Source organism: Bactrocera dorsalis, chromosome 3 (assembly GCF_023373825.1).
Source record: "Bactrocera dorsalis isolate Fly_Bdor chromosome 3, ASM2337382v1, whole genome shotgun sequence".
NCBI lineage: Eukaryota > Metazoa > Arthropoda > Insecta > Diptera > Tephritidae > Bactrocera > Bactrocera dorsalis.
This window is the reverse complement of record NC_064305.1, coordinates 59,856,213-59,928,301: the sequence shown is the minus strand read 5'-3', so window position 1 is coordinate 59,928,301 and position 72,089 is coordinate 59,856,213. Positions and strand designations below refer to the sequence as shown.

Sequence of the window (72,089 nt, the reverse complement as noted above, 5' to 3'; positions counted from 1 at the left end):
GATATTAGTTATATAAGATACACTGTTATGAGATAGCTCTCATATTGGTCGATATATGCGGTATAAAGTCACCTGAAAGTTCAAAAATCTTTATTTTAGGTATCTGGAGGCTAAAGATTCTTCTGATTCGACTCGTTTCTGAAACAAGAAAGGATTCTCTGCGAATTATATATCTCACACATTGAGCGATATTTTCGGTAAAAAGTCATCTATTGGTTCCAATTATTTTATCCATCCACTATCGGGAGAAGTTCTTATAAGATTTCTACTCAGCAAATTTGGTTATTCAAGCTTAAGTGGCTTAAGAGATATGTATATTAAGCTCGTTAGAGGGCGCGGTCCCCGGTATCAAATTGAAGTTCCATATCTTATTCTAGTGCTTAGTTAACGTATAAAACTTTCGGTTAATGGCGTTTAGTGGGCATGGCAGTGGTCTGTTTACGCCCATCTACGAACTCCGTTATTTTCCAAATGACATGTGTACAAAGTTTCATCAAGATATCTTAATTTTTACTCAGGTTATAGCTTGCATGGATGGGCGGACGGACAGATAGACAATTACCCGGACTTAAACTCATCTCGTCATCTTGTTCATTTATATTGGGTAGTCAAAAAAGTCTTTTCGTATTTTTAATCAAACTTCAACTTATTTTTTATATTTATAATGAACTTAAGTGAACCAAATACAAATGTACCATTTGGTCGACCACTTTTTGCCATTTTTCCGCTAGAGACATTATTCCATCAGTGTAATACGTAGGCGGCTATATATATTTCTGGACTAGGCAACACTAAGTGTTGCCAGGTGCAATCTGACTTTTCCATTGGAAAGTTTGACATTTTTTAGCATAACATCACTCAGAACGTTTTGTCATTTAATCGTGAATTGTTTTATTTACAGGGAATTAAAAAATTCATCTCGGCCAAAAAATGGAATTAACTCGTGAGCATTTTCGTGCGATCATTTTTCACAACTTTCGACGTGGATTATCACGACAAGAGTGCATCGATGAACTAAACTCTTTGTATGGCTACGAAGCACCATCCTATAGCACTGTGAAAAACTGGTACAATGAATTCAATCGTGGCCGACGCTCGCTCAAAGACGAATTCCGTGAAGGTCGTCCAAAAACAGCCGTTGTGCCAGAAAACATCGATGCCGTACTTGAACTGATAATGCAAGACCGTCATGTAACATGCCTTCAGATAGAGGCATGCCTATGCATTTCTCCCATCAGCATACATTCGATATTGCATGAACACCTGGCCGTAAAAAAGGTTTGTTCTCGTTGAATCCCGCACAATTTGACAATCGCTCAAAAAAGGCTCGTGTGGATTGGTGTAAAGAAATGCTGAAAAAATACGATCGCGGTGCTTCAAAAGACGTTTATAAGATCGTCACAGGTTACGAATCATGGGTCTATGCGTATGAGCCCGCCTGAAACAAAACAGCAATTCGTTGATAAATATGCCTATTTACATTATCGTACTCGTAATTTTCTGATTTCTCGGCGAAAAACTGCGGCAAGTAATTTTCACAGGCTTCTCTTGAAGCCAATTTTATTCTATTACCGAAACAAATGGTAGTCTGATGGTTCAAGGTCAGGGCTATATGGTGGATCAAAACTTCTCTGCTAAGCTCTCTCAGTTTTTGTCGAGTCATCAAAGATGTGTGTGGTCTTGCGTTGTCCTCATGGAAGACGAAGCCCTTTCTGTCGATCTTGCTTGCTTCAATCTCATCAGTTGTTGACAGTAAAATGTAGAATCAATCGTTCGACCAGGCTGGAGCAGCTTATAGTGGATGATTCCTTTCCAATCCCACCAATGCTAGCTTTGCGACTATTTGTTGAGCTTCACCTCGCATTGACCTCGTTCTTTTACGCGCATTATTGTTGTATTTGATCCACTTTTCGTCTCCTATTACCATTCGCTTCAGAAATGGTTCAATATCATTTCGTTTCAGCAAAGAATCGCAGATTTTAATTCGGTCCACTAAATTTTTCACACACAATTCATGTTGTACCCAAACATCGAGCTTTTTTTTTGTAACCAGCCTTTTTTAAATAGTTCAAAACCATTTGATGATGAAAGTTAAGTTCCTGGTCAATCTTATACTTGTCGTCGAATTTTGCCGAAAAAATTTTTTTTTTTACTGTCGATGTTGTTTAAATTAAAGTGTGGCTCTTACTGTTGTTACAACAATAAAAGTCGAAGTAAAAATATACGAAGTTTGCAAAAGCCTTTTAATAGGAGTATGATAAACGGTTGCAATTTGTCATATAAGTTTACCAGGTGTAAGTTTGAATGAGTTCATGAAATGGCATAACAAAACAGCAATAACAAATAGCAATAAAAAACGGTGCTCGAAATAAATTTTGCGTTTTTTCCAAGTATTGTTTTAAAATATTTATTGCTCGCATAAATTATTTGCCTACTAATCAATCTGCTAGCACATATTGTCAACAATTTTTCAAAAGTCACTTTAAAGTAATGCAAACTCTCATTAAATTTCCAATTAACGCCTCGAGCTCGCTAACAATTGCCCAACAACTGCGAACAACAAGTTGAACAACAACACAAACAAACAGTGAATAACCTAATTTTAATTGCATTCGAAGGGATTTATTTCTAAAATCATAAAAACCCATTTGCCTACAAGTGCCTGAAAGGTTTAATGCTCGGCAACGCGTCCGCCGCTCACGCTCGTACTCTCCCGTTAGCAGTCGTTTGGCAGCACTTGATTGTGCTCGAGTGTCTCGATTGGAGTGCGCCATTAAAAATTTTGCGATTTTTCACCACTTCTCTTCATTTATTTTTTGCATTCTACTTTCTGCCGTTATTCGGCGCTTGATGTGCGGTGCACGGCGGGCCCAGGCGGCGCAGCGGACAAGTATAAATCACTTTCATAAAGTTTCAATAATCTGCGCGTGTGTGGGTGTGTGTGTGTGTGTGCATTAATATACACATATGCAGTCATGCAGAGATTTCTAAATTTCGCAAACTCATACTTTTAATGCAAACATATACACACACATGCATGTGTACATGTATGGCTTCACTAGGCCTTTTCAAATGCTCACATCTGCAAGTAAGGTGAGGTTTGTTTGTGTGTGTGTGTCTGTCGATGCGGGCATGATTTGATTGCTTCATTTCCGATTGAGCTTAGCAACTTTTTTCCACCCCCACTCGAACTCGCGATGAGTTTCGAAATCTGTATCGAGTATGTGTTGTACTTAGCGTTAAGAGCGCTCCCACGTGTGTGAGTGTGTGGGCTTAAAACCGTGCGTGTCTGCTGGCGGTAAGTGCCAAGGTTGTTGAGATGGTCTATCGAAAACAAAAAAGGCCAAAAGTTGTGGTTGATTGCGCATTTACTCTTGATTAGTTGCCCTATAGTTGTTTGAAGCCGTTTCAGGGGATGGTGGTGTTGTTGGAGTGCTGAGTTTCTTGGTTTCATGCACATAAAATCGATTTCTGATTTGCGTACAAAATGTAAGGCAGACTTAGAATGTGGTTTATAATGAAGATATTAAAGAAGATGTTAAATTCAAAGTAATCTAATTTTTTGACTCACTTCGAGGTTCTTTACTACTGTATTCTCGAGCTTTGCCAAATATCTCGAAGTTATCCTAGACAAAAACTAGCTGGAGAAGGCACACTAAAGTGGGATTTACGACCCCATTTTGTGTATTTGCTTTAGAAAAGTGTCAGGTCCCGGAACAGGAGCAGGCTTCGTCTGTAGTAATGCATATGCAGAAGAACGATTCAAATTAAATGACTACAGTTCATTCTTTCAGACGGATTGTTGGCATAACCGAAGGCGCCATGGGCTTCTGCTCTAACTAGTAAAATCATAAATAAGACTCACTGCATTGGGTTATGCAAGCCGGCAATAACTAGACTTTCGGCAGTTAACTCGTAACTAATTGCGAGCACAATTCCTCTATACTGCACTTAAATTTTGGAACACTAGCTTACCTTTAGTGTTAATGGTGGACAGACCAAAGGCTTCTATCTTTATGCAAAACAGAACTTAGTGATATTATATCCTTAAGGTCATACCTTCAGAAAATTGAAAAAGTGGATTGCTGGATAAAGCTCCGGGAGCACAACGAGCTTCCTGTTTTAATTAAATTACTAAAATTAGCTCTGAAATTCATTTAATAATTGTAGATGTTGTTTATACTTGTGGCATTTAGTCTGATTACTTGTATCCACCAACAGCTAGGAGTTTCAACGGCTTAAATTAGAGTGAGAATAAATATATGGCATATTTAAATGATTTTAAGTTCGAAAGTAAATGAAGCTTATGGTAAATATTTTAGATAGCCGCGTTTCCATTGCACCGACATGACTCTCGGATCATTCTTTCTCTCAGAAAGCTTTAAACAATTTAGGATCTAGAAACTACATAAGCTACAGTCCGCTGCTTATATTCGTGTGAACTGAATCAGTCTGATTCTGGAATTAGTCAAGTGCGCGCTCACTATATCAAAGCGGAATTCAACCTAGTTTGTAGTATGTATATTTTTTATCGTGAGGGGCCAAGGAATTTTAGGATGAGAAATTGAAAGCACTCTCACATTGAAGATTTTTGCTAAATACGAGACTCTTCTCACAAGACCTTTGGAAGTACTCAAACAGCGTTTAAAAGCAGCCGTATACATCCAAAAGCAAGATAATTGGATGTCATGTGAATTGAATTAAGAACTATTGAAAGACATATCTTTATATATATAAATCTTCTGACCGTGTGTTTGCATTTGAACTGCTCCTAACGGACTAGCCGATTTTGATGAAATTTTGTGTGTATGTTCAAGGAGATTCGAGTAATGGTTTAGATTTACAATTTGGTCCACTGGAAAATGTTTTTTAAATAAATTTTCATTTGTAATAATTGCTAATTTTAAATGTTTTGAAACCGATGGATGCGCTACCATCGCAGTATTCATATGCTACTTCAACTATTGGAGGGTTATCTTGACAGCAATTTACAATTGCAAAAGGTCTGGCATTAAAAAAATAGTGGCTTTACTGAAAGTGTTCCTATTAAAAACGCCAAAATTTGAGATATACAGGCGAAATCTAAATTTCGAAGCATTGCACAGAGCAATGCAATATTTACACGGGAACGATGAATACATATATGCGTACAATTTCAAACTGATCTTCCTGAAAAATATTAAAATTAATATTTAGCAAGAATGGTAGAATAGAACTGCAATCAAACACACAATGCAATGAATTAAAACTGGCTCATTTATCCGCATTCGATGAATTAATATACGCGGTCATCCCAAAAGACTGATGCCATAACCTTGCCAGCCGATTTTGTTTTGTCTTTTCACGCTTGAGAACCGTCTCTTAAATATTAAGCAGTTCCTACTAGGCTGACAATCGATTGGAACTCGATTGATTTCACTGATGCACAGCCCAAATTCAATAGTATTTTTACCCCCAAAAACAATTCTTTCTTAACGCACGAAATTCTTTATGATTCATTTTTTTTTGTAAACTAACGGACAAATTGCTTCACCAAAAATGCGATTATTCCTTAAATAATATTTATAATCTAACTAATAGAAATCATATAGATGGTATTAGTAGTACTACCTATGTAACGGGCCACAGTAAAACTTGGGCGGGTCACATTAGTATGTATATATGTTTTTAGAAATGCTGCTTGAACGCCACTAAAAAGGTGTTATTTTTCCAGCGGTTTGTAACTTGTGAAGAAAAATGAATCCGTTACGACAAATTTAAATCTGGCCAACCAGCCAAATCAACGGCAAAGCCGCATATTCATAACGCAAAAGTAATGCTCTGTATTTAGTGAGAATAGAAGGGAAGGAACGAAAATAACTCATTAAATTGAAATAGTTGATCGCCGGAAAACGCTCGGATTCTTCTCTCAAGTCGAAGACAAAAATTATCCATTATTTTTTGGCAGACAGCGGCTGAAAAGTTTTGCCTTTGGATGTGGACAGTCATTCATCTACCGGGGTCTCGGCGACAGAGTCTATCTCCCACCATGAACCCCACATCACGCTCCTTTATATGGCCGCTATAGTAAATGCCACAAGGACCTACTCGCCTTAGTCCTAGTACCGTCCATCGCACTTTTGGACGATAATGTCAGTCTTTAATTTTACAACGACATCAACCAGCTGAGCAGCGGCACCTTCCCTATTAAGGGATGCTTTTAAATCGTAATCCTTAAAGCATTTGCATTGGTTGTCATCAAAAGGGGGTCTTTCATCCAAAGCTGTTGTTTCCTTTCATTTGACGTGGCCCAAACCCAGCACACAATCTTAGGGAGGGATGATTCATCTGCTCACTTTAACTCGCCTTTAAACGGTTGCTTTTTGGCTATCTAGAGGATACTTGGTCTAAGATCGGAAGTCGAGATCTGCTTGAGCCACATGTAAAATAATCGTTTCTTTCCACTTCCAATTGAATAGCGCTTGGAGAACTTTACTCACTTTCCTAAACTTCTACACAAATTATGAACATTTACATACGTAATACGAGTAGGGGCGTTGGTATAGTCGCAAGGGTATAAAAATGGATGACTGAGACAAATAAGATTCGACTGATATTATTGTAAAAAGGTGAAGGAACGTGCATATGAGGTGGCTCCTGATGACAAAAACGGCTATGATAGTTGAACCTAAATTTAACTAAGAATCCTATTTTGCCTTATGGTTGCAATATTAACTAACAAAACCCAATTCCTAAATACAGGTATCCCTCGAATAGCACGGTAAAACTTGAGTTGCACGAAATCTCGAATAGCACGGTTAAAAATTGCGACAACCTCGAATAACACGGGGTTCGAATTACACGAAATAAGCCGCGAAAATTCCAGCTTTTAAAATTGAAATTTAAGGATCCTCTACCTCTTCAAGGAAAAACAAATCAATCTTTGGAGAGTGACAGTGGTTGAACATATGTAATTTAAAAATTATTACGTTTATAAAGTTTTACCTTTTAAATTTCAAATAACACGATTTCGAATACACGGTTAAATTGGTTCCGGTTTAATATTAACTAAAAAACCCACGGTTAATTGTTCCGTGTTATTCGAGGGATACCTGTACTACTATTATATATAGTAATATACTCCTATATTCAGCCTTACTTAGTACAATATGCCTTACATTCGATATTTGCAGCCAAAACATATTGTATAAACACTTCATTAAGCGCACACAATTTACCAGCAAACATTAAAGGGGTTCCCTTAAATCGCTGCGACGAAGAGAAACAAACTTTTTGGCAACTCATTTTCATGGTACAAGATTTATGGTTTGAATATACTTCGATACAAGAGTGGAAAATATGTGTGTCTATAGCTATGTATTTATACACCCATACCATTAATCTCCATATACATTTACATACATATATGTATGTAATCGCTTATGGTGGAATCATTTGATAAGAGTCATTAAATCGCGTTTGGTTTTTTGTAGTGTGAGTGTATGTGCGCTGACTTTATGAGCTCATAACCGATTATACGATATACTGCGCAGCGGTGTTATTAATCGAATGTAATCAAGCTGCTTCGATGTCTCTATAAATTGTGGCAAATACTCAGTTGAAGAACGGCAGTGCGGCGGCTGGCGCTTTCTTAATTTATTGCTCTTGAATTTAAGTATTGGTTTTGGTGCTAATTTTTGGTTATCTAAGATACATACCTACATATATAGCGATTATAAATATCAAGCTTAGAACATAAATACACTGATTAGTTATTAAAAGGTTATATTATTTTAGCGGAAATATTTTTAGACTGAGAGAACAGATAGTGTTGGACATTTCTAAAAAGACGAGCGGTAATTTTTACAGAATACCATTTGCCTTACTTTTTAGTTTTGTCTTGTCCCTGTGCCTTATCTAATATATTTGTGTTCTTTATGACTAAATATCTGGAGGTAGTACGCCAGCTTTCCTGGTTAAATAGTTGGTAGGCTGTTCTAAATTCAATATTTCTATTCTAACAACCTTTTCGAGGCACCGGATCTAGTGAACAATGCATTCATTAAAGTGTTATTATAAAAGTTGTTATAAATATATTTTTTTAACGTACTTAGTACCCAATTCCTTTCTTCTCATTTACCTTATATTATTACTTCAGTTTTATACAACGTCAAAACACAATGTGGCCTATTAAATAGATATCCATATAAAAAAGGGAATTTTTCTTTATTCTGAGAATACAAATATTTAGAAAATTAGACTTTTTCGAAGACTTGAGAAGTGAACATCTGTTGTTTTTGAAAATTTGAAGAATTTGATTGGAAAATCATTCGGTGTAGTCGCTTTTGTACTATTGAATGAAATTCATAAAATTTTTTATATATTCCTTATTAGTCCCGCTAGTGAGAGCTGATGGTCTCAGACAGAAGGCCTAACATCCTCAGACAAAATTTTCTTGCGATCTTTCCGAAGTCAAGTTATTACTCGTTGTTTGCAAATGTTGGCTCTACATTTTTTTACCGCGGTAAATTCTTGGCTTGGTTCTAAATTGATAACGTTTTAGAATGGACCTACCCGTCTTACTTTACTTCTGGTACTTCTCGTAATTTTATTTCGATAATTTGATACTCGCATGTGTCCATACGTACAATCTCTTATAAAGGCATTATTACAAATTAAGGTTAGCTCGGTTCACCGTATAATTTGAGATGTGCGCTCTACCTCTCCGCAAGACTCAAGTTAGATAGAATATTTTGACGAAGAGTTAAAAGCTTTTATACCCTGGGGTGGAATATTCACCCACCAATGTACAAGTACGACTAAGATATTAGGCCAGCGATATAAGAACTGAGCATCTTTTAGACTTTTGTCTCAAAGCTACATTTAAGGACTTGGACTTAGTAAAACTCTTATTTCTAGCATCAAGTGATTTTGATTATAATGGTATTGCAGGAAACTGGAATGCTCGAGTTTTTAGTCTCAATAAGTCAAAAGGCGAACTGGTAGGAGCACTCTTGGCTTCTTTTTTACTCTTGGAATGTCGGGATTCAGACAATCTCAGTAAAGCGTTGGTCAACAGGATAAATCGTAAGAAGTGTTCTTCGTTGGTAGTAAAGTCTGATCGGAATTCATGCAGTAAAATTGAATATCTTACTGAACCGTCTGATAGATGTTTGGTAGAAGATAAAAACTTTCTCCTTGAATGTCCCGCTTTCGCCAGCTCAAAGCAAAAACACCTTTTTTTCATTTTTGCCGAAACAAACAGCTATAGAGCTGACATCCAACTGCAAGAGCTTTCCCTATGGCTTTAGAAAGGACGATACATAACAATCCAAACGTGATCCCTCGCCTGTTGATCGATCAATGCATTAACCTAACCTAAAATAACCCTGAGCAGTTGAAAACATTAGTTATTTTTACCTCGAAAACTGCTCATTGTCCGATCTGCATAAAAACTCTTTTATTTGACAAGGTACATATCTTTCGCGAAATTTAGCATATAATATTATCCAAGGCTTGAACTGTATTGATATGAAGTTTGAGTCAATGAGAAGATACATTTACTCAAAATTAGACTTGAGAAGACGTATGAGAAAGATCACGGAATCGATATCTTCGTTGTAATCTTGAGCAATAGAAGCAGGGGATTTTCTTAAGTTAGACGAAGCATGAATATTTAGATATACGAGGTATGTTCAAAAGTATCCCGAATTTTGTGTTTTTTCAAAAATTATTTATGTATTCATGAATACGAATATCTATTTTGTCCCTTTCAAAGTAATCCTCAGAGACACTTGTGCCAACGGTTTTCCGTTCTTCGAAGCACTTCAAAATATCATTTTTTTTTATCTTCTTCAGCTCCTCTTCGATGCCAAGTTTTTATCTCGTCAAGAGAAGCGTACGTCGTCCTTTCATGGGCCCTCTTCAGTTTAGGGAATAAGAAAAGTGCTGACAGGGGGCCCGATCTGGGGAATACGGTGGCAGCGGCACCATTAGTGTCTTGTGTTTTGGCCAAAAAGTCGCGCACAAGCAACGATGTGTGAGTAGGGGCGTTATCGTGGTGCAAAAGCCAATTTTTGTTCTTCTACAAATCCGGGCGTTTCTGGCGGATTGCTTCGCGCAAATTGCGCATAACTTGAGGTAATATTCGTTATTGACCGGAATTCTTCCCTGTGGCAAGAACTCATGATGCAAAATTTATGTCTTCAGAGAACAGTTTTGCTACGATAATATACTTTTAAGAATCCAGTACAGCAAGGCACTAAAATACTTCCAACTTGCTATCTTAGATTCTCGGTCTCTTGTTTCTTTCGTTTAAAATCTGAACTGTATAAAAACCAATTATGAAGAGATCTTTTTCGAAATACTTTAAAACATTACGAGCGGAACTTCAATCCCGCTAAACCTAACCAACTCTTAACTCCAGGACTTTCCCACGGAACCATCTGGTTAAGTATTACTTCGGGGGGGTGTCTCAGTTTTGTCAGGATTGTGACTGCCGCTTTGGTGACAGCTTTTCAGTTCTTAGTAGACTGACATTGACAAAATTTTCACTGTAAAACTATCACGTCTGTAGTTTTAAGTTTTCACTTTGTACCCTAAAAGCGAGGTCAACAAAAGAAAACATGCTCAGAGTTTACAAAGTACTCTGAATATGTCAGAAAATTCGGACTAATGTCCTGTTAAAATCTGTAGCTTCTAAATTACCAATGTCCAATTAGTATTTCGGTTAATTGAAATTCTGGTGCGCATGTCGTCTGTGTTATCCACGAATGGATGTCTGGTATCAGTCTGTGCGTCCACAGTCCTTCCAGTGAGGTTACGCATCTGCCATATTAAGCTTTTGACTCTAAATTCTTTCCTATAGACAGTTCTGATAACTTGAATACCCACTCGTTTTCGTCACTCTGGATGTCAATGGGCATCATATTGGCTATTACTTCAGCAGCATTGTTTGATTTTCTTCTAAAGGTACTGATAGCTCTTAGTGCCGACAGCTTGCGCATTTTGTTTGCTTAGCGTTTCGATCCATATTGGAGCCGCATATAATAAAGTCGATATCATTACCTTTGTGAGTAAAATCGGCGGCTGTCCACACGCGCAGCCATTATTTGCCATCATTCTTGATAAGGCGTTTAGAATTTTATTCGTTTTACCTGCAGTGTATTATGGTGATCCTAAAATGTGAGCTTGAGTCTATTATTACTCCCAGACATTTTAGTTCTGGCTGTGAATAATTACACACTCCCCAATGGTGAGAGATATACACGGTTTGTCCGGAAAATAATAGGACTGATTTTCTTCTGCCTCGACTGCACTTCGGAGCGTGCTCGCATCGACTGGATTCGGATAGAGGGCATTCAGTTGTCCCCGAGCACCTAGAGAGTCAGGTCAAACATTTCCAGATGCAGCGTTCGTTAGAGCAGTGGTACGCATTTAAATTTTTTGTGGAATTCGAAGACGCCATGAATTTGTTCCTCCTGGACAAACCGTCAATGCCAAGTTTAACGTGGAAGTCCTTAAAAGACTCAAACGAAGGGTCAATGGTCCGACAAGACATCGCAGCCCAATTGGAAGTTGTACCACGACAACGCCCCGGCTTACCTTTTTTGTGGCCAGCTACCTAACCAATTTTTTTCCAATCGACTCGTCCTATCTTTTTCCGGAAAAACTTGTACTTTCTCCACTTTTCAGTACTTCTGAGAACCTTCTTCCTTTTGCTCAGCCAGTTCTAAACTCATTGAGGATAAACATTAGCGGCAAACCGTGCCTTCAAGGCTATTCCGAGAATACTCGCGCTGGCAGCGCTGCATTACCTCCGGAAGTTTTTAAGAATTGTATAACAGGTATTTTTTTTCATCCGTTGTCACCACAAAAGATCCTCTGCGTATCCAATTAATTTAACGACTTTTGATGGTATTTCCTTAGCACCTCGTCATAGATTTGGCACCATAGAAGGGCGCTTAAAACGAGCCTTGCGGTATTCACTCGAAAGGTATAGAATCTTGAGGTCATTCACCAGTAATAAAACATACGTGCTTGTTTTTCCAAAATAATCTGCATGTTGGTTTTCGCACAAAATATTGAGGATTAGGTTTAGAGCCCCTTGATTATGTTTGCCTTTTGCCCTTTGCGGAGTTGAAGCCATTCTACACATCCAGGTTGCAATCAACGGGCAATATTTTTACTGTGCTTTCATTCGCTCGATGAAAATTTCGTACAAGTATGTACAGTGGTCGATATGAGGTAGGTTCCTCCGGAGGCTTTTTGGTTTAGGAGGTAAAACAATCGCTGGACTTTCCTTGGGTTTGGTTAATATCCATTCTTTTAAACACATTGCACCATTTTGCGATAGTTTTGGTTTCAAAGTCATGTCTTTCTTGGAGGACGATATCTTTGGTATGGCATCTCTTTGAGATACAAGTCAGAGGTTTCTTTTTAGAAGTCTTTTAAGTTAAGAATCAATATTTAGAGTATGTTGGTGTGTGAATTACAGGCTAGGCTTTAAGTTACTTATTTCAAGATTGTCACGTGATAAATTTCTTATTTCAATATAGTGCATACGCTTGTTGCTTCATCAGTCACATTAATGAGTAAAGCGCATAAGAATAATACCAATAATTATGCCTACTCGCCTTAACGGTTAAAAAATATTTACCACCGTTTTATGTCCTACTGAAATCCCCCCTTCTCTAGGCAACGAACACCATCATAATTGGGTAATTAATAGGTCTTAACCACTTAACTTAACGCTGTGTACGCAGCCTAAGGCAACCGAGCGCCGTTGCGTGTCGACACGGAACAATAAAACCAAAAGACAGTCTGTTTGCACAAGGAAATATATATGCAGGAGCACGAAGGAAGTCACACACATATATAAGAGATTAAAAATAGTTTCATAGAGGCAGTATATGTAACTAATTGGCGACATGTGTGTGTGTGCACGTATGTGTGAATGCGCTCGACTGAGTAATTAAATTGCTTTAAAAAATTTATTATCGTCCGTCAAAGGGTGTCGCGCATATGAAAGTGCTTGCAAGGGATTATTTTAATTCTTGCCAAGAAATTACAAAAATGGCGCAGCGTAAAGATGGACACGCTTGCTGGACACACGCACATACACATACGTGTGAACGTGAAGCAATCACACACACACACGCGCATATAAATCGCATATTTGGAAGCGCATTAAGCCGGCCGCCTGCAGACAAGCCAGCCAAATTAACCGCACTGCTGCTTATGTATGTATGTATGTGGGCTTTGAATGTGTGAGTATCTATCCTCCGTGTGTGTGTGGCGAGCATTTTTTCGCATACATAGGCAGTTACATAGCCACCGCGGCACACACTAACATTTAATTACTTTCGAATGTGCAGCTTGCAGCAGCCGCTTGAGCTGGCGATGAAGATACTCGGCGTAATGAGTGTAAACAGGGGCCAGAGGTCTAGGAAAGTACACTTTTCTACATACATACTTGTATATGCTGCATATTCATCTGTGTTTATCTGGCGTCGGAATGCAAACGTAAGCGCGAATGTGCAGCACAAACAAAAACTGCAAGGCCGTTGGTGAGCCAACAGAGATGTGGACTGAATTCCTGACTTTGACCATTCACTTTTATTTGATACAGTGGCAACGAATTGCGAAATTCTGTCCATGCTTGGAAAATAATTGACATTAATTTTATAGTTTTTTTTTAATTTTAAAAATTGTCGTCAGAGCACAAAGCCATTGGATAGATCACGATACGGTTTCTTGTTGAATTATAGATGAAATCATTGTAATTCGGAGAGCTGCGGGTACCGTAAAGCTTCAGAAAACTCAAATACATCTCGAGAAATTCTGTATGCTTCCCAACCTCATATACCATTCCTGAAAACTTGGAAAGGGGTGCGATCATCCTGTTCGTCGTTGTTGAAATATAGTAAAAAGTGAGTATGAATAACACGTGTATCTGTCCGGAAGCTCTCAGAACTGACAGTACTGTGTTGTAGAACGTGCTGTGGTCAATATGTAACGCTATAAGCTGCCATAATTTTTCTCTAGGAAGGTTGATTATTCGTTTGAAACCTTTCAGGTTGTATTATCACAGAAATAGCTCTCCTTGGCAAAGTCCAGAAATTTTTAATCCTTTTATATTGCATTATTCCAGAAATAGCTCTGTCCAAACATTTGCAGCCAGAAAGTATCACTCCCTTTTACATTTACAGCTTTTTGGGGATCCCCTCACTGTGTGAAAAATGATATCTTCGGACTTTCGACAGATAACCAGCCTTCGTATTACCCTCCATTTCTTTGGGCCCAACGGGCTATGTTAGTTGTACAGTAGAACAAAATTCTCCGTAGTTACCCTGTTAAGCCTTTTTATGCACTCGAATAGCTCGGCTGATATTGTAGAAGACATCCTTGATGATTATTATTGTTGTTGTGGCGGTAAAAAACAGTACTTAAACAATTTCGAAGCATCTTGTCAAGATGGCAGTTTTTCGTGACATTAAAAACCATACCCTTACTGATGTAAGGTGGACTGAGGGTGAGTACGAGAACTGTAGTGTTGGCAAAATCGAGCTTGTGAAAGCTGCCGTGCACTGCCGAATAAAAATGAAGATTTATTCTGATTTTATAGCCCAGCAGCTGTGGCAATGTAATTAGTTGATAATGCGAGGAAGACTCAATAGTGTGCTGGATATCCGAGGGTATATTGTATACAAAGTTCAAGCGCTGCTTTAACAGTTCCTGTGCCATCAGCCATCATGGAGCTTTTAATGGGGGTTTTCAACAAGAACGCTAAAAAAGTAGACCGATAGGGACAGCAAACGACGCCATATTTCTCCCGCTCTTTTGACATTTCTTTTCAGTGAGGTATGCTATTTCATTATGTAAAAATATACACTTTAACAACCAGACGAAATGTTTAAAATTTATTACCGAAATTCGGTGGTATCAACTTTTAGTACTCTATATCCACAGTACAAACTGTTCCCGATGTCAGTGAGACATAGAAGTGCCTGTAGTGTCGAAACCCAAATCAGTCTCTCACACGTCGTCTGACCACCACAATCTTTGGATATTCATGAATTTGGCTGAGCAACAACTTGAAAATGATACGGATTTTCATCGAAAAATCATCTTCAGCGATGAGGCTCGATTGTGGCTGAATAGCTTTGCCAATAAGCTAAATATGAGTTATTGGTCAGGCAGAAATCCATACGTAATCCATGAGTCACCATTACGTTTCGAAAAAATTACGATTTGGTTCGGTTTATAGGCCGGCGGCATCATTGAGCCATTACTTTGAAATGGGAATTAGATGATATGGATTTGGAAAATATTGGTTCCAACAGGACGGTGCCATAAACCAAGTTTGGTGAATGTGAAATGACCCAGTCAATTGGTCGCCTCACATATTTGACACCATTAGACTATTTTCTGTGGGGTTACGTCAAGTCTTTGGTCTATGACAATAAGCCAGCAACGATTGATGAACATCGTACGAATATCCAATGTGAAATTGCAGCAGTGTCTTATTAGATAAATTGCTATTCTAATTTCTTTACGATATCGCCGATATATGCCGCATAAAGTAAAATTTTCTCCCCGAATTTCTGTAATACATTTCAAATATTGACCGATATTTTCGGTAAAAGATCAGCCATAGACATCACGGTCCACATTTTGGGGTCTTCAACAGTTATGTTCCGATATTAATAATTTTTAGACTTGAGATATGCCTTAAATGTACTGTTTATGCTAGTTTTGCGTAAAAAGTTTTTTTCGAATTTTCTGTAGCAGGTTCAAAGATATGGCTTTTCACATAAAGTTAGACGGTGCCAAACCTATTGTCTTAATTTACCTAATCTACCTAATTTTTATACTGGTTCCTATAATACCCTTTCGTATCATCTCGGGTGTAAAATTTAATGTCAGTGACTGATTTGGTTATTGAGTTATGACACTTTTAGTGCTTTTTAGCAAACCCTTTATATATATGTATATACTGACAAAAAAGCACCCAGAAATGTATTTCGCTTGGTTGGTTGAACTATGCTTAGTTATTATGCTCAATATGAACGTGATCTGTTTACCAGCTTGTTTACAGCAGCTGCTTAAGGCGGTACACCTCAGTAGTGCGTTGCGATTTTTACAATAGACAAAAATATCCAATAAAGAATTTATCTCAAATTTTGTATTTGCAGCCAATTTTCGTGTGCGAAGAATCTTTGCGGATGTTGGAAAGGACTTACGGTGATTCAGTTTTATTAAAAATATAAGTCTACGAGTGATACAAAGCCTTCAAAGACGAGAGCTTGTCGAAGACATGTCTCTTTCTGGACGGCATTAGACCTCTTCAACTGCTAAAAATAGTAAAATAGTGAAGGATATGGTGCTTGAAAATAGTCAGGCTAGTATTAGAGAGATTGCAAGAGAGTTCGACATCTCTTGCGTATCCATTCGTATGGTTTTGGTGTATATTTTGTGTATGAAACGCGTTCTTGATGGACTCGTCCTGATAAAGCTCATTTTTTTCAAAAGAGTATCATAAAGAAAAAGTATCTCTTAGACATGCTTGATCGTGGGAATTCTGATCCTAAATTCATGGAGAGCAAGGTGATGCTGATTGCATTTTCGATATTCCTGGTTTGATGTATCATAAAAGTGTTCCGGAGTGATATACGGTCAATAAGGAGTTCTATTTATTCGTGTTGAGGCGTTTGTGTGAGAACATCTGTCGAAAACGGTTGGAATTGTGGTAGAAAAAATCGTAGATTTTTGGCGATGATAATGCATTGTGACCGAATTGAAAGCCAAAAACGTAATGAACACCATCGATCTACTACCGTATCCACCAGATTTGGCTCCCTGTGTTTTTTTCTTGTTCTCCAAACTGAAATTGCCGCTCTGCGGAAACTGTTTTTAGTCGATCGAAGATATGAAACAAAATTCGCTGATGAAGCTTGTAATGGGGTCTCGTTCATAGCTGAGGTAAGCTCAGCCGCTCCAGGGTCAGCCTTGGGACCCATGAACCCTTAGCAAATAAAAGATTTGATTTTAATAAACGAATTGTCCACGCCCCCCTTTCAGTGGACAGCCAGACCAGCGTGATGAAAACGAACAGGATTGATGAGTCGGCGTTGACGCTTATTGAAGCTGGCACGGTGATGAAAACGAACGGGATTGATGAGCCGGCGTTGACGCTTAGTGAAGCTGGCACGGTGATGAAAACGAACGGGATTGATGAGCCAGCGTTAACGCTTAGTGAAGCTGGCACGGTGATGAAAACGAACGGAATTGATGAGCCGGCGTTGACGCTTAGTGAAGCTGGCACGGTGATGAAAACGAACGGGATTGATGAGCCAGCGTTAACGCTTAGTGAAGCTGGCACGGTGATGAAAACGAACGGAATTGATGAGCCGGCGTTGACGCTTAGTGAAGCTGGCACGGTGATGAAAACGAACGGGATTGATGAGCCAGCGTTGACGCTTATTGAAGCTGGCACGGTGATGAAACGAACGGGATTGATGAGCCGGCGTTGACGCTTATTGAAGCTGGCACGGTGATGAAAACGAACGGGATTGACTTCCCGCTGCCTACTGCTGTTCCCGGTGACCGTCCGATTCGGCGAACTGGAGCAAATGAGCGCACTCAGTGCGAAGTGCTTGCTTATATAGCAAGCACAGCGCAGCTTTCGTCGCGGTAGCGAGGTGAGTATGCGTATGGTGCAGGTACATGGTGGAAAGCTCTAGCGGGGTTCAGCATCGTTGTGTGCGTATGGTGCGGGTACATGGTGTACTGTGGGGCGAAGTTGACGTAACTTATTGGAAGGTGGCAAAAGCCACGTTACAGTCCCCCCCTCACTTCGGACAATGATCCTTCGCTGGCGGCAGGTGGGAGGAGATCTCCCACGATGTTTCGGCTGGAGGCTGGCTGGCTGTCCTAGTTGGCGTGTGCCGTGAACGGGGAGCGGGTGTGGAAACCTTTATTTAATAGTAGTTTCTTAGCCTATAGTACCAAGGCGTCTTATAAACTAGTATTACAAAATTTTTAAATTAACCTATTGTACAAGGTGTCTTATAAACTAGTATTACCAATTTTTAAATTAATTTTAATATCTTTCTTGTCATTTTGATTATCTGGAAAGAGATGAGCAAACGGACGCTTCGATTAGCGTTGGCAACGTCTATTGTTGCATTACATTAGTGCTAAGTGGCTCGGAGCTAGAGTATTCGGTTGGCAGCTGCTTTAAATCTTGCAGATGCACATGCTCGACTGTATTGGTCGACTTGAATTTTCTGACGATATATGGGCCAGAATATTTCGGAGCAAGCTTCTGTACAAATCTGTTTACTGCGGGAGAGAGCGGATGAGCTCTTTTGAGTACTTTCTCGCCGATGAGTGGCTTCCATGGTCGTCTGCGCAAATCGTAGTATTTCTTCTGGCGTTTTGCTGCAGTAAACAAGTTGCGAGAAATTCCTTGCCAAAGCTCGGTGAGTGTCGGCACGATGGTGGCTTCTTCGTCAGGCACATTCCCATCTTTACGGATTTGTTTCGGTGCAGCCGGTGTGTACCCGAAGTTTATCTCAGCTGCTGATGTTTTTGTCGAGTCGTGTGGTGATGTATCTATTGCGGAAGCTATTTCGGCTAGTTGGTGGTCCCAGGTTTGATGATCGGCCTTTGCTCGTCGTGCAATCATGGCTTTCACGATTCTGTTTGTGTGCTCGGTTGGATTGATTACTTCCTGCATCACTGGGTTGCGTGGAGAATATCTCTGCTTTAGTGGACGGTCGTGTTTAAGACGAATTATGTGTTCGGTGGCTGTGCTGGGGCCGGTGATCGTCGAGAATACTGCTGCGTTTTCAGTGAGGAGAGTATTCAATTGGTGATTCTCCTGTTCCGTAAGATGTTGCCTTTCGGTTAGCGTAGCAAGGTGATCGGTAGGTGCCTGTGTGCTTAGGCGTGTTGCGGTTAGGGGCTGACCATCGATGGTGATAGTCAGGTCTCGCTTCCTTAAGAAATCCATGCCTAAGATGACATGTTCCGAAAGCGTCGGTAGAGCTGATACAAGTAGGTGCGTAGACTTGTTTCCCAGCTCTATCGTAACAGGATACATTTTCGTGCTAGGTATATACGTCTGGTTAGCTAGCTGAATGCGACTGGTCTGGCGTCTGGCTTTAATTTGGTGTTTATCTAGATGACGTTGAAGTTCTTTGCCGATATATGTGAGCGTGGCTCCGGTGTCCACCAGAGCTTCTATCTGCATGCCTGCGACAGTAATGGGCAAATAATAACGGCCATCTGGTTTCCCTTCTGGGTACGGAATCGTTGCTTTGAGTGCTGTTGTACTGGGTTTGAACGGAAAAGCTCGCACTGTCGTATGTGTAGGACAATTGCAGTCCCGCGACATGATTCCGTCGCGTCCACAGCGAGAGCAAAATATTCGCTGTTGGTTGCGACATTGGTGTCTTCGGTGTCCCGGCTGCTTACATCGCCAACAAACGTTCTCGCTGCAATACTTATTACTTACCGCCGTCAAACAGTGATTGGTGTTTCTCGCTTGCCTGGTCTCCTCGCCTTTCAACAATTCGAATTCTTCCGTTAATTCGAGTAGTTCGTCCACGCTGTTGAAATCGCTCCGACGGACATATAAGCGATATTCCACCCTTAGACCGTCATATATACGCTCGGTGTGATCTTCATCGCGTAGTTTCGGGTGCTGGCGGATGAGCGTTTGGATGGCCAGCACATAATCCTTTGCTTTCTCTCTGGGTAATTGCTTGCGCTGATGGATGGTTTCCTCCAGATATGCGAGGTGACGTTTCGGTAAAAAGAACCGTTGAGCCTCGTAACGAAAGTCGTCCCACGTGCTGATGACATTGCGTTTTATACGAAACCATTGCAGCGCTTTGTCCTGCAAAATTTCCGGCATAGTAGCAAGAAGCTGGTTGTTTGCTATAGAGTAGCATTCGGCGAGTTCCTCGCATCGCTCTAAAAAGTCGTGTAAATTTTCGCGACCGCTGTAGCGTATGTTCCATTGCCGCACGGAGTTTATAACCTCCAAATCCGGCACTCTTGCGGCTGAGGTTATGTCACGTGTTGCTATCGCTTTGCTGGGGATTCTCACTGTGGTGGTTGGAACGAGTATGGTGGCGTTATCTTCCTCCTTCATTTCCCTTTCCAAAGCTTTCACCAGATCTTCCGTGGATTTATTGTGGCGCTTTGCACGGATGCAGGCGCTCAGCTCGGTACGGAGATCTGCTACGGTGCGCCCTTCGACAGCGATGTGGTGTCGTCTGCACTCGGTGATTAATCGGTCCTTCTTCAGCCAGTAAATCCAACTGGTCGTGTCCGTCTCAAGCGTTAGAGCCTTGTTCGCTGGAGTACTGCGATGCTTATGATTGTGTGGGGGGCGCGGCGAACCTGATTCATGAGCGTTGGTGACCGTTTCATGTTTTTCACTGTCACTCACAAAATCAGGTCCCTGCTCGGGCGCCATTTGTAATGGGGTCTCGTTCATAGCTGAGGTAAGCTCAGCCGCTCCAGGGTCAGCCTTGGGACCCATGAACCCTTAGCAAATAAAAGATTTGATTTTAATAAACGAATTGTCCACGCCCCCCTTTCAGTGGACAGCCAGACCAGCGTGATGAAAACGAACAGGATTGATGAGTCGGCGTTGACGCTTATTGAAGCTGGCACGGTGATGAAAACGAACGGGATTGATGAGCCGGCGTTGACGCTTAGTGAAGCTGGCACGGTGATGAAAACGAACGGGATTGATGAGCCAGCGTTAACGCTTAGTGAAGCTGGCACGGTGATGAAAACGAACGGAATTGATGAGCCGGCGTTGACGCTTAGTGAAGCTGGCACGGTGATGAAAACGAACGGGATTGATGAGCCAGCGTTAACGCTTAGTGAAGCTGGCACGGTGATGAAAACGAACGGAATTGATGAGCCGGCGTTGACGCTTAGTGAAGCTGGCACGGTGATGAAAACGAACGGGATTGATGAGCCAGCGTTGACGCTTATTGAAGCTGGCACGGTGATGAAACGAACGGGATTTGATGAGCCGGCGTTGACGCTTAGTGGAGCTGGCACGGTGATGAAAACGAACGGGATTGATGAGCCAGCGTTGACTTCCCGCTGCCTACTGCTGTTCCCGGTGACCGTCCGATTCGGCGAACTGGAGCAAATGAGCGCACTCAGTGCGAAGTGCTTGCTTATATAGCAAGCACAGCGCAGCTTTCGTCGCGGTAGCGAGGTGAGTATGCGTATGGTGCAGGTACATGGTGGAAAGCTCTAGCGGGGTTCAGCATCGTTGTGTGCGTATGGTGCGGGTACATGGTGTACTGTGGGGCGAAGTTGACGTAACTTATTGGAAGGTGGCAAAAGCCACGTTACAAGGTGAAGGCCAGCCCATCGTTGTACAAAATAACAACCTTGTTTCTGTAACTGTATGTATATTCTTCACAATATATCTTGCAAAATTGAAGAAAAAAATAAATATGAGAATAACTTTAACTCATTCTTGCAATACACTTATATCATATTTATCATGATTTTTCCTGCATTCTCAACACCGTGCGTCCTGATTATTTATGCACTTTTGGCACACCAGCAACAACAACAACAACATACACAGGCAGTAATATGCGCGAGATTAAAGTGCACGCATGAGACACACTTGCAACAGCAACCAAGGAGGCACACACACACTCGAGTGGAGCACAGCGACAGTTGCGCAGCGTTGCATTTACGCTTGAGTGAATTTAAAATAATATTAAATTATTATTTTTCAACACACAAACAAATGTGTTTTTTCTACACTCACACATATTTAATATGCTTTAGTACATTACAATTAATATTGCACGCATATTATTACTTTTTACACGCTCCCATGCACACATTCACGTATGTACATACTTTCATAGCAACTTGCTGGCTGTTCTCAGTGAAATTACTCATACGCCTCGTGGCCCCAACATATGAGAGGGCATGGGCGGCAAATAAGATAAATGCAAATGAAAGTGCATATGCAAAAATTTTTTACACACACACACACACGCGTACAAAAATGTACATAAATTATTAAGTATTGGATTTTTATGCAAAAAAAAAATATTATTTCCGTTTTTCTTCATTTTTTTTCTCTCTAGTATACAAATTGTTATAGCGTTCTTATTAAGTGGCAGGCACACTGTAAACATATGCTTCACCCATATGTGTAACTGTGTTTACGCTTGTGTTACTTTTATGATTTTTAAGCATTTTGTAATTGAATCCTTAACGCGCTGCCGATCTCTTCAAGTGCGAAGCTGCGGCGCTCAACTGCGCGCACGAGTGTAATTATGGCGCGTTGCACTTGAAAAGCGCATGCAACATACAATATTTACGGTAGTATATAAATATATGTACAGTTATATAAAAATATATACGGAAAGCGAATACAAATGCATTTTGCCAATTTTGAGTGTGCTTTGGCATTTCGCTGCTTATATTTGGTCTTGCTTTCCTTTTTGGGCTTATATATGTACATACCTTTATATATAAGTATATGTACCTAGATTCAATGCTCGTTTATGTCTCCTTGCTTTCTTTGATGTTGTGCCAATTCTTTTTTGAGTGCTTTGTTCGCCAATATGATTAATAGTTTTTACTATTTTAATTAATGTGGCAGCGCAGCCATTTCTCGCCGCTTCATTTCACTATAGCCAAATATATGTCCATCTTTATATACAAGTATGTAAGTATACATATAAAATGTCATCCAGTTCAAGGTTCTCTACTTTCTAAAGAAGCTCTACGTTCTAAATGCGGCAGTTTTGCTTGTTCACGTACCCATTTAGAAATCCAGAAATTGGCCTCATCGCAGAACAAAATATGGCTCGAAAACGTCGGATCTTTTTGGAAATTTTCAAGAGCCCATAGAGCAAAACGATGTTGTTTGTGAAGGTTGAACGTCTTAAGTTCTTGCACAAGCAGAATTTGGATGTTTTCAATTTAAGATCTTGACGTAAAATACGCGAAGTCGTTCCATACGTCAGTCCGAGTTATTGATAACTCTCAGCTATTACTTATATATTTTCTTCACTGCGCGCTGGACGTGCGCTACTAGGTCGAATATTGAATGCCGGGTGCCAAGATGGATGATGGTGTTGCGAAGGTACACTCAGTAGGCCGAATATTTTGATCTATAAAAAAAACTCTACTTGCCCGTTATATCATTTCAAAAAATCGTTTCGAAAAGTTCAATATAAAAGATTCTTTCTTAGAGTAGGAGTAAGCATCGAAATCCGGAGTGCAGAAATTTAATCCGCCAAACCTAAACTACTCCAAATTTATATCACTCCATGGGAGAGAGAAAGTCTTGGAATTCTCATTTATGATACGGGCTGACATATTTTAGTTTTATCATAATTAGAGCTGAGACTTCGCTGACAGCGTTCCATTTACAAAAGGACTGACAGATGAGTTCTGTTGAATCTTCTACCGTAAAACTACCGTCAGGAGAAGATTTTAACTTTTACTTTGCATTTGAAAAACGACAATATTAAAAAAAATATGTATTCGGAATCTTCTAAGGACTTCCTTGAATTTTAATCTGGAGTTTATCCATGTTCATAACGTAACATAGAAATCACGAGGTTGAAATTATTTTTATTTATTTTAAAGTACAAATGTGTGAAAATAATCACAAATTCAGGATCAACTCACCTTTGCTCGATATGACCACCCTTTACCTTAACTATGGTCTTGAGACAGTCAAAAAACGAATCGCAAGCTGCCCGAATATGACTTGCCGGTATTTTGGCCCACTCACGGATAATGACTTCTTCAGCATCTCGAGACTTGTGTATTTTTTACTTCGGACTTTGCTCTCCAAAATGGCTTGGAGAGAATAATCTATTGGATTCGCATCTGGTGAATTCAAGAGCCATTGTGTGGCCGTAATGAAGTTCGGAACGTTGTTTTTCAGCCATTTTTGGTTCTGTCGCGCTTTGTGAGACGATGCTGAGTCTTGTTGAAACGTGTATGGTTTGCCCATGGCTTCAAAGCAGCCTCCTGAACACTTTCATTTACTTGGCGCCAGGCTCGATAAAAACAATTGGAGGGCACTCATCTGCGGTGACAGCGGCCCAATCCATTATTTGCGGCGGGTGCTACCTCCTGGTGGCCAACCGATGACTTAGATTCTCGTATGAACGGTCGGTCAAGTGAACCCTATCGTTTTGAGAATTTACGAATTGCTTAATTTGAAAAAATTTTTCGTCAGAAAACACAATGTTCGGAGTTTGACCACTTTCGGCTAAGCGAAGCAACTGCTTCATCATGGGCCTTTTGGAACTTGTAAGGCTTGACCTTGAGATCATTTTTCAATATGCGTCCGATGCTGCGGTCCGATATTTTCAGTTCTTTAGCCATTTGATTGGCACTTCGTAGTGGATTTCACTCAAGTCGCTTTTTCACTTTCCGAACCATCTCACGTGACGTTGTAGTCTTTTGATGACCACCTCCAGCGATAAACAAAAACTTTATTCACATTAAGGTGTTTGAGCTCACGAACAATTGCTGGCTGTGATTTTCCAGCTAAATATAAAGCAATCACACTATTACGTTTGAATTCCATCGCTGATCACTTTTTTTGCGTTCACTTTTGGCAAAACGCTTTTGTACACTTGTGAACAATACTCCGAACTGTCATTCAGCAAATTTATAAACAGCTGATTCCAGTGCGACAGCTGCGCGAACGGTGTGAAGTTGGTTACACTTCGAGTGCCGGACCCTGTCAGTAATGTATTGCCATGAATGATCTAAAAGTTGAGGTACAATTGCCTAGTTCTCCCATACTACAGCTATAAACATTCAATTAAAGTTATCCAATGCTTGCTTCGTTCTACACGGCAATCAGGATACTTAGGTACAAACTACTCGCAAAATAAATATGGTCGCCATTGAATATACTAATGTGATGAAAAAGGTAAGGTGAAATTATTATTCAAACTTGCCGGGGCATAAGGGAGACAGGTAAAGTTTTGTTTTCTATGTCGGTAGGACTGTTCATAATATACCCCCAACGAGCAGGGAGTAGAATTTGCACTATGGCGGTTATTTGGCTTGCCTCGATATATTGCTGGAAATGAACAGATATTAAAGACCTACATAAATCTGATACCAATGGGAGATTCGTGGTGGCTGTGGTTTAAACTTAAGGCAGGTAGAATTAAAAACTCAGGGCAGTGTCGATCCGTATTGCGGCCAGAATACGGCAGAGAATTTATGTTGGCCTCCGACCCGACCAAGGTGGAAATGGTGTCCCTCCCATCTTAACAATTGAAAGCAAATAATTTTGTTTGCGGACACGTTGAAAATGTTGGTGATCAAAGTATTGCGCATACAAAGACTTTTATGGGTAATATAATGAGTTTAAAGCGGGCCGAAAACTCGTTAAAGACGGTCCACGCCAAAAAATCAAACATTTGGTGCTTGAAAATCGTCGTTTGATAATAAGAGACTTCCCTGATAGTGTTGCATTATAATTTCTCTCAGCTCAAATCATATTCAAAAATGTTGTTTAAACGCGTCGAGTTTCGATGCTTCCTTCAGCACGATGATACTTGATGTCATACATCATTAATTCTTCACTTTAGCCCAAAACTCGACTCATATCGTCAACAGGCTCCGTATTCGCCTGATTTGATTCCATGTGACTTTTGGCTATTCAGCAAACTCAAAACGGCAATGCGGCTACGCTGATTGTTCCGAAATAATAAAAATATTTGCAAACAATTTTTATGAATGCTGTACAGATGACAGTCTTTCGACGAATCAAAATTCCGTTCTCTCACTATTGTGAGTGTGCCGATAATATATTTATTTCCTTCAATCAAATATGTCTTCGGTTAGGTTGAGTTTCGGGGTTGTGATTATTTCAGTAATATTATATATTAATACAACTAAATAATATGAAAAATAATTGAGAGCAACCATTTCGGGATTTCATTTAAATTTCATACTTTTGACATTTAATATATTATTTTTATTAGTTTCGCTAAATAAATACGACAATTTTAATTAATTTCTGTGTTGCAACAACAGCTTACATAGTGACTATGACGCAAATATAACTATATAACATTAATAAACGCGCTTAAATACTAAGGCTACATACATATACTAATTAACTGTTGCTTATTTTAAAATATATATTTTTTCTAATACTCTTTTATTTGCAATTTTGTTTACCTATGAATATTGCAGCGCTGTAATTGCTGTTTAACCGCGAGGATTTTCATTATCACATTGAGCGTGATAAAACAAGCAAACAGCAGACTGTTTATTTTCTGTATATGCCCTTATATATTTACGATAGCTACAATTTATTTTCGCACCTTTTGGATTTGTTTGAATTTTATTTTATTATTTCTAGTTTTTTCCATTTTTTTCGTTTTTTTATAGCGGTGAACTTTGGTGTTTTACGCTTAGTAATAGTCAGTAATGGCCATAAATAATTGTGAATTGCTGTTGTTTGTATATATGTGTGTGTATATGTGCTCATACGTGTATGTTTTGTATTCATTTTATGAAGCACACGCGTGAAATACATAAATTCTTCCATATATGAAGAGCGATATGAGCAACAGCCATATAACCACGCACTCGCATACCGCGCGCCCTCTCATAGAAGTAATAAATTTAACGATCAATTAGCGAAGAGCATTTAATGACAACGTCAATTGTCTGTGATAGAATTACTGCAGCTCGAATGCATCGCAAGTGTGGCACAGCCGCCTCCACGTCCCCCTCCAACCGTTCTTAAGCGCACGTACGTGAGCACCAACACATATATATGTACATATATATAAATATATATGGTACATATTACCTTCTCTTCCATCTCTTTCTCCCACTGCATTCTCCAGTGAAGCTGAAATTTCACACTTTCATCACGCATTCATCGGCCTGGTCTGGCAAGGCGTCGTGTGATCGTTTAATCCGTCGGTTCAGTCTTTGACGATAAAAATCATAAAGTTAATGATTTTATTACAACTTTTAATTTCATTTATTTCTTTCTCTTTCTTAGCTACACACAAGCATGTGCTGGCTTATTTGTCTAAGTGCAAGTGGTTTTATGTGCTCGTGGAGCGTTCGATTTGTATGGTGCAATGTTTGATGTCATATTTGCTGCCACAGGCTACTTGTGTGGCGCGCTGCAGCACCGTGTTGCTGTCCGAGAGAAAATCTGTGAATGCACAAATCGGAAATTTAATATTAGTCATTAGCAAATACGGTTATTTACTTTTTCAGAATTCAATTAAAAGATTTAGCGCAAAATTAATAGCAGCACGTGACGCTTGGATTGGAATTCTAATTGCATTCCAGGATTATTAAGAAATTGCTGAAGTTCGAAGAAACTAATAATAGATGCTGAATAATTAGTCACAGAAGACCTTGGTTTGCGAGGAATTTAAACAGAGTTCACTTCCGATCGTTTTTATTCCAAAGCGAACCAAACAAAAACGATTCTATAGAAATTTTAAACGCTCAACCAGAATCTAATCAATATTTGGTTAAGAAGGCATCACCAAGAATTTCTAGAAGTGTAGGTGGGTTAAGATAGCATGGTGACCATATGGAATGGTTTGAGCGCTCTACTCGCGAAGAACAATCTCAAGAACAGAGAATATTATAGTCTAAGACCGCGACTTACTTTCTTTCATATGGTCATGAATCAAAGTACCTTTCAGTCAAGTTATTTAATAAAATGTAACGAGGCGAAGCTTCCGTAATACTTATTGTTCTCATTTAACGTTCAAGATTCAATAAATGCACTCAGCGCTATTTCAATACTTTAGTAATGTGACTGTAGTTAAAGCACGAAAGCGAGCTTCGAACTCAGTGAGTTGTGTTTACAAATTTTCGCCTAAGAAAATATCCAAAAATTTTTTATTTGCGGTAGACCCTAGAAAACAGCATAAAAGCTCGGAGTGTACTAACTTTGCTTATATGTATGTTTCTGAAGATAGAAATTTGATTAAAGGCCTTCAAGCATCTACTGTTGAGGTGTAGAAAACTAAACTCTGGCTAATTATTGACAAGTTTGGATCAGTCCAACTAATTAGCTCTATTAGATAGCTCTTTTACAGTGGCACAAAAAACTTGATCAAAGTCGCCTTTTAGGCTTGCAGTAATCTGTGCTATAGGTTAGATTAGGTTAGTCTGGTAGACCAATGAGCCATGCATAGACCAGTTGTGGTCCTTTGCGATACCAGATGGCGTTCAGTTACTCGGTCCATGAGGAGTAGCCATCGTTTAGGATGCCTGCGTTTGACGTGAATTTCAACAGACTCTGTGGCCTCTGTGCTGTAGACTTTAAATACAAACCGTAATAATTCGGGGACCTTCGTGACGGTAATACTAACGTGTTTTCTGTCAGTTTGCAACGTTAGTACTATGGCTTAAGGTCTATACTTGGAAAAGATATATTAGGTTGTCAAAAATCTCCCTTCCGCCTTTTTGCTCTATATTCAATCCTCTATAAAAAGTGTTACAGTAATCGGATTTAGTTCAAATATGCGCTGTTTCGTGCAATAATCTGTTTCCATCTAGACCGCAACTTCACAATACCCCTCTCCTAGAAGCCCCCTCCTTATTTGCGAAGAACTCGGATAGCCACTTTTCACAAGCTTCTCTTGAGTTCAACTTTACATGAACTAGGGCGTTCGCCGTGGACAGGAACAGGTGGGAATCACTTGGCGATATGTCCGGGCTACGTGGTGGATGTCATATAACCTCTCATTCGTACTCCCGTACCTTCTGACCTTAACGAAGTGTGCTATCTGGCGTTGCCCTGGCGGAAGACTACTCTCTTTCTGTTGGCCAATTCTGGATACTTCTGGTCCATCGCCTGCTTCAAGCGGTCCCGTTGTTTGCAGTAGATAGTAGAATTAAGCGTCTGTCCATATGGGAGCAGCTCATAGTGCATGATTCCCTTCCAATCCCACCAAACACACAGCAAAACCTTTCTGGCTGTCAATCCCGACTGGGCCACTGTTTGAGACGATTTACAGGCCTTCGCCCACGACCGTTTTCGTTCGATATTGTCGTATGTAATAAATTTTTCGTCGCCAGTCTCCATCCGCTTCAAAAATGGGTCGAGTTCCTTCCGTTTCAGCAGCATATCACAGGCGTTGATTCGGTCCAGAGGGTTTTTTTGCGTCAAATCATGCGACACCCAAACATCAAGCTTTTTTGTGTATCCAGCCTTCTGCAGATGGTTTAAAATGGTCTGGTGACTAATTCCCATCATCTGGGCGATGTCCCGAGATGCCAGATGCCGGTCTAACTCGATGTTTTCCATGATTTGATCGGTATTCGGCGCCACTGATCTTCCGCCGGGCGAAACCATTCCTCCGCAGTTCGGAGTGATAGAGTAACATCCAACCAAATAACACTAATCTCACGGAACGTTCCTCTGGCGGATTTGCTTTTAACGACGGATGACTTTAAATCAGTAAACTCCAAATTAATCATGCATAGCATCTTTTTGTAGGTTATGTCAAGACCTTTCAAACGATGTTTAGTATTGCCAGATATGACGCTGTAACGCTTTATACATAGACAGCTGTGAAATTCAAAAAACAAAAAGGCGGAAAGGAGATTTTTGTCAACCTAATATATGATAAACTTCCAAGCTTTAAAAATATGTTTTAGGATATTCCACTGGCCAATTGCTTATCCTGTGTATGTCAAACATCTTCAACAATATCTTGAACGATTGGAAATTTTTTGTTTGTAGCAAAAGCGAATTCTCGGAAGAAATAGAGTGAATTTGAAAAACAAAGAAATTCGGCTCGGCACGATTCATATCAGTTAAGAAGAAGATGGAATGATAATCTATACTCGTATAAGCAGTATGTTACCGCATCATTTTTCTTAAATTTTTCATTCAATTTACCCGATGTTTCGAAAAATTCAGTTTCTCACTAAATTCCTGCTTTTTAATCTTAAATATGAATGCTGATGCAAAGACATACTCACCAATGACTAAGTGCACCATCATGACGCTGTGGTTATTCGTGTGACTCCAGACATTCAAATGATGTACGGATCTGTAGAGGAATAGAAAAAAGAGCATAGAGAAGGGTGCATTGAATACATATTTGTCAGTCTCGTGTTTAGTAGCACCAAGAAACACTCACTTAACGCCTTCAATATCGGCCAAATCCAACGCCAAACTACGCAGTGAGATCGACGACGGCACAGCATCCAGCAGAATGCCAACCGATTCCCGAAACAAACGCACCGTGGTCATGAAAACTATAACGGAGAATAGCAGCGTGCACAACGGATCCGCAAACTTCGCGCTGGGCTGCCGGAGGAACGTGAATAAACACACAAATTAATTAGACAGTTTAAGCGGCAAAATCAAAGCTAAATTGACTCACATAAATTAGTATCAAAATTGATGCGAGAAAGACGCCAATGCTCTGCACCAGATCGCCAATGACGTGTATCATGGCGGCGCGCAGATTTAGGTTCTCGGCGCTGTCACTGTGGGTGGGCGAAATGCGAAAAAATTTAAATATATTCAAAGCGAATAAATAAATAAGTAAATTAAAAGTTATTGCAGAAAAACGCCGAGAATGTTGAAAAAAATGAAAATAAAATAGATGAGCGCGAAAATGCGAGACAAAAACATAACCTGCAAAAATCATGTTGAAAATAATTGCAACTATAATTAAAAGGGAAAAATCCGCTGGCACACACACACATACACATTCACACGTGTATTTGCAGCGCGAAAAAACCGCTTGCGAATTAAGTTGGTAAATCGCTGGCGGTAAATTGAAATGTGTTGCTTATTGACACAAATGTCGAGTGCGACTGTGTCAAATGGGGAAAAAATTAATAATTGCCAGCAAAAAATGGGGGAAAATTATCATTTATGCATGTAGGGAAAATGCATCAGCGCGGCGCAAAAAATACATACAAACGCACACAAACGCGTGCGCACACATTTGAAATTCATAAAAAGCGCTGGCGAAATCAATTTTAAGCACTTTTGTAAACGAAAATATGCACAAGTCAATATGAATTATGCACGCGAATCCGCTTGGATTAACTTCATTTACATACAAGCGCAAGCACACAAGCGCCTACAAGTATTAATGGGAATTTGCAAATAACAAGAAATCGAAAAACGAAAAACGGAAAACACGCGTGCGAAAATCAAAAATTAAAGCTGAAAAAAGTCGAAAAAATGGCGAAATGAGAGGCTGCGTGGCATACAAATTTAAGTTGCTGCAAATTTACTACACATATGTGCTTGAATTCAGCGGTAGTATGCTTAATATAGTTACAGTTATTAGTTTATCAGAAGAAATCACCTGCTGAGCTTTCAGTTTAACTGTGAAATTGGCTTAATGTCACAAATAGTTAATATACCGGGTTTTTTAAAAAGGATGATATCATTCCTAAGTGTCCTTGCGATCATTTTTAAAATGTCATGATCTATAATCAGGCAAGTGTTGCTGAAGACCGCAATTTGTCGATGTCAAGACTGACATCAAGAACTGGGATTGTCTCAAACCACAGTCGGATTGTAAGAAAAGATTTGGGCGTGCATCCATATACAATTGTTCTCACTCAAGAGCTGAAGCCATTGTAAACGTCGTGAATTTGCTTGAAAGCACTTAAAATGATAACGAATTTTTTTTATGAAAATCAACTTTTCGGATGAGGCTCACTTTCATAAACAAAGGTGACAGTTTTGTGTAGTTTTTGGCCTGGGTGAATCATCGGTCCGTACTACTTTCGAAATGAAGCTGGTAAGCAAAAGAAGTCGTAAAGACAATCTGAATGATGTTTCATTCAAAACTTAATTGTGCCGATTGTACTTAACACTTAATAAAACAATTTCCTTAAAAATTCATGTGCTTTTTTTAACCATATCACTTTTATAGGGAAACCCTTTATAAGAACCGTTTTCAGTTCATAACAACTCTATGAGTAATGGATCGAACAAAAAACTGGTATAAGTGCAAATGATTGGTATAGAACAGAAGTTTTTTCCATACGGCAACGCTCGTATATAGTAAAGTGAACTAGGTGATACTATAATAAATTAGATTAGTTAATCAGAGATGAGCTGCTTTTGATTGGTAACTTTTGGCAAGTGGTTAAACGAATATACAACTGGTATAAATGAAAAATAATGACATCAAATAGAATTTGTTCTCTGCTAAGCACCGAGTTGAACACAAGACTAGCATAAATCAAATAGACTGGCATAATGAAACAAAAATGGTTTGCTAGGTATTAGAGATTGCGCCAAATGAATAAACTGGTCTGTCATACATAAGGTAATGGGAACATTAAGATAGAGAAGTAAAGTTAAGTTCAAGCAAAATCTCGTATATAACGGGTGATTTTTTTGAGGTTAGGATTTTTCATGCATTAGTATTTGACAGATCACGTGGGATTTCAGACATGGTGTCAAAGAGAAAGATGCTCAGTATGCTTTGACATTTCATCATGAATAGACTTACTAACGAGCAACGCTTGCAAATCATTGAATTTTATTACCAAAATCAGTTGGCAGAAAATCCGCTTTTTTATCGACAAATTTTGTTCAGCGATGAGGCTCATTTCTGGTTGAATGGCTACGTAAATAAGCAAAATTGCCGCATTTGGGGTGAAGAGCAACCAGAAGCCGTTCAAGAACTGCCCATGCATCCCGAAAAATGCACTGTTTGGTGTGGTTTGTACGCTGGTGGAATCATTGGACCGTATTTTTTCAAAGATGCTGTTGGACGCAACGTTACGGTGAATGGCGATCGCTATCGTTCGATGCTAACAAACTTTTTGTTGCCAAAAATGGAAGAACTGAACTTGGTTGACATGTGGTTTCAACAAGATGGCGCTACATGCCACACAGCTCGCGATTCTATGGCCATTTTGAGGGAAAACTTCGGACAACAATTCATCTCAAGAAATGGACCCGTAAGTTGGCCACCAAGATCATGCGATTTAACGCCTTTAGACTATTTTTTGTGGGGCTACGTCAAGTCTAAAGTCTACAGAAATAAGCCAGCAACTATTCCAGCTTTGGAAGACAACATTTCGGAAGAAATTCGGGCTATTCCGGCCGAAATGCTCGAAAAAGTTGCCCAAAATTGGACTTTCCGAATGGACCACCTAAGACGCAGCCGCGGTCAACATTTAAATGAAATTATCTTCAAAAAGTAAATGTCATGAACCAATCTAACGTTTCAAATAAAGAACCGATGAGATTTTGCAAATTTTATGCGTTTTTTTTTTTTTAAAGTTATCAAGCTCTTAAAAAATCACCCTTTATAACCCAACTTTGCGATTAAGTTGTGGCTTTCACATTTTTCGTTTTCAAATTCGAGAATGGAAAAGCTATGTAAACTATCGTTTTTAGAGTCTTCTTGTATAGCAGGTTGCCTTTTATATTTTGAGATTTTAGTAATCCTAGTGTCGTAACTCACAACTTTGTCGTAAAGTATGAATATTTTAATGTTATATAGGGTGATTTTTTAAGAGCTTGATAACTTTTTTAAAAAAAAAACGCATAAAATTTGCAAAATCTCATCGGTTCTTTATTTGAAACGTTAGATTGGTTCATGACATTTACTTTTTGAAGATAATTTCCGCGGCTGCGTCTTAGGTGGTCCATTCGGAAAGTCCAATTTTGGGCAACTTTTTCGAGCATTTCGGCCGGAATAGCCCGAATTTCTTCGGAAATGTTGTCTTCCAAAGCTGGAATAGTTGCTGGCTTATTTCTGTAGACTTTAGACTTGACGTAGCCCCACAAAAAATAGTCTAAAGGCGTTAAATCGCATGATCTTGGTGGCCAACTTACGGGTCCATTTCTTGAGATGAATTGTTGTCCGAAGTTTTCCCTCAAAATGGCCATAGAATCGCGAGCTGTGTGGCATGTAGCGCCATCTTGTTGAAACCACATGTCAACCAAGTTCAGTTCTTCCATTTTTGGCAACAAAAAGTTTGTTAGCATCGAACGATAGCGATCGCCATTCACCGTAACGTTGCGTCCAACAGCATCTTTGAAAAAATACGGTCCAATGATTCCACCAGCGTACAAACCACACCAAACAGTGCATTTTTCGGGATGCATGGGCAGTTCTTGAACGGCTTCTGGTTGCTCTTCACCCCAAATGCGGCAATTTTGCTTATTTACGTAGCCATTCAACCAGAAATGAGCCTCATCGCTGAACAAAACACGCGCGCGAAACACATTTCGAACCGAACACTGATTTTGGTAATAAAATTCAATGATTTGCAAGCGTTGCTCGTTAGTAAGTCTATTCATGATGAAATGTCAAAGCATACTGAGCATCTTTCTCTTTGACACCATGTCTGAAATCCCACGTGATCTGTCAAATACTAATGCATGAAAATCCTAACCTCAAAAAAATCACCCGTTACATATATAGAAGATACGGACACTACTGGAACGAAAAGACGAGCGCTTTCGCGTGATTATTTTTTACAACTTTAAAAGTGAATAAACTCAAGAACTGCGTATGATTTGAATTAAAAATAGTTACAGGTGGGATTTCACACAACTTGTCACTCAAAAAAGGCTCGTATCTATTGGTGTAGAGAAGTGTTAAAATATAGGAAAATGGTGTTTTAGAACTCGTGTGTGACATAGTGATAGGTGATAAATCAGTTGAATGTATGGGTGTTTCAAGGTGAGCCAAATCCAACAAAACTTCTTCGCGCATGAAGCACCCCAAGCAAATTGTTGCTTGTTTTTGCTTTATTAGAATAACTGAACATATCGCAACCGTATAACCTTCTACAGCCAGTTGTTTGCCAGTTGTCTTTCAAGAAATTACGGCAACCAACAGATGAAGACGGATCACTCTTCACCACGACGGTGGGAGCTCTCAAATATCAACTGAAACAATACTAAAAACACCAATTTGATTAGTCATCAACCGTAAGATCCTGACTTGGCAACGAATAACTTTTTTTTAATCCCGTAAGAAAAAAATGAACTAACAGGTCGACGTTTTTTGACAGCTGAAAGGCGGTCGATACGTTCAGAACGCTTAGTTGGGAGAGACCTTAATCAGATTGATAAAAATGCTTCGACAATCGGTTCAAACGCATGCGATTGGAAATATTTTGAGAAAAAATAAAACGGTTTTGAATGATTAACATTTATTTGTTCTGTAATTCCGAAATATAAGGGGTATCCCTCATATATAAGATGCACTCGTTTTCGAACTTTTGTCGGGTCCGATAGAGACAGCTCGAAATCTGGCAATAATTTTCCTTATGAATTATTGACTAATTAGTTTACCCTTGATATAGAACAATAAAACATGTGATGTCTAATCAGTACTACAGTATTAAGTAGATGATAACCAATCATAAGCTTAGGGATGCTTGGTTCAACGGGATGTTGCCATTTGAATAGCATTACTGTAGCGTTAGTGGATCTTATTCAGGTCCAGGTTCCTATAGTACAGTCATGTTGGCCGTATGTATATCGGTAGTGTTTTGGAAGGTAGTTAAAGAATGATTAATATCAGTATAATATGCGCTAGGTTCATAAGGCTTGGTAAGGTAAGACAGTGCACCCTCACCTCATATTTAGTGGACAGGGTATAGTTGATATTACTATTCTGCTTATTCATTTTACTATGTGAGTAAGAGGTTATGAATGTTGGAGAGTTCTGACTAGTAGGGCCCATTTGGTAAGTTCTACCTATAGGTTAGTGGACATTAATTCTCTTCACTAGACGTCTTCATCAAAGGCCTTTAGTATAAAATCAAATGCAAATCAAATATACAAGAACTTGGTGATGTAATTTTCAATATTGTTCGTCCAAAACTTAGTCTTTAATCAAAGGGATCATATCTGTACAACGTTATTGTTGTTGTAGGTCAATGCGAGCGCAATGGGCTAACTATTTTTGTAATTGTGAAAAATGGATTTTCGCATGCTGATAAAATATTGCTTTTTAAAAGGAAATGCTTGACTTGATGACAAGTTTCCGGACTTCAGGAAAATCAATCATCAAAGACTGGTATGCTAAGTTTATACGTGATGACGACGGTGAACGCCAGCCAGGTTTTCAGTGAAAACGAAGGCAAACATCCATTAATTTGAGCTTCGAATTGCTTCTGTATCCATCGTACTCTCTAGATCTGTCCCCCGGCGACTATATTCTGTTCTCATATTTAAAAAAAAGCTCGCTGGGAAGAAGTTTTCGTCGAATCAAGCGAAGAAGTGAAGCAAAGGACAATCGTACTACAAAAAATAGTATCGATAGTTGGATAGTCTTTATAATCAATGTACCATCCTTGAGAGAACTATGTTGTACAATATAAATAAAATGAATTTTGTCAAAAAATTTGTGTTCTACTATGGTGGGTAGAAGACTTTTCAAACGAACTGATATGGACACGTTTTTTGATATCTAAATATTTGTGGAATGCCATCAGAACGATGCAGTACACACACTTGGTTGATGACTCGTCAGAAGCTACGGGAGCTCGGGTGGGAGGTTTTATCGCATCCACCATATAGTCCGGTCATAGTGCCAAGTGATTACCACCTGTTCCTGTCCAAGGCGAACGCCATTGTTGATGTAAAGTTGATGCCATCTGTGAACGAACCACAATAGCATATAGATGCCAAAAGGAATGCCCTCCGATAGCTTCGATGGAGCCGAATTTTACATTTGTTTTGTTATATGTTTTAAAACAACTCCGGCTGGGTGCCCATATAGAGGGAAGTCTTTACAAATTCGATGTTGGGAATATTATTAGCAAGGTAAATTAGCAAGGTACAACTTTCAATTGCAACAAAACGTTTCAATTCTTAAACTAGAACCATGTTTCAAGATTATAAACTAAAACTCGCGCGAAATCAACTGAACGGGTAACCAAAAGATCACACAAGTTCCTAATATAGTCTTATAGCTCCTCGAATATTATAATAAACGAGTAGTAGAAAATCTATTATAATATTGTTCAGTCATCGGCGTTAGGGCCTTATTTAAGCATTTAAGCAAAGTATTATTATTATTATCACTCTCAATTCTTTTACGTACTTTTGAAACCTTATGAAACTATAATCCTTAGATATATAGTATAACATTTACTAAATTCAATTTAAAAATTAATCGGTGTTTCAATATATTATGATTGATTCAGTTACTATAATCAATAGCTTCTAGAAATCCTGCAAGTTTTTGTAGTGAAAATTTTAATCTACTTTGGATTTCTCTAGCAATTTTAAATCAGGATTATAACTGTATATAACTAACGTACATACTACGTACATAAATATAATTTTTTATACAAGTGAGTTCATTTAAATAACTGGTTAGCATATTTTTTACTCACCATTTTTTGAATTCATTGCCACCACCGCCATTTGAACCATTAACTTGCACCAAGGCATTGTCGGCCGCCGCTGAATGGCTGTGCGAATGTGAGTGCGCATGGGCGTGTGCATGGCTGTGACCATGAGCAGCTCCATGCGTTAGCGCTGAGCCGTGGAGTATGAAAACCATGCTGAAAGACATATGTGAAACAAATTTGAATTCAATAAAAAAGTGCACAGCAGACAATAAGAATTTTATATCAGCAATAATATACATATATATACCAACTCTACGAGTAATGTGTGGCTATGGGTGTCTATGTGTACATAAATATGTATGTATGTATGTACCCTTATGATAGCTAGGTGAGTAAAAACGCACGCATAAAATATGTATGCAAATGAATTGCAGCTGAATTGGCAATTAAGTTTTAATAAAATGCACTCATATACATATAAATAAGTATATATGTATGTACATACATATATGTATATATATTTAATTTTAGTTTTTTAAATATCAATGCAGTGCAATATGCTTTTTACTGCCATTGTCGGTAATATGAGAGCGAATTGCATTATTTTGAAATAAAAGTCAGTGAATTACTAAATATTTTTATCTTTGCTACTCGTATTATCAATTCATATTAAAGCATCAATGATTTCGTAAATATTCATAAAATTGTAGGAGAAAAGCTTATAAACAAATCAATTTTGTTTTAATTGCTGAAAATTTGCAGTTTGGTGGACTTGGTTAGATGGTAACCCTAATTTATGGAATATAAATATTTTGAACTAGAAATAAAATTAAATTTTCCGAATAGAGCTGCCTCAAATATGTATATATAGTGGCAACGCAAACCTTACCGTTAAAAATTTTCAAGTGTTGTGCATATTTGACAACCCTTTATAGCGATACTTTTTGCGGTATAAATTTTTTTTATTTAGAAATAAGTTCATGAGATGTTATTTATCAAAAATATTAAAAATTAAAAACAAAACACATTCAACTATAAACAAAATCATTTGAAAGTTAGTGAGCTTTAGTGTCCTTTTGAAAAGATACTTGGGTTCAAAAGCCCCTATTTTTTTCGAAAAACATCGTCGCGGTAACGCCTGTGAAACAATGATTCCCGACTACCAAGATGTCATCAAACTATTATTAGTGACAACGCTGACCTTGTTCTTGGATTATTGAGGTTTGGTGCGCTCCGCATCCAACTTGAGAGAATCAAAGCCAGGGAAATACAAAACGTCTACTAGAAGATCGGAATATAAGCAATTTCTTTTGGGAGTTGGAAAATCTATATGGGGCTGTTACACAGAATCGCCATAGTCAGGAAAGGATTCTTCCTGAATTTCTATTGTAGATCTCACATATTGATTGATATTTCGTTTAAAAGTGAACCACATGATGGGTCCACATATTCGGTACCCAAGGGCTTGAACAGTTTTGATTGGATTTGGGAAATATTTGGTCACAAAGTGGTATTTAAGGAAATTAAATATTGTGTTATATAGGAAGTAGGCGTGGTTCTAGTCCGATTTCTCCCATTTTCACCCTGTGATATAAGAATATTAAAGGAATGCGACGTACTAAGTTTAGTCGAAATCGGCTAGTCTGGTCCCGAGATATGAAATTTCATCAAAAAGTGGAGAATGCCACAGCCGTCGTCTACGTTTCACACAGACTTTCATAGTGCCGTATCATACCATCTCGAAGGCAAAATTTAATCGCTAAAGAAACAGAACTTTTTAAATATAACTGTTTCTGCTGGCGCCACCTAGTGATGGGTATATGAAATAAAAATTTTGATCCCTTGTTGACATTTAGTAAAAACTGTAAGACAATTGGTTAACTACAATCGATGTTGTCGATCAAAAAGTGACAGCCGCTTTTGGTCATCGGTCGTAAAATGCATATAAAGACAATGCTGATTTGTTTTTACGATTCCGAGGGTATTGTACACCGAGAGTTCGCCCCACCTGGCCAAACGATTAATGCTGTGTTTTATCTTGGTGTTATGAAGCGTCTTTTGTCACGCATTCGTCATGCTCGGCCACAATACCGTTAGGCAGCGTCCTGGCGCCTGTTGCACGATAATGCGCCGTGGTTTCAGGACATTTTAGCTATCCAAAAGGCGACGACCGATATTCTTAAGAGCATTCCGAAAAATGACCTTAAACACTCATTTGAAATGCTAATTGACCAGGCTAAATGGTGTATCGAAGCACAAGGAAACTACTTTGAATAAAAAAATATAACTTTTGAAAAATATTATTTTTTTGTTGTTTTTTTAACAGTCCTGTTTCTTTTGCGACAGTCCTTGTATGTTGTTATTTATTATTGTGCTTTTATTAGTTTTGAACTGTACCCTTATATGGGGGGTGAGCAGTGTTATCATCAATTTTCAAACTGTAGGAGTTCCTATCATAGGCGCTTATGAAATTTGGTTGTTGATTTATTGATTATTTGCTTTGTTGATTTAGGACATATGTTCATGAAACTTAATAGAAGAGGGCTTCACGTGTAATTTTTTGGCCACAGCTGCGTCTTACTCAAGCTACAGCTTGCACAGAAGGGCGAACAGATAGACAGTCACCCGGATTTCAACTTTTCTCGTCATCCTGACCATTTATATATGTATGTGTATTCTATTACTCTTAATTCGACTTTTGGCTATTCAGAAAACTCAAGCAGCCCTGCGGTGAAACCATCTTGAGTCAATTGAAGATATAAAATGTGAAACGCTACGCCTATTGAAGGCTATTTTGGAAATTAACTTTAACAAATTTTTCGAAGTTTGAAAAAAAAACCTTAGTTCACGTGTTTTGAGGACAAGGGGGATTACTTTGAAGGGTACGAAAGCTAAACCACCACATTAAAGTCTATCAAAAATCAAGATGATTAAAGAGGCTTATAACAAGTGTATTGGCTCAAAACTAGCATATGTATTTTGAAGGCGAGACGTCTTTACTATCTATTAAATGCATCAATTATTTTATATGTAGATTTTTTGGTCAGTCTGATTCAAATTTGATCAGATGGTAAATACTTGTGCCTTAAAAATTCATATCAAAAAGCTCTGAGATCTAAATGTCGATGTTTTAATGACCACAATATGACCACTGTCAGGCACGTAGCCAGGGGGGGGGCTAGAGGGCTGAAGCCCCTCCCCAACCCCCCACCCCCCCAAATTAAGAATCTTTTGAAACTCTTATACACAACTCAGCTCAAACCTATAACAGTCGTACGCAACTACACTAGGCGGTGACTGAAAACTTATCAAAAGTCATACTTAAGCGTTGTACAGATCTCTTGATATGGCGAAGTTGGTTGGACAGGGATATGACGGAGCAGCAAAAAATGTCAGAGGGCATTTAAGTGAAGTGCAAACCAGGATAAGACAAGCTTGTATCCAAAAGCACGATACCTGTTCATTGCGCTGTAGTCACCGATTGAACCTTGCGCTTTTCTAATTACTATGTCATTTCCTTCAATACGGAACTGCCTTGGTATTGTCAATGAAATAGAAAAATTATTTAGAAACCATTCAAATGCAAACACAACTTTCCAGGACGTTATACAGAAGCACGCACCAGAAAGCAAAAAAAGACTACGTGTTCGCCTTTGTGAAACAAGGTTTTATAGAAAGGCATGAAAGCAATATAAGCTTTTGTGGAGCTTTCAAATTCATTGTACCAAGTGTGGAAATAATTTCGAGTAAGACATGGTCCATTTCGTTCTAAAGCATCAGCCTTCTTAGCAGCGATTAGAGAAAAGCGATTTTTTGCTTAGTCTATCTCGTCTGTGAGCAATTGTTCAGCTTAACGCTGCCCACTGTCTGTGCAACTCCAAGAATAAATCTATGTGGATTTTGTATCAGCAATGAACCGAGCCAAAGAATTAATAAGAACTCTGCACAGAAAAGAGAGAAACAGCGGATGGTTTTTTTCAACGATATTTTCCAAACAGCATCACAAAATGTCTAAAGATCTTTGTTGACACAAGATCTTGTAGTGCCTAGAGTGACGTCGCGTCAAACTACCGTGCTAATCCACCTTGCACAACCCCTGAAAAGCCACTTCAGAGTTACAATATTTATTCCATGCGTTGATGCTCTGATTCAAAACATGACAGAACGTTATTAGTGAATGAGGATATACTCTCGTCATTTCACATTCTACTCCCAGGTTTTGCTGCAATTGATAATGCCGAAGAATTAAAAAATGTCTAAACTATAACTATTTACTTCGAGGAGCAAAATATATCAATGACAGCATTAAAATCAGAGTATCGATTGTGGTGTGCCAGCTTATCAACAATAGATTCCAACCATAGAAGTGTTGAAAATTACTGCACAACATTGCGATGCAAACGTGTATTTCTAAAATATTCAGTACCTGCTTACAATTTTACCAACTCTCTTCCAGTGAGGGACCGCTTCCTTTGAAAGAACTTCTTCAACCATAAAAAAGAATAAAAACTTTAAACCACGCAGGTTGTGATGGGCAATGAGCGGCTGAGTGCACTTGCTGTTATTGCAGTGCACTGGGATATAAATAGATCAAGAATGAAGTAATTAATGATATGGCAAACAAGAAGAAAAGAAAAATATTACTTATTTAAGTTACAACTACCAAATAATTTAAGTAATATGTATATGAATTTATATTGTTTTTTTTAATAAACAGAAAATTCAAAGTTTATATATGTTTTTACTTCAGCCCCCCCCGAAATGAAAAGCTGGCTACGGACCTGACCACTGTTGATACTTTTTCCTGAGGTATGATATTGGTAACACGAAATATTTTCAAAGGGGAGAGTTTCTATATTCTCAGTGATAGAAATAAATACACATGTTGTGGGATACTTTAATGATTTCTTATCCTTTTTCCTTTATAATTATTATCCTTTTTCCTTTATAATGTAATCCATTCATAATTTCATTAAATAATTAATGTGCAATGGACTAAAATGTGTATAATAAAGTTTTGCACCTTTGATTCTTACAATTATGTGATAATGCTTTGCCAATCCTACCTGATACTGTGCTTACTTACATTAAAACTAACTAAATTTTAATTAAATGTTTTATTCCAAATTTAATCTACTTACACAATGTTAATTAAAATGCCAATGCCCGATATAACCATCATAGTGTCGGCTTTCAAATCGAAGTCATTGGAGTATAAACGTTCCATGGCCATAATAATTAGTGTTGCGGTTAGTATCCAAATACCTAATATCGATACAATGGCGCCCATCACCTCTAATAAATATACAGCAGAGAAAAATTCGTTATGTGTTAGTTAAAATAATAATAAGCAATTAAAGGACACTAATTAGAGCATATAAGTTATTAAATATATATATATATATATATGTAATACAAAAAATTCATTCGAAAAAATTTTGAAAATTTTGGACAACATAAATAAATTTATAAGTGTTTATTTCTTAATATTCGCAAAAATTATAATAAAGGAAAAATTGTTTTAAAATTATAATAACTTCTTTTTGAACTGTCTCAAAGAACCTCGAGTTTCGAATTGCCAAACAAAGCACTAAGCAAAAATTTGAGTTTCAAAAATTATTCTGTAATAAAATTTGCAAATGTACTAAAAATTGTGAATTTCTCAACAGTGACATTTTCCACTCTGGTTTTAGTTCAACTCAGTAACGGCAATTAGACACGTTGGCATAAAAGCGCTCAATGGTGATTTTTGGTAAGTTGGCTGTAGTTATCTTCAAGTTGAAACTATGCCCATAAAAGAGTATCAAATCAGTAAAATCCCGGAAGCGTTCGACTCAGTGTGAGCGTGTTATTCTACAGTGTCTGTTTCCAGGTTAGGAGCGGCTAAACGAAACTCCTCTCAGTAGGTATAAAGTGCTGCGGATAGGATCCCGGTAAAATAAAACATTTCGAACACACTAGAAAAATACAAAGTTACGGGGCAGGGTGTAAAAAGCTCAGTGCCGACGGTTTTGGGAAGTAAACAAGCAGGCTCCCGACCGTCAATATCCAGCGATTGCAATGATATGATGGTGGACCACTTGGCTATTGTATCAGATAAAATTACAAGTATGAAACAAAAAACAAAAAAAAAACGAAGAGATCGCATGGAGAAGAGATGCTAAAAGAATCAGACAGGGTGGAGCGAGGAGCCAGAAAATTAGACGTGCAGGTACGGTAGGACATAAGGGTCTACGTGAAAACTTCAAGACAAAGCATAAAGAAATGAAAAAAGCTATAAAATATAGCAAAGCTACGTGCCTCTAAGAGCTTTGTAATAAACTCGACGAAAATCTGTAGGGTGGGGCGTATAAGCTGGTCATTTCCAAAGTTTGAGGTCCCAAAGGGCAAGCGCCGACCTGTACTTGTACACGTACATATGGTATATATAAAAATGATCAGCGAGCTGAGTCCATTTGACCATGTTGACGGACAGGTAGTCTGTATATACGCGAACTAGTCCCTCGACTGTAACTGCAAAACTGCATATTCGTCGGAACCGCCGACATGGGACTACTGTAGCATATAGATACCTTACAAACTGACCGTTTAAACGCAAATCCTTTACCTTTCATTTTAAAAGGTGTCTTCATGAAATTTGGGATGGATCATTGGTTAATACAATGATACAATCTTCCAAGAAACTGTTAAGATCGGATTATTGTAGCCGTAGATTACACGTACTTACCATAAAAACTGACCGATCAGAGCCAAGTTCTTGTAAGCAAAACTTTTTTTTTTATTTGAGGATATATCTCGAAGTAAAGCACACAATTCTAAGACATTGTCGGAAACGCCCATCTCGGACCACTACAGTATATAGCTATCATATAAACTAAACGATTGGAATAAAGTTCTTGTATGGTATTTGGTATGGATTATTACTAAGACAATCTTTACATAATTTAACTTAAAGAGCCGCTTAGAACTAGGTGTTATGATTAAAATAATGTTTTATAATAATTTTTTTGATGAAATTGTTAATTAAATTTAAATAATTTTGTATTAAACGCAGCCAATTTAGTTTTATTTTTCCACTACCAAGCTATTTAGTCATCTAAATTTATTTCGATTTTATAAAAATGTCTCTTTAGTGTAGCTGTAAAAATAGTAAATACTGTTGCCATGCAACAAACTTACCCATCCGTTTATAGCCGAAGGACATACGGTCATCGGGCGGTCGTCCGCCCAACCAAATTGCCACTAAACCGATGACAAAACTAATGCAATCGGACGCCAAGTGGGCGGCATCCGTCATGATAGCCAAACTTCCGGCCATATAGCCGCCAAGGAATTCAACAATCTGCGCAAACACAATACATAATTGAAATGGAAATGCAACGCCAAAGGCAATAGCGGCAGCGCACACCAGCGAGTGTACGGCAGGCAGGCAGGCAGCAAGGGAAAGTGTCGGCGAATTTGTTGATTTGCGCGCGACAAGCACACGACATGGTGTGAGCTCACATGTATATATGTACACACACACACATGCGCAGCAATGCTGGTGTTTGATTAATTAAGTGCGAGCCAGCGACCGACCGGTTGTGGGAATTTCACACGCCACATTAGGCGACGCGCGTTACTCATACGCCATGCGCGCCGCCAGCACAAAGGTGAAAATAAGTGTTGCGCTCGCCGCTGGGCTGGCACGTGCCGCCGTAACACAACACTCGCTGGATGCGCTAAACACTTTTTGCATTAAACATAAGCACGCACACACACACACGCGCGGAGGATTTATGCTGTAGTTGGCGTGTGAAGCGCGTGTGTGTGCGTGCGTGGTTCGTCTGCTTTGTGATTGATTTACTCACCATGAAAACGCAGCACAGCGTAATTGCTAATAAAATTTTGAATTTCGCATCTTGCGTGGATTTTGTATGCAGATTTGCGCCAAATCCGGGTAATTGGCAATGGCAGGTGGCGGCGGCGGCGGCAGCAGCATCGTTGTTGGCGGCAGCGGAAGCGGTGGTGAACTGCTGGTGTGCGTGGTCATGGTAATCGCTCTGTGCGGGTGGGAGAGCAAATACAATAGCAGATGAGTGTTTACAAAAATAATACGAAAGATAACAAAAACAACAACAATATGTATTATATTTGCAGTAATGCATAAATGAAGCAGAGCAACACGTATGATTGCATGTATGTTTGTATGTATGGATATACAAGTATGTATGAATATGTGTAGTTTTGTATGTATGTCTGAATAGTGGCATGAAATTGTTGCAAATATATTCGCTCCGATGATGGGCTCTGCGTTAAATAAATAAACAAACAATATTTGCATACTTTCGGCCGACTTTAGCGCTCCGAACACGCACGCACACATATAAAGGGTGCTTTTTTGGAGACAAGTGATTTTCAAAAAAAAATAAACGTGTCGAATTTAATGTTATAGTTAAGCATTTAGCTTTACTATAAAGGGTTTGTCATTATGTTCTAAAAATTTAACTCGAAGCGAGCGACTTGAATATATTCCAGCCGAGAGGTCCAATTTTCGACCACTTTTTACAGCAGTTGCTCATATGCCAGCAATAACGCGCCGAATCTTCTTCTCCATAGCGTCAGTCTCGAACTTATACGCGTGGGCAAGTGATTTCACATAATCCTGCAAAAAATAGTCCAGCGGTGTTAAATGGCACGATCTGGTGGGCCCCGCCACAGGCCCAATAAATGATATAATGCGTTCACCAAAAGTATGCCTCAATAAATTGAATGCTTCCTTAGCTGAATAGCTTGTAGCACCGTTTTGTTGGAACCAAAAGTCGTCCACATCAACATCCTTCAATTATGGTATAAGGATACTGTTGGTTCTACAGCGTTCCCATTGACTGACTCTTTGAAGAAATATGGACCAATAATTCACTCTGCCAATAGAACACAACAAAAAGTGATTTTATAAAACGTAACGGTGTCTAAACTTTTTTTTGCTTGTAGATTTAGATCATTTTAGGTTAGGTAGGTAGGTCAATTTCTCTTGATGCCACGAATAATCTCACTTAGCTAGCTAGAGACGCCTGTTAGTTGCGATACCCAGAACTCTTAGGTCTGAATCAAAAAGATGGCGTATATCAATAAAGCGTCTAGAGCCTCGACAAATATAAAATCCGAACAATTCGCCGGGTTCGTAAAAAGTGTTGCAACCGGGATACTTCAAGCTTAGTCTGAAGAGAGCTGGACAGTAGAAAGTGTCTACATATTTTTACCTCATTTTATTCGTTGCAACTTTGACAAGTTGCGTTCTCCAAACTCTTTAGTCTCAACACGTGCCTATGGGACCCCTATCATTTCAGCAATGTGAGCTTTGCTAACAGTTCAATGTATCTTTCACATTCCAATCTGGGTCAGAGGGTTTTTGTAATCCCATAAGTTGTTCGCTTGCTTGTGCGAAGACCATGGATCCAGCGACCACGAGAATTACATCTGCTGCTACCTAGATGTCTGCCTCTTCAACTTGAAAGATACTACAGTGGTCTGGCAGTCTGAAACAAGAGTTGAGTGAGAGCTCCTGACAAAACTGTCCGCTACCAACATTCCACCTACAGCTTCGATCCATCAATAAAAAAGCCCACTGCTCTACTTCGCTAGCGATTCCGTCCCATCTACATATCTGACGGAGGTATGTGTGCAGAGAAGATGTCGCTAGGAATAGGCTTTGCGGTATAGTGATCCAACTCGTAGACGGTATCCAGGAATTTTTCTTTAACGACCAACATCATCTGCACAGGCTGCCATCCGACGGTTTCCTCCCTCAACTCATTTAAAATAGGTCATTCACCACTAAAATCCAGCATGAAGAAGACAGTAACCCACCTTTCGGCGTGCTTCTATTGAGCTTTCGTTATGCACATGCACTACCTCACTCTTCTATGATAATTCTGTCGGATATACATAAGTATATATTTGTAATATGTTTTACTTTCGTTTCGACTTCAAACCTATCTAGACGACTAATGATAACGTCATCATTGAACAAAATAGATAGATAGTTAGCCATCTTGTTTAGAGCCTTTTAACCGAACTTGTAGTGTGCTTTCGTGGTCCTTCGGCTTTAATCCCTGCTCTAGTTTGATTTTATAAGGCCGCAAACGGAGATCCTTTCACAAAATCGTCACAAAGTGGATGCTCATATAGCTCTAATTGTTGATTATTATTGACTTATTCGGATCACCTTCGGTAATGTGCTCTACGGCAGCATTGGCGTCTTCGCTGCACACTGTACGGCGTCTCTGAGGATGTGCGTTATCTACTAAATGTTTCGAAACTGATCCATCGTTGCTCGAATTCCGGGGCCGCTGGGCGATCATGAGGACCCCGCAAAACTAATACGGCTGTGTAAACTGACGTTGAGCGGGACCAAAAGCTCCGTCAGGATCGGGAAGGACCTCTCCGAGCCGTTCGATACCAAACGAGGTTTCAGACAAGGCGACTCCCTATCGTGCGATTTCTTCAATCTGCTGCTGGAGAAAATAGTTCGAGCTGCAGAACTTAATCGAGCAGGTACAATCTTTTATAAGAGTGTACAGCTGCTGGCGTATGCCGATGATATTGACATCATCGGTCTCAACACCCGCGCCGTTAGTTCTGCTTTCTCCAGACTGAACAAGGAAGCAACGCAAATGGATCTGGCACTGAACGAGGGCAAGACGAAATATCTCCTGTCATCAAACAAACAGTCGTCGCACTCGCGACTTGGCACTCACGTCACTGTTGACGGTCATAACTTTGAAGTTGTAGATAATTTCGTCTACTTAGGAACCAGCATTAACACCACCAACAATGTCTGCCTGAAAATCCAACGCAGGATTACTCTTGCCAACAGGTGCTACTTCGGACTGAGTAGGCAATTGAAAAGTAAAGTCCTCTCTCGACGAACAAAAACCAAACTCTATAAGTCGCTCATAATTCGCGTCCTGCTATTGGTGCAGAGGCTTGGACGATGTCAACAGCGGATGATTCGACGTTGCGAGTTTTCGAGAGAAAAATTCTGCGAAAGATTTATGGTCCTTTGCGCGTTGGCCACGGCGAATAACGTATTCGATTGGAACGATGAGCTGTACGAGATATACAACGACATTGACATAGTTCAGCGAATTAAAAGACAGCGGCTACGCTGGCTAGGTCATGTTGTCCGGATGGATGAAAACACTCCAGCTCTGAAAGTATTCGACGCAGTACCCGCCGCGGGAAGCAGAGGAAGAAAAAGACCTCCACTCCGTTGGAAGGACCAAGTGGAGAAGGACCTGGCCTCGCTTGGAATATCCAATTGGCGCCACGTAGCGAAGAGAAGAAACGACTGACGCGTTGTTGTTGACTCGGCTATAATCGCGTAAACGGTGTCTACGCCAGTAGAGAAGAAGAAACCGAATTGTGTATAACTCGAGTAACAACTGTCAACAAGAATATGTCGAAGAAAGTATTGTCTCTTTGAAAGCCACACTTCTAAAAACGACACCCGTTATATAGTTGGTTGTGTTGTTGTGTTTGCCAATGCACATGCCATTTGCGCTATTTGTATGCCGAAAAATTCCTGCAAACGCAACTCTATTATTTATGCCCGCAATTTTGATTTGCTACCAGCGAATGCTCGCCAGCGTTTTCAATGGAAATTTCCTATGCAATTCTAATTTATTTACATGAATTTATCATTTATTTGCTAATTGTTGTTATGCCGTTGTCGTGCTGGCGGTGTTTGAACATTTTTGCGTGTTTTTTGTTTACAGCCGCGGAATGCGCGGTGCATAATTCATGTGAGAAACGCACACAGCCATTTAGTTATATATAATGTACAATAACCCATACATATATACATAACGTATGTTCACAAACAAACACAAATTCACTTATATACACGCACACATACAAAGATCTACAAAACTCATATGCTCAATGGCGCGATTTGTTTGCGAAAGCAAAGGGCGCATTCATGTTTGACTCACTCACCCGAACAAATACACATATACGAGCATGCAAATAAATACCCGCACACACACAATCACGCATATTTCCATAGAGAAAAGGCTTGTGGCGTACAATTTAAATTTCACCAATGCATTTGCCACTCAGAACTGCGCGCCGCGCTCTAAATTTCGCCGAAATGCTTAGAAAATATGCAAAATAAAACAGAAAACAACAAAAATTGATAATCAAACGGAAAGTTGAAAATCGAAAACAACAATAATCATAACGCACCATTAACCCGTGTAAACAGCGCCGACATTTTTCCGCGCATTTTTATTATTCCAAAAGTAAATATTTAATTAAGAATTTGTGCAGCTGCCGTCTATATTTGTGCCGTTATGCGCGCTGCATGCAAATTGTTTGCAGCTTTTTGATTTATCGAAATATGATTTGAAAGCGCGTTCTCTGTATTTCATTGCCGTATTAATTTCAGTAAGTTTTTCGATATTGCAAAGCTTTTGTAATTGTTTTTGCATTTTTGATGACGCTGCTAAAAAATGGTGCATTAGTGAGTTGCCGCTGATTGCCGGCGATAAAATATGGATTGCATGCTTGACAAGCGAGTTGAAAATTCGGCAAACACTTTTGTGTGAGATTAGCTGATATTTAGTGGCAACTAACTGTATGCATTTTGGATTTTTTCCAATCTAAATTTGTTGGATAAAATAAATATTCAATAATATCGAGAGTATTTGTTGTACAAATTATTTTTTTATTGTGGCTATTGGCCACATTTTTTATGATTTTGGTATAATTGAAAACTTTATTCAATAATGACTAAATATTTTTGGGTGCTACTCCGCCGTTTTATATACATATATCGAGGATATAGAAAAGAATATGTGTATAAATGATATAAATATTTAAAAAATATATTTTTTTTTAGAAGAAACTGAATTCTATTTCAGTTGCAAAATATCTCACAATTCATAGAAAAGAATACTGCCTAGTGAAAATCGATTGCTGATTTCACTTACAGCTCATTAAGAATTCAGAAGTTTATAACGGGTAATCCAAGTAGAGTAATTTTTTCAATAGCATTTTTTTGAGCGATCGCGCGTGAGTCGTGTCGAGCTGTCATGTTTTTTTTTTTGTTCAGTATTATTTGGCATTTCATCACTTATGCCTGAACAACGTTTACAAATCGTTCAATTTTACACGTTCTGTAGAGAATGTGTTTCGCGCGCTTCCCTCAACTTATGGCCAACACAATCGGCGTACTGAGCAAACTATTCGCAACACCAATCCTTCTTGGGATCCAGCATTTATTACTGTATAATATTCGACCGAATGGGCCACATTCAGCACTCAGTCAAGAAAATATAGCAGCCGAAGATGATAGTGTACACGAAGACCGTGGAGAGTAGATTCGCAGCACTCGGACTGACATATTTGGCGCATTTTACGTCGAGATCTTAATTGAAAGTGTACAAAATACAGCTTGTGCAAGAACTGAAGCCGCTCCATCTTCCCAAGCGACATCACTTCGCTCTATGGGCTCCTGAAATGTTCCAAGAATATTCAACGTTTTCAAGCCAAATTTTGTTCAGCGAGAGGTCCATTTCTGTCTCAATGGGTATGTAAACAAACGAAATTGCCGCAAATTGGACGAAGGGCAACCTAAAGAGTTGTCATTTTATTCAGAAAATGCAAAGGTTTGATGTGGTTTGTGAGCCGGTGGAATCTTCGTTCCATATTTCTTCAAAGATGATGTCGGTGAAAAGATGATTTCGCATTTTGGGTCGTTATGCGGACAATCCTGCTTCGATTCAGTCCTTGAAGTAAAACATACGCGTGTTATTATCTAGTTGCCATTTGAAAGAGATAATCTTCAAAACATAAATGCCGATTAAATTTGAAATTTCTGTATTTTTTCTTTAAAAAAGTGTGATTTGTCAAAAACAGACTATAGAGAAAAGTAAATTTAATATATTGCGTATATGAGGAAAAAATAAACTCGTGAAACGGAGATCGTTATATCAGATGTGAAAAACGGGGTCTAAGTCGATAGATCGATTTTATTTATATTTGACGCAAAGTCACATTGTTGGAAGTCAGCTAAAAAGTCATTATATCGTATAGGAAAGTCTACTCTAGAATATGATTCCGCGCAATTTTATAAAATAGATAGAACATTAACTTACATATTGTAACCAGAAAAGGTGACCACAAAATGTAACCAAAAGTTCTAAAACCTCTATATTTATTCATATCAGGACAAAGGGAAGTATTAACCTGATTTTATCCGTTTTCAAGAAAAGGGTATATTATTGTCAGAAACAGGTTTACTCTAAAATTCAATATAAGCTCTAACGGACTTACCACTATTTTCGCAAAAAGTCAGCCATAGGCAATGGGTCCAACATTTTTTCTCTATAATTCACAGAGCAACTTCGAGTTATGGAAGAAAATTTGTATGAAATTTGATTTACTATATATTGCCAAGTCGAAGTCCCTCTAACCCGTAGTTTTTGTGGATTATGGTGAATCCAGTTCGGGAAGTTCAACTGTATATACTACAGCTTTCACTTTCTAGTACACAAATCAAGATGTAACTAATACAAGTAAAGTACAGGGTAGGCCATTTAAAGTTGACCCATCTGGCAACGCTGTAACTTTTAACAGCGCTGACAAATCGGCTAATGTCATACCGCGTTAGAAGCGTCATTCGAAGACAATTTATACCATGGAACAGTACACTCCAAAAGAACGCGCTGAAATTGTTCAGCTTTATATTCAAAATAACTTTTCAATTGTGTTAACTCAACGTGCGTTTCGCAAAAAAAATAAAGTGAAAAGTGCTCCAGTTAAGAACACAATTAAGTCTTTATACGCAAAATTTGTGAACACCGGTAATCTCAGTAATGCCAGTCATGCATCCAGACAACGCACAAGACGTTCTGATGAAAATATCGAAGCTGTACGAGCCAGTATTGAGGAGACTCCATCGACATCGAGTTATCGCCGCTCTCAGGAATTAGACATCTCTCGCACCACTCTCCGACGCATAATTCATAAAGATTTGAAGATGTTTCCATATAAAATTCAAATGGCACAAAAACTAAACCCAGCTGATTATCCGCGACGCCTTAATTTTGGCAAATGGGCCATCGAAAAAATTGATATCGAAAAATGGTGATGTTGACTGGCCACCGAGATCACCAGATTTGACGCCACCAGACTTTTATTTGTGGGGTTATTTGAAATCCAAGGTATACGCTAATAAGCCAAAGACCTTGGCTCAACTGAAAGCCAACATTCGACGTGAAACAGCCGCCATATCATCCGAAACATTGGCCAAAGTCATGGAAAATGTCGAAAAAAGAGTGCATTTAGCTGTCAAAGCTAAAGGTGCCCATTTACGCGATCTAATTTTTAAATATTAGCTGAAACAAATCCCCTTGGACCAAAATAAATTATTTTTGAAATGAACAAAAAACATTGTTTTCTTTTGTTCTTTTTTTTTAGAAACAAATGGGTCAACTTTAAATGTATAACTGCTTGGATTCCGAACCTATGGTTGACGGCGCAAACCGTTTCCCTGGCTTTGATTTTTGCAAGTTACAAGAGTATAAAATGTTTGGTTGCACCCGAACTTAGTCCTTCCTTACTTGTTTTCATGAAAGCTTATTCACTTTGATTTATTAAAATATCAAACATTTTGGCCAACCAAATCGATTTAAGGACAGGTTGGAGGTTCGAAATCATTGTATGAGTAAAGATCTGAACTGATTTCACTAACTTTTGACATTGCTGAGACATATTCAAGAACGCATTTTGGCAATTTCATGAACTTATAAGATATACATATATTGATCGGCATATTCAGCACCGTTATGAGTAAAATACGCGTTTTTTTGTAAATTAAATGAACTTCTAATATTGGATATACTATAGTATGATAGAAAAAATATGTAAAATCAGTACTAAAAATTGATATATAGAGAAATATCCTATTACAGACAGTCCTTATAATCGGATACCATAACCGCAGAAATTTCTTGACTACTCGTACAACGTTTTCATTAATATATAATATTCATAAAAAATTAACTTCTATAATCGGACATGAGAACGTACCAATGATCGGGCATTATTTTGATAATATTTGTTGCAGACAAAAAAGAAAGAGACCGAAGAGCTTGATAAGCTGGCCGACAGGGATAATAAAATTCTACGAAAAGATGCGGTGACTACCAGAAGGTTTCGAGACCAAAGCAGACTCTTGTAGAAAATTATGGGGGAGCACTTCTTCAGCCTGTTGAATGGCAGTGACAATATAACGTCAGAAGAAGGCGAATCCGATTGCCCAACCGATGACGATAAAGCAGACGTTCCATTGCGTGATTATGAAAAAGTCTGAATAACAATTACCCGCCTGAAGAACAAGAAAGCGGCACGGGCCATTCGATTGCCGGCCGAGCTAATCAAATACGGCGACGAATAACGGATAAGGAGCATACATCAGCTTCTTTGTAAAATATGGTCGGACGAAAGCATGCCCGATTATTGGAATTTAAGTGTGCTCTGCCCAATCTACGAAAAAGGAGGTCCTACAATCCAACTATCTTGGGATAAGCGTCCTCAATATCGCATTTAAGGTTCCATCGAGCAGGAAGGTATGAAAGACTGAAGCCTACCGTCAACAATCTGATGAAACCTTATCAGTGTGGCTTTAGACCTGGAAAATGTACAATCGAACACAATTTCACCATGCACCAAATCTTGGAAAAGGCCGCGTGAAAAAAAACGACACACACAACCTATTCGACGATTTTAAAACCGCCTGGGACAGCACGAAAAGGAACTGCCGCTATGCCTGAACTTGGTATCTCCAAAAAGCTAATACGGTTATGTAAGCTGACGTTGAGTAACACCAAAAGCTTCGTCATGATCGAGAAGGACCTCTCCGAGCCGTTCGATACCAAAAAAGGTTTCAGACACGGGATTTCTTCAATCTGCTGCTGGAGAAAATAATTCGGGCTGCAGAACTTAATCGAGCAGGTACAATCTTTTATAAGAGTGTACAGCATCTGGCGTACGCCGATGATATTTATATAAGTGGCCTCAGCAACCGCGCCATTAGCTCTCCTTTCTTCAAACTCGATAAGGAAGTGAACGAGGGCAAGACAAAATATCTCCTGTCATAAATCACACAGTTGTCCCACTCGCGACTTGGCTCCCACGTCACTGTTGACAGTCATAACTTCAAAGTCGTAGATAATTTCGTCCATCTTTTACATACATATTTATAAATTACAACCATAAATAGAGAAACATTAACTTTCAGACTTTCAGACTCTCTTAATAGAGTAGCTACTAGGGAATACGATTATCCAAATACGCCACACACAATGCACTCGCCAAGCCATCATTAAGTCATTATATTATGAAAACGACTGCCTATGCCTAAAACAGTGCCCACAACAACAATGTCTGAGCCAAGCGAAACAATAACAATCATATAATTACATATGTACATAACAATAACAACAACAATTACATACAAACATACACATGTATGAAACTGGGCAAATGAATAGCGCCGGTGAATGTAGAAACAACAATTTATATACAAACATACAATACAATAGTTGTGTTAAACATACATACATACATATGTAAGGAGTACATAGGTAATGAGTAAGCCTTTGTTTGATTAAATTTAATATGAATTTCACTTGCATTATCATTTCCGCCAAGCAGTGGCACCTCCATCGTTGTGTCATCCGCCTCGTAAGCGTCCAACAATAGTGATGTTGACGACGTTTTCGCTTCCATGTCGGCTAAACTCAACGCTACTGCTGTTCCTGTGGTTGTTGTTATTGTCGCTGTTGCTCTTGACATCGCAGCCGCTTTTGTCTGATTAATGCTGTTGTTGTTGTTGTTGCTGTTTGCGCTGACACTGTCGAAGGGACTGTACTCCCAACTGCTGCTGCTGCCGCTGCTGTGACTATTCATGCTATTGCTGTTGCTGCCGCTTCTATTGTTGTTGTTGTTGCTGTTGCGCACTACACGCGCCCGTCCGCCGCCGCCGCTGCTGCTGCTGGAATCGTTGCTGCTGTCGGTGTAGAGCAGCACTTGTAGATTCTCGGCGGCATTGTGGAGGCTTGCATGTGTTGTTGTTGTTGTTGTTCTGTTATTGTTGTCTACGCCTGTTGTGGGCGCATCCTCATCGCCGGTGGCAGACGGTTCGAGTAGCAGTTGATATTTTGACATATTCCCAACTTATTTAGACACTTGCGTACACACTTATTTACATATATACATACATATGTGTGAGTTTATATGTTTAGGTGTGTGTGTTGGTGTTTTTATTGGATAAGCTTCGATTGTGCTTTATTTGATGTTTTATCTATTTTCGTTTTCACTATACACTAGTCATACATATAGATTATATATGTATGTACATATATATGCAGAACATACATACATATATGTATGTATATACAGTTACGTAGTATGTACATGCATGTGTATATATTTTATTGTATATTTCTATGTTTGTTGTTGTAGTTATTTGTGCCTTCTTTGTATGCACCTCGGGCAGTCGCGTGTGAGTTGTGTTATTTTTAGCAGAAAATATTATTCAATTGACTTTATTGCTGTTAATGATGTTTGTTGTTGTTTCACTGTCACTGTGGCATTGCTTTAGCTTCAATTGCTTTTCACACTCGAGGTGACAAAGTGTAAAGCGAGGAAAAAATTATTAAATTTGCATTTCTTTGTCGCAATTTTAGCGGCAATTTGTGTGTTCTTTATGTGGAAAATAACCCATGGTTAATTTGGTACACTGCAAGAAATTTTTAATGATTTCCAATATTTTAGAATCACTTGATATATTTTTGCTTATGAAGGAGCACTTAATTTTTTCTTTTGTTTTAACCATATTTTATAAAAAAAATGAAATTAAATTAATATTTGGTTTTAATGTTGAAATTTACAAATACGGTCCACAATAAATTCGTTTATAAGTCAGCGATATTATTATAAAGGAAAGTGTGTTTCCTAAATTAGTTACGCATTTCATTCTTAGTGAATAGTGGCGTCATCTGAGAAACTAGAAATATTTCAATGGGATTTCTCAATACGTTCCAATAAGTTCCACACTTCATTTTATTCTTGGTTGGCTTTCTGTATAATCAAATCACTTAAAAACATTCATTTAACAAAAAATGTGTTTTTACTCAACAAATTTAACCCTCTATAACGTATGGTAGACCACAGGCAACAAACCGTTTCACCTTCCTAAATTCTACTCGTAGTAATTTTTTTCGTCTTGTCAAGCAATGTAGAATGTAGTCTACACTCCATTCCTCTAATCAAGCATAAGCAAAACAAACTAAGTGCGGTTACTTTTTTCCAATGAAGCTTTTTCTTCAGTGAAAGTCGGGCACTGGCCTCAATGTGCGGAAAAAAAATCCGATGCAAGTTCCCGAAATGTGCCGCGTTCACTCACACGGTGTGTGAAAAGTGCGGGTTAGCTTTATGCCATACCAAAAACAATAATTGTTTCAAGAACTTTCATTTGCCCTGAAGGATTTCCATTTTACTCATAATTTTGCCCACTTTCTTTATCACTGTTACTCATTGTTTTTTTGTGTTATATGTGTTATAAATAAAAAGTAAAAAAAAAAAATAATAATTTCTGTATATTTTTCCCATAAAACTAACCGATTCCACTAAAAATAGTTAATTTGGAGGTTTTGAGTTATAGAGGGTTAAATGCGTTCCACATTCCATTGCTGTATTGGTTGGTTCATCTAAGAAGTGAAAAATGTTCTTATGAAAGAATTTTTCTCCATTTCCTTTTTAGCGAATATTTTTTCAAAAATTTTTTTTGAAAAACATACTTTTGTTTTCAACGTATTCCAATGCGTTCCACAGCTCATTATTCCATTATTTTCTTGGTAGGTTTTGGGGATCATTTAAGAAGTGAAAAATGTTCTCTTGAACGATTGTTTCTATTTTTCAATACATTCCAATAAGTTCCACACTCCATTTCCTGCTTGGTGGATATTAGGAGTCATCTGGCAAGTCAAAAATATTATTTTCAAAAACAAACTTTTGTTTCATAACACATTCCAATGCGTTCCACAACTCATTATTTCCATTTCGTATTTAAGAAGTAGACAATACTCGTCTGACGAAAAATCTTTTCAGTTCTCATGTTCTCTTGAAAGATAGTTTATATTTTTCAATACATTCCAATAAGTTCCACACTCCATTTCCTGCTTGGTGGATATTAGGAGTCATCTGGAAAGTCAAAAATATTACAGACTTTTGTTGTAAAACAGATTCCAATGCGTTCCACAACTCATTATTTTCATTTTGTATTTGAGAAATAGACAATACTCGTCTGATGAAAAATCTTTTCAGTTCTCAAAACATTACATAGCGTTCCCTATTTCATTATTTTTATGGAAGGCTTTGAGGAACAAAAAGATTTCATTTTTCAATATGATCGAATGCGTTCCATGTTTGTTTTCCTTCTTGATTTTGAGTAGCATTTCGTTTCTCAATACATTCTAATAAGTTCTGCACTTTATTTATTACTTGATGAACATTGGGTGTCTTTTGAGAAATCAAAAATATTATTTGGTCAAAGACTTTTGTTTCTTGACACCTTTCAATCTCATTATTTTCAGCTTCATGTGAGAAGTCGAAAATATTCTTATGACAGAAAAGGTTTTCTTTTATCAACCCTTTTAAAAGCTTTCCACAATTTATTTTTTTCTTGGTAGGTATAAGAGAGCATCGAAAAAATAAAAATTCTAATGAACTGGGTATTGAGAAGTCAAACATATTGTTATGCCAGGAAAAGAAATTTTTCTCAACATGTTTCAATACATTCCATATTTAATTATTTTCTTAGTCGGTATTGGCAGTTATCTCAGAAGTCAAGAATATTCTTCAGGCAAAAAAGGTTTTTATTTCAAGAACTTCTTAGAAATTTCACTTCAGAAATCAAGCTAAGGTGGTTCAGAATATTAATATCGAAACCATATCCTTCTTTCTTAAGAGGGGAATAAAATATAAAACGTTCCTGTAGATATTTTACAACGATGTTAATTAGTTCAGCACGTTCCCTCTTTTCTTCCGATAAAAGAGCAATTTTTCGGAAGCATCGGAACTGTAGTTTCGAACTCACGACCTATCGATTAACAATTAAGCTCTCAACCTACTTAGCGGCGGCGGCTATATTTGATACTTCAATTAATGTTTATTGATTTATTGCTTTCTAATTGCGTATAAATAATTCAAAAACTTATCAGAGTCTTAAATAAAATTTCTGGTTCTTTGATCTGGAATTGATTAAGGGGTAATAAACTATTGCTTATTAGCTCTTCTTATCTTATCGCAGAGCAAACGTATAAGTTTTTGTTATTCTTTTTCAAATTATTGACTTACTAGTAGTTATTTAGTAAATTGAAAACTTTTTAAAGGTTTGTTTTGAAAACAGAAAATTATGTCAGGGAGAATGAATATATCGACCAGATCAATGTCAAAATTTATACGAGGCAATCTTCACATTAAAGTCTATCCTTGATCAACTTCTGTTCTGACAACACGTTTGCTCAACAGCTACAAGCGGTTTCTTCAGGACACGCAGTCAATGGACATGAAGGCTTCTTTTCACAAATGAAAAAAAAAATCACTTTTGAAGAAGTTTAAAGTAATAAGCAAAACAACACAATCTACGCAGATACTTCCAAATACTCAAAAAATGCTACATGGTCAACAGCCAGCTGCTATAATGGTTTGTTGGGGAGTCATCTTTAAAAGTGTTGCACCTCTTCTTTAATTTATAACGAGCTTAAAACTGGGATGTACGAGTTGCTTGCTGTTTTAGAAAGCATGTTGAAAAACATGACCTCTTGAATAACCCACAGAAATTTGGAGAGTCTCAAAAATCTTGGATGCGAGCAGCATCGTCATAACCTATAGGGAGTATGCAGCATCTTTTAAGAGCTTGTGTACATTAACATTTTTACATTCGTAATTGAGAAATATTTGCTCGGGAGATGGATCGCGAGATTAATGCGAAAAATTTAGAAGAAGAACAACCTACTAGGTTATGCATAATGGTGTTCTAAGCTTAGGTAAATTGTGCAAATGAACCACGATCTATACCACTCCAAATGATATATTAAGGGATTTGATAAATTCCGTAAAGCCGTTATTATTTACTACCGAAAAAACCTTATGAAATATTATAAAGATATGATATTGATCTAAGATCAATACATTTTCATCCTTTATTTCCGACTTATAGCTTTTATTTTAAGCTCAAAGTATTACATTTTAACTGGTTTTCAATAGGAACGCAACAAAAGTAGACCGATAGGGACAGCAAACGACGCCATATTTTTTCCGCTCAAGTGTTGGGCTTCTCCCTAACGTCGTTGTGGCGAATTTTGCAAAAAGATCTTGGCCTACATTCTTTTAAAATAAAATTGACGCAAGAAGCCGCTTGACCACCAGAATCGTCGTATGTTCGTCAATTGGGCTGAGCAACAACTTGAAAATATTTCGGATTTTCATCGAAAGGTCATCACCAGTGATAAAGCTCACTTCTAGCTGAATAGTTTCGTCATTATATACAATATATAAGCAAAATATGCGTTATTGGTTAGGCAGCAATTTACACGTACTCCATTGTATACCGAAAAAATTATGGTTTGGTGCAGTTTATGGGCCGTGCTTCTGCCGTGATGATTAAGACTGACACGTTACTATAAATAATGAGAATCGCTACCGCTCAATGATAATCGAATATTTCTGGCCGGAATTGCATGATGTGGACTTGGACAATATGTGGCACCAACAGGGCGCCGCCACAAGCCACACAACGAATGTTAAAAGCGATTTATTGAAAGCCAAGTTTAATGAACGTGTTATCTCACGTTATGGTCCAGTCAATTGGCGCCGTAAGACTATTTCCTGTAAAGCTACGTCAAGTCTATGGTCTATGCCAATAAGCCAGCGAAGATTGATGAACTTCGTGCGAATATCGAACGTGAAATTGCAGTAGTATGGGCCGATTTATGCTTGAAAACCGTCGTAAATTGGGTTCAGCGTCTGGACTTCTGCAAGTTTGCCTGTAGTGGCCATGCAAAAGTTCCATACATAATGACATCGAAGTAAATAAATTTTATGCTTAGTTAATTTTCAGTTACGTGCTTAGTCGACGATAAACCATCGAGCTAAATTTTCTAGTTAATTTTTAATATTTTAAGTTTTTTCAGAAGAACAATATCAACAAAGAACGTCTCAACAAAGCAAGCACAACCTCGAAAGTGAGTATTTTGTATGAATTCTTTTACAGGCGACTGTCAATATTATTGGATTCCGGCTACTTTTTCATCAGTGAGTTTTTGAAATATTTTTTTGAAATAATGATGCGATGTGGAATTTTTCAGAATTTTCGAACTCTCCTCTCGATGCGCGGATTTGCTGTGCATCAAATCTGGTAGCGCTGGCCCAAAACAATAATATTCTATGGATCTTATTTTATTCGCACGAATGAAGGTATAAGTGACGTCCGTATAAATGACACCTCAAATGGAAGTGAAGGACCCTCGGAACAATTGCTATCTTTTGTCTACTTAGGAATACATTATTTTCTTTGTTGCACTCCTTGGAAAGATCAGGTTCACTGCACAAACCCCACACCTACACAAATTCGCTTTATTTACACTTTCATTAGCGGGTTAAGAGCGCAAATCACTGAAGCAGTGGCTGATGAGCTAGGAGCGTGTATTTACATAGAATGATAAGAAGTCTCAAGGTTATTTTCGGCATAGACGCTGTTGTTTTACCAAATGTAATATTATGTTAATTTGTTATATTCAATTTATTTACAATTTTTTCTTTACACTTTCTTTGTGTTGTTGTAGTGTTGCATTTAATTATTTATATTTTTTTAAACTTTTTTATAAATTCCATTCCATTCTTTTCATATCACTTTAGAATATTATTGCTGCTGTAACTTGTTGCCATTGAACTCGCTTTTTGCAAGCACACGAAATTCAAAATGCAAAATAAATGATTTTTTTCCGACGTTCACTTGACGCGTTCTCGCTATTCTACGCGCTCGCTTTTAATCGCTTTCATTCACAACCCGCAGCGCCGTCTTCCACGTACGATCACACCGTTGCGCTGTTTTGCTTGTACTAAATGAAAACTGGGCGGTTTGGGCGTTCCGCGATCGTCGCTAGCCTTCTTCGGCGTGTGCAAAGGCCTCTCCCAGTTGTTGGTGTTCTTGTTGTTTAGTTCACTCAGCTAGACGCCCCTCTCTATTATCGCTAGCGCGTTGCGTGTGCTCTCATGCGCACTCTTCTGTGCTCTTCATCACACTTTCACTCTCTCCTTCTCCCAATTTGGATCAGCTGCTCCCCTTTTGGCTGCATGAGTAACGAAATAATTTGCGTGCGCATGTGTGTGTGTGTGTGTGAGTAAGCAATTGCCTGATATTGCTAATGAGTTTATGGTCAATGCTTTTCACTGATAAGCCGCAAGCGGGCTGTGTGGCTGGCTGTTCAGACGGGTATTACTGCTCTGTTTACGCGGTTTGAAGTGGTTTCCATGTTCGACAAGTAGAACCACATATGAGTACGTACATACTTATGTATGTTTTTATGTATTTATCTTAGCATGTAAGTAGGCTGTGTTATCGCTTGCAGTAAGCACTGGTATAAAGTTGTCGCTGTCGAATTAAATCCAAGCGTTCGAGTGTATAAATTTTCGACTGCGAGGTTTGGGAATTTAGCGTTTCTGATAAGTGCCACGGTTGCATGGTTGCCTAATATTCGGAATTTTGTGTTTTGGTGCAAGTGGTTTTTGCAATGCAGTATAGATAAAAAAGGATTTAATTGAAGTTTGCACTGCGATATAAGGTGTATTGTATCCTCCGCTATAAAACGTGCATTTACAAAGACCTAGCACTTTGTGAATTTCAGAAACTTGCTGGGCACTATTGAGTTGATGTGATTCCTTTCCATATACTATATGCAACCAAGAGCCTTAAGCCTGCGTCAAAAATCAGGTTCTCAGGAGCTTTCGGTTCCAAGCCGCACAACCGGCTGTTTGCATTAGATGATATGTTGGACACGTGCTTCTGATGCCCGCAGGTGCCTCCAGTGGCTAGTGTAGAAAGCGTTTTGTAGACACAAATTGTTTCTGAGGATTTGTCTTTCAAAACAAAAAATTGCTGTATACTCGTATTGCCACTTCATATGGTACGAACTTCACCGTAAAGCCGGGTCGAACTGTGGCTAAACTCATGGCTTTGCAATTTGTAAAAATATTACAAAAGTTCTTGATTTGGAATCTGGAAAGTAAAGTCACCGCAAAATTAAAAAAAAAATGCTGGCAGCAGTGATTCGTCTTACATAGATTCAAATCCTGTATATAAATTGTCCCATAGCAGCCACTGATATCATATATTATGTTGGTAACTCTAATTATTCAAACCTACAAAAAATACTTGCAAAATTTTAGTTTCGATTTTGTTGACTATATAGTTGTATATTTATTTTTGTGGTTAAATTTGACCTGACTCGGGCATGTTTAAAAAATTTTTATTAATTTTCGGTTTGTTGTTTGGATACAAAGTATAAAGTATGATTCTATAAAAAAAGTACTATTTGTTCCGGAAATGCTTTTTTATTTAATGTGAAGTACAATCGACACAAACGACTTTTGGGTATAACGTCATTCAAATGGCCTCCACGACTTCTTTTGCAAGAACGAATTCGTTGAACCAAATTTTCGAGAACTTCTTTGCACTAAATCAAGTCGTATGTCATGAATAGCAAGGTTGACTTCTAAAGCTTGAAAAGACTTTGATTTAATGCTGAAGATCAATGACTTTATATAACCCCACAAGATGCAGTCTAATGGTGTTAAATCACAACATCTTGGAGATCATTTAACGTCAAAATTGCTAGAAATAATCGAATCTTCAAACTTTTTTCGCCATAATTCGGTGGTTGCATGTGTTATGTGGCACGTAATTACGTCTGGTTGGAACCGCATGTTGTCGAGATTAACTTCTTCCAATTACGGTCATAAAAGTTTGGTTATCATCGATCTAAAATGCTCCCCATTGACAGTAACGGCGCCATCAGCTTCGAAAAAAGTACGGACCGATGATCCCATCAGACCAGCCAGTTTTGTTTATTCACTACACCACTCAGATGAAAGTGAGCCTCATCGGAGTGTCAGATTTATCTAATTTGAGGATAAGTTTGATATAATTTTAGCTGACCGAAATTACAGCCTGCCAAGTAAGAGCGTGGTCAGGATAATTTATAAAAAAAAATTATTTTATGAAACTTTCATATTTATATATATATTGTACACATTACAAACAGCGATGCAATTTGGGCAATAATATGTCCAGTCACCACCGGCGTCGATAATTGCCTGGCATCTCCGACGGTATATTCTAGTGACAAGGATCACCAGATCCGACAAATTTCGTAAGACAACTGCTTCAAAGTGTATATGCGTCTTCCACGAAGCTTCTGTTTAATATATGCCCACACATTTTCAACAGGGTTTGCATCGGGCGACTGCGACGGCCAATCCAATGTAACGATGCCAGATTGAGTTTTCCACTGAGTACAGAGCTTGCTGCGGTGTTTAGAATCGTTGTCCTCCTGCAGAATCCAATCTTCATTTTTTCTGATGAACCATCGTTTGGCAGATAGCAGTAAAGCCTTTTTGTAGATTTTTATCATTTTCTCGGCATTTAGGTTGTCTGTAAAGAGGTACAAAGTACCGAAATGCTTTGAGAAGCAGCCCCAATTATGCACCTTTATTCCATGTTTTACGGTCCTGTGAACAAGCCTATTGGTGGGAGTTGACCAGGCTCGCGTAAAGACAGAACGTGCCCATATAGAACATTCATCAGTAAAAATTATATTTTCAAAATCTCTATCAATATTCTCATGCGCCCAAGCGAGTCGCTTTGTCACAAGTTTTTCAGTCAACAGAGGCTTCTTCATTGTGTTGCGCCATTTTAGATCATGAGTATGAAGAAAGGTTCGGATAGTTTCGTAGGATATATCTAAACCTCATGCCATTAATTTTGCCTGTCCTTTCCGCAGTGTTAAAGCAGGATTCCGTGAAAACAGATTCACTATCCTTTTTTCATCTTTTTTGTTCACTTTTCCTATCGAACCACGTTTTGGTAAATCTGCGACATTTTTAGCCACTATTATTGCTGTATCCAATTTTGTACAAATGACTTCGACTTTCTTATATATTAGCAGCCGCTGATTGCGACATTTTGGGACCTTTCGGGTAGATGCAGAGGAACATGGCGTTTAACGTGATTCTCTTTCAAAAGATCAACGACAACTGAACCTTTGTTGACAATGCATCAAGGACAAAGCTTCCCTCTATCGGCTCGCGAAGGAAATAGAGCGAAATCTTTCATTAACTGTCGGTAAAGTCGACCACGCTCTTACTTTACAGACTGTAAGGTGTATTGCAAGTTGCAAGAGTATAAAATAGACCTTAGCCCATCCTTACTTGTTTTTCTTTGAACTCATCTCAAAAGCTTTTTGATACAAGCCGATTGTCTAAATTTTGAAGTCACTTGCACTTGTAATTTGAGACTTGGGTATAACACATAGTAGCAGCATCTAGTTGTCTAGATCTTAATAGAATTCAAAATCAACTGCCACGTCGCTCACAAACTAAACACAGCAAGTGAAGGATGGCATAAATATCAAGTGGAAAATATACACTACATATACACCTAAGACCCGGCGTTTCCTTCAGCTCTACAAGTTTAATCGTCAATATGGAACATAATTCGGTTGAAAGCAACTATAATTGTTTCGGAAAAGCTTACGATGTGCGGTTGCCTAAAACCATAAGAAGAACAAGAGTTACTTTGACACGTGCTTACAATAAATTAAACAAATTTACGCCTAACTTTTTTTCACCCAAACAAATACTAGGCATGTACAATGAGCTTCGGTTTCTTCAGGCCTTATCTCTTCGTCGTATCGTGCAAATCGCTTTCACGTCTTTTTAGAGGCGTAAACGCGATTCAATCAAAATTTAATTTACCATAACACATTATTTTGGCATTCAGGCAAGTATGAAACATGTAAGGCGCAATTGTCTTAGATTTCAGAAGAAGGCTTTATGCATAAGAACAAATGTTATGCTCGTATTTATTACTTACACTTGATTTTATGACATATCTAAACTTTATACGAATGCTATCACTTCTGACCACAATCGGCTGATTGATAAGACAGACGTGCGAAAGAGAATGCCGGCGCGGAGAGCTTAACTCATTCAACGCCACTCAACTGCTGTTATACGTATGTATGTACATAGCCTAACGGTGTTGTTGGACTTAGTCTACTGACATTGAAATGCCTGCTGTTGCAATTGTTGTATCAAATAGCGCACATACATACCTATATGTAAGTATAAAGGCGCTTATATTTATGAGGTGATTAAATGTGAGCGACAGGTTTTTATTACTCGCGGCTTTAGAGCGGGTTTATGGCCATAAAACATTTACTCATTGAATTTTAAAGACACCCGAATGAGCGGCAAGACTGGGCTGAGGTGTAACACGAAAGTAAGAAAGTGTCTAGGATACTTCGTCATAATGTATTGTTGCAATGGGTAGAGTTGCCATTGGTTATTTTTAGAAGCATCAGCTCAGAATAGAAGTTTAATTAAAGTAATAAGAGCGGCGACAGGCTTAAATAATTCTCGGATTATTACGCTTGCTAGATAAGGAGAGTTGAAGGGGGAAGCGAGACGCATTTGCAGACAAAAAAAGAGGGAGATCGAATTCCGTGAGTACAAGGAGTTTGACAAGCTGGCCTACAGTGATAATGCACGAAAATTCTACAAAAAAGATGCGACAACTAACAGAAGGTTTCAAGATCGGTGGTGATTTAGTTACCCGTCTGAAGGACAATAAAGCGGCGGGGTCCGACGATTGCCGGCCGAGTTATTCAAATACGGCGGCGAAGAACTGGTAAGAAGCATTCATCAGCTTCTTTGTATAGGGTGATTTTTTAAGAGCTTGATAACTTTTTAAAAAAAAAAAAACGCATAAAATTTTTTTGAAGATAATTTCATTTAAATGTTGACCGCGGCTGCGTCTTAGGTGGTCCATTCGGAAAGTCCAATTTTGGCCAACTTTTTCGAGCATTTCGGCCGGAATAGCCCGAATTTCTTCGGAAATGTTGTCTTCCAAAGCTGGAATAGTTGCTGGCTTATTTCTGTAGACTTTAGACTTGACGTAGCCCCACAAAAAATAGTCTAAAGGCGTTAAATCGCATTATCTTGGTGGCCAACTTACGGGTCCATTTCTTGAGATGAATTGTTGTCCGAAGTTTTCCCTCAAAATGGCCATAGAATCGCGAGCTGTGTGGCATGTAGCGCCATCTTGTTGAAACCACATGTCAACCAAGTTCAGTTCTTCCATTTTTGGCAACGAAAGTTTGTTAGCATCGAACGATAGCGATCGCCATTCACCGTAACGTTGCGTCCAACAGCATCTTTGAAAAAATACGGTCCAATGATTCCACCAGCGTACAAACCACACCAAACAGTGCATTTTTCGGGATGCATGGGCAGTTCTTGAACGGCTTCTGGTTGCTCTTCACCCCAAATGCGGCAATTTTGCTTATTTACGTAGCCATTCAACCAGAAATGAGCCTCATCGCTGAACAAAACACGCGCGCGAAACACATTTCGAACCGAACACTGATTTTGGTAATAAAATTCAATGATTTGCAAGCGTTGCTCGTTAGTAAGTCTATTCATGATGAAATGTCAAAGCATACTGAGCATCTTTCTCTTTGACACCATGTCTGAAATCCCACGTGATCTGTCAAATACTAATGCATGAAAATCCTAACCTCAAAAAAATCACCCGTTAGAACAATATATACGAAAAAATTAATAATTTAATATATATACTATTCAGATAAGTAATAAGTTCAACTAGCGGTAATTTCGTATACGATCGTCTCTTCTTTTGAAATTAACTTCAGAATTTAGTGATTACTTCACTTCTTATATTTCGACGCAATAATTCCTTCTTGAAAATCCATTTATTTCTTCATTATTTAGATAAGAAATTATCGCTTGGCTTACGTTAGCAATGATGCCCAATAATCTCGGAGAATTTATAGGGCTTTGTGTGATAGTTTGATAGCATACCGCTTATGGTATTTGTTGAAATTATAACTACTTATACAATAATGAGGGCTTTTCTCTATATCAATCACCTCAAAAGTGCTAATATGCCATGCTAATGCGTCATAGGTTAGCCGTGATATCAGAGCACTCTGCTACGGACATAGCTCCTATATCAATATATATTTAGAATTTGCCCCTTTGCGGTCTTCAATGCTTAGGTTTTTCTGATATAAAACATAGAATGATAAATAATTCATGGCAATAAAAAATTAATGCATATTTCTAGTATTCGATATACTTTCGAAATTTATTTTAAATGGCAACACTGACCATCTATATTATATTTATATGACTATATGTGTAAATATGCAGAAATTTATGTAATATATAAACGAAGCTTGTAATTCGCTTAACTCTAATTATCCTTAAACGTTCTAAAATTTTACGATCCAGCGATATAACTATAAATATTACGAGCTTGTAAAACAAAAATTGAGATAAGTTTAACGAATAAATACACTATATACGTATAACGGTTGTATATTCCTACAGCGATTGTCACGATTAGATAAATGGTGCACTTTAATATTAAATATTTTTGATTCTGATTCAAGAAAATGCTTAGGTAAAAACAGTAATGAGTAGAAAATTTTGAATTTTCCTCGGAGTGGTTATGTGAATTTGCTGAATAGGTAAATATTAGTTGAAAATGTGGCGAAATGACGAATAACAAATGCAATATGCGATAGTTCACTTCATTGTTCAATTAATTCAGACATAGTCAAAATCGAAGAATTATCTTTTAGAGCCTCACAAATTGATGATCAACATGCTAATAAAATGAAGGAATTGGTGTTTGAGAATCGACGATTTACAGTCAGAGTTTTTACTGGCATCGTTGGAATATCGGTAGGATCAGTGAAAACCATTTCGAAAAATCATTCAAGCCTCAGAAAATAGGAACAGGATTGGTACAGAAAACAGCGTCGCGTTAACTGTCTGTGAAATAATGTCTTCTCGCTAACAGGGTGTCATGAAACGTGCTATTACTGGCGATGAGTCTTGGATCAACATATACTTATGAAACAGAAATAGACGATAAATCGGCCGAATATCGTGGCAAAGGTGAGACGAAGCCGAAAATTTCATGTCAAAGCAGGAAATCAAAGTAATGTTGACGGTTTTCTTTGATTATCGGCCAGCCAAACTATCAACAGTTAAGTTTATTTGAGTATTATGCGTCGTTTCTGCGAAATTATTCGTAAAAAGAGGCCGGAATTAGGGGCCGACAACTCCTGAGTTTTGCGCCAAGTTATGCACCGTCAGATACTGTACTGATTCTTCGTTAGTTTTTCGCAAAACCAATAACGTGCCACAACCACCGTGTTCAGCTGATTTAGCTCCTTGAGACTTTTAGCTATTCAAACTCAGACGCCACAGGGAAACCGTTTTGAGTCAACTGAAAACATTAAGGTTGAATCGGTGCGCGAATTGAAAGCTATTCCGGAAATTTGCTTTAGCAACTTTAGAATTTTTCTCTTTCAGGCTTTATTAAACACGAATTTAAGTATAATATAGTTTTGTGGTGACATTTTAATATCAAATGGCGGTTTTATCTTTCTTAAGAGGGCTTCGACGGTGATTCTAGAAACTCGTAAAAACCAGGATCTTAATCCTTATAAGAAAAATTAATAGTCCGTAAGTTTTAGTCTTACAACAATTTTTGAAAAACTGAGCAATATACAGAAAAACGAAAAGCGGCTCGGTTACACCGAAGCTATAATTTCCTTCAATGGTGTGTTCCTTATAGAACCCTGCATTCAATGGCAAATGGTTTGCTTGTCCTTCCCAGCCAAATTATTTGATACAGTATGCAAACAATCTTCAAGCCGAATTAAGACTACTTTTAAGGAAAAAATATTTCTAAGATTTTATGATAGCTATGATATGCAGCTAGATTCTTTAATTGTCCAAAACGACGGTTCTGACAAATGAGCAGCTTTTTTGGGAAAACCTTATTGTCAGGAGCTCTCTATCAACTCCAGCTTCAGACTTTCTGACTATTGCAGTGTTTTTCAAACAACTATTGGGGTCCACGCTGTTACCAGACGCCACCTGTAGAAGTTGTATGAAATAAGAATAAGGGGAAACACCTCAACTCTTCCTTCGTTCTCATTGTCCGCGTTTGAGAGGTCAAGGCCTTAACGTCTGTGAACGCATACCTTCAGACATCCGACCAAACTGGCGGGAATGGAAATTAAACGTCTGCGCAAATTTGTATTGACCTCTAATAGTTTTGCTAATTTTTAAGTTAGAACACAGAAGTTCTTCTTTTCTATGGTTTCACAAAGGGACTAAATATAGCAGTCCCCATGCGATCTCTCTACATCAGCCATTTAAACTAATCCAGGGAGAAAACGACGTTCATATCGATATCTTAACATCTGAGTGATTGCAGATATTTTTACAGACATCGGTCGGAATAAAGTGTTTGTATCGAAAACTTTTGGATTTAAGCAGATATTTGCAGGAAATGTGGCATGGATTATTGCCTGAGAAAATGGAATAAAAAATCATGAAATAAGATTAGCCCATCATGCGGCCAACTTGGCCATGTGAGTGGACTCTATTAGACTATTTCTGGTGAGTATTAGATATATCTGTCTATGTTGATAAACAAATCAGAACTTGCACGTGCAAAACGAATAAGAGACACGATACTGATGAGCTAAATTCGGCAGTACTATAAATAGTGGTGCGAAATTGGGAAAATTCCGGGTGTTCAATTGACACAATTATGATAAACGAATATAAATATATTGCAAACGATAAGGGCGAAAAAATAATACAATAGTGATGGTAAAGTATATCGATAACAATCATACGTTAATAGTGATACATTAAAATACCATCAATTAATTCTTATCAAAACGCAGCTTGTCTGCTTATTACTAATATTGACTTATGTGGCGTACAAGCCATCACCATAATCGATAAGTCGACCACAATGCATTCGCATTTTCAATCACAAGGCTACACAACTCTTTCCTCACAAATGTTTACAGAGCCAGATACATGGTATGCACTAATGCCACTACCCAGTTATACGGGTTTGCTCTGTACATTTGCATGCACTGTAAACATTGGCTGCTCACAGAGAGCACTGAGTGTTTAAGTGAGCATTCAACTTGTTGGCACTTCGTGTTTGTAAGTGTAATTGTGCTCATGATTTAATCAGCTGCCAAAGCTGAAACGAAACAACGATAATAGCAAGTTCAACAACAAAAGCAACAAACACAGTTCGCAGCAGAATTACTTTAAATAAAAGTGCACAACCAAGTGAGCACATAACGGCGACGCGCGAGCACGCGATTCCGCCGCGGCGCTGGAACACATTACTATTAGCAACACCTAGGAAACAACAACAAGGGCGAACACACCAACGAAATTCTTTTCATACATATGTACTGTACATTGCGAATGTTGTATGTAAATGCTTTTGTTTTTGTTCCGGATGGCTCTTGTGTTCTTGCTTTCTTTGTACATTGACCTCAAAGAGCGAGTTGCATGACCGCAATTCGGAAAGAGTTTCCTGCATAAGCGTTTAGTTTTATTCGCGCTATGAACAACAACAACTAATAATAATAAAAAATGAACAAAAACGTAAAAAGCGGAAAAATGACAAGCAACGGTAGCAATAACGGCAATGATTTTCTGCTTCGTTTCGAGATTTTAAAATAAATGACAGCGGAAAACTTATGAGCGTGTCAATGTGTGTTCCTATCTTATGACCCCAACCGAAATTTTCCCAACTCAAATCTAGTGCAACAACTAGTCTTTTGTGGATATTAGTTTCGTGCAATCCTAAAAGGTTTTCGCGACTCCCACATTCAGATCCATATATGTAAATATGTATAAGCAATCGAGCTCTTTATATACTTGTACCCATCATTGTTTTTATATCTTGAACAGGGTATTTTAAGTTTGTCAGGAGGTTTGTAGCACCCAGAAGGGATTTCCTACTTTTCTAAAGAAAAATCCCAAAAACTTCAAATTTAATGGGGTATTTATTTTTTAAAGATTATCTCTTTCAAGTGTTCACCTTGGCTACGTATCAGAGCCCAGAGAGCAAAGCGATGCCCCTTGGCAAGGTCGACTTAGTTGGGCTCTTGCACAACCAGGTCCTGTATGAAGCCATATTATCTGAGAAGGTATCTGCATTAACTTTGTTCAAAGAACCTTCGAAGACAAAGCCGCAACACAAACTGAACGATCGGAATTAAGTGTTATCTATTTTAACAAATCGAGAACCCTATATAGTATAGCTATATAGTATATCTACACTTGTATAAGGTCGCCTCATATTGCTTGTTTCCGTATGCTGATCGACATGGATCATCAGTGCTCCGCCACTTCACCACTTATGATATCCCCAGAAGATGTACTTGACAAATTCAAAGCTTTCGCAAGACCCTCCGAAGTATAAAGGACAGCTATCGGCAGGAACGAAATCTGGTAAAATTTAAAGCGACGATTGTCACAACACATTATTGTAT

The 72,089-nt window shown here is 38.4% G+C and overlaps 1 protein-coding gene across 2 annotated transcripts; it reads right to left on the bottom strand.

The window, feature by feature from the left end:
• Window positions 1-26,195: 26,195 nt before the first annotated feature.
• Window positions 26,196-61,563, bottom strand: LOC105233354 (zinc transporter 2). 2 transcript variants are annotated; one of them, XM_049451721.1, is made up of 10 exons: window positions 61,204-61,563; window positions 55,024-56,131; window positions 45,192-45,383; window positions 44,521-44,683; window positions 42,483-42,636; window positions 37,384-37,554; window positions 30,420-30,525; window positions 30,174-30,343; window positions 30,013-30,083; window positions 26,196-27,214 (listed from the first exon to the last, which is right to left on the bottom strand). In XM_049451721.1, exons 2-10 carry the CDS (start codon window positions 55,555-55,557, stop codon window positions 27,102-27,104), a joined length of 1,674 nt encoding a protein of 557 aa, XP_049307678.1. In that variant the 5' UTR covers window positions 55,558-56,131; window positions 61,204-61,563; the 3' UTR covers window positions 26,196-27,101. The 2 variants fall into 2 exon arrangements, with proteins under 2 accessions (XP_049307678.1, XP_049307679.1); XM_049451722.1 differs by having other exon boundaries at window positions 61,307-61,563.
• Window positions 61,564-72,089: the final 10,526 nt, after the last annotated feature.

Excerpts from the sequence above, each read along its gene's own strand:
- LOC105233354 (XM_049451721.1), bottom strand. The coding sequence starts at position 55,557 with ATGTCAAAATATCAACTGCTACTCGAACCGTCTGCCACCGGCGATGAG. Across the intron at positions 45,384-55,023 it reads TGCTTGGCGGAAATGATAAT|AGCGATTACCATGACCACGC; the intron begins GCAAGTGAAATT and ends CCACCCGCACAG. Across the intron at positions 44,684-45,191 it reads CGCTGTGCTGCGTTTTCATG|ATTGTTGAATTCCTTGGCGG; the intron begins GTGAGTAAATCA and ends GTGTTTGCGCAG.